Genomic DNA, 72,089 nt, shown 5'->3' on the forward strand with positions numbered 1-72,089 from the left:
GGTAGGTCAGTGTAATGGTGACCCCACAATAGGGATAAAACTTTTTTGCAGAAGGGAGTTTAACAAGACTCATGGCCACTCATTAAAATTAGAAGAAAAGAGGTTTAACCTTAAACTACGTAAAGGGTTCTTTACTGTAAGAGCGGCAAGGATGTGGAATTCCCTTCCACAGGTGGTGGTCTCAGCAGGGGGTATCGATAGTTTCAAGAAACTATTAGACAAGCACTTGAATGACCACAACATACAGGGATATACAAGGTACTACTGACATATAATCACACGCATAGGTTGGACTTGATGGATTTGTGTCTTTATTCAACCTCACCTACTATGTAACTATGTAACTATATATGTCAGGTAGGTCAGTGTAATGGTCAGTGTGGGTCAGGTATGGCAGTGTAATGGTCAGTGTGGGTCAGGTAAGTCAGTGTGTGTCAGGTAGGTCAGTGTGCGTCGTGTGGGTCAGGTAGGTGAGTGTGTGTGAGGTAAGTCAGTGTAATGGTCAGGTAGGTCAGTGTGGGTCAGGTAGGTCAGTGTAATGGTCAGGTAGGTCAGTGCAATGGTCAGGTAGGTCAGTGTAATGGTCAGGTAGGTCAGTGTGGGTCAGGTAGGTCAGTGTGGGTCAGGTAGATCAGTGTGTGTGTCAGGTAGGTCAGTGTAATGGTCAGTGTGGGTCAGGTGGGTCAGGTAGGTCAGTATGGGTTAGGTAGGTCGATATGGGTCAGGTAGGTCAGTGTGGGTCAGTGTAATGGTCAGTGTGTGTCAGGTATGTCAGAGTAATGGTCAGTGTGGGTCAGGTGGGTCAGGTAGGTCAGTATGAGTCAGGTAGGTCAGTGTGGGTCAGGTGGGTCAATGTGGGTCAGTGTAATGGTCAGTGTGTGTCAGGTAGGTCAGTGTAATGGTCAGTGTGGGTCAGGTAGGTCAGTGTGCATCAGGTAGGTCAGTATGGGTCAGGTAGGTCAGTGTGGGTCAGGTAGGTCAGTGTGTGTCAGGTAGGTCAGTGTAATGGTCAGTGTGGGTCAGGTAGGTCAGTGTGCATCAGGTAGGTCAGCGTGGGTCAGGTAGGTCAGTGTGTGTCAGGTAGGTCAGTGTAATGGCCAGTGTGGGTTAGATAGGTCAGTGTGCATCAGGTAGGTCAGTGTGGGTCAGGTAGGTCAGTGTGGGTCAGTGTTGGTCAGGTAGGTCAGTATGAGTGAGGTAGGTCAGTGTGGGTCAGGTAGGTCAATGCAATGATCAGTGTATGTCAGGTAGGTCAGTGTAATGATCAGTGTGGGTCAGTGTAATGGTCAGTGTGTATCAGGTAAGTTAGTGTAATGGTTAGCGTGTGTCAGGTAGGTCAGTGTGTGTCAGGTAGGTCAGTGTAATGGTCAGTGGGGTCGGGTAGGTCAGTGTGGGTCAGTGTGTGTCAGGTAGGTCAGTGTGGGTCAGGTAGGTCAGTGTAATGGTCAGTGTGTGTCAGGTAGGTCAGTGTGTGTCAGGTAAGTTGGGGTGGGTCATGTAGGTCAGTGTGGGTCAGGTAGGTCAGTGTGGATCAGGTGGGTCAAATAGGTCAGTATGGGTCAGGTAGGTCAGTGTGGGTCAGGTAGGTCAGTGTGGGTCAGTGTAAAGATCAGTGTGTGTGTCAGGTAGGTCAGTGTGTGTCAGGTAGGTCCGTGTGTGTCAGTTAGATCAGTGTAATGGTCAGTGTGTGTCAGCTAGGTCAGTGTGTGTCAGGTAGGTCAGGGTAGGTCAGTATGGGTCATGTAGGTCAGTGTGGGTCAGTGTAGGTCAGTATGGGTCATGTAGGTCAGTGTGGGTCAGTGTTATGATCAAGGTGTGTCAGGTAGGTCAGTGTGGGTCAGGGTAATGGTCAGTGTGTGTCAGGTAGGTCAGTTTTTACATCGGAGACCCAATCAAAGGCAAATCCAGCTTTGTTCGGGTCTCCTGGTGGGATGAGAGACCTGAAGGAACGGTGGGATGGGGGGCAGGGACATCCCCTTCCGCTCCTTGTAATAACAGCCAATGCTGTTCATTCATGGCAGCCAGTGACAATAGACAGGACAGGCAAGAGGTGTCAGTCACTCAGGTGTGAGTAGATTCCACATTTTCGGACAGATCGTGGTCAGGGAAGTGGAGAGCTGGACTGGAGCTGCTATAGGGAGACATCAGAGTGAGATGGGGAGACAGCTGACAATACAAAGTATGGCCCATACTTTGCAGTATCTGCTGTCCCCAGGGATAGATCCGATCCAGAGATCCCACTGTATGGCGATCTCTGGATCTGATCTGTCCCTGGGAACGGCAGACAATGACATCATTGGCATTAATGATTTGATTCGGAATTTAGAAGTGACCTGCTGACAAGGCCTGTTGCTTGCTGGACCGTGGATGGGATCTGATGGCTGCAGGGAAGATCGCAAGATGCTGCTTGCTGGATGGATCTGATGGCTGCAAGACGTGGGTATAGGTCAATGTCTGTCTACACCTGGGCTGCAGACACCACCCCCCCCTTATCAGATCAGCTCATCTACTATACCTGGGTGGTGAGCACAATGACACCCCCCCAATTAGGCCAGCTCAGCTACTATAGGTGGGTGGTGGACACAGCAACACCACCCCCCCATCAGATCAGCTCAGCTACTATAGGTGGGTGGGGTGGTGGACACAGCAACACCACCCACCTCCCATCATGTCAGCTACACTATATGTGGGTGGTTGTGGACATAGCAACCACCTCCCCCCTTCTCTGTTACCAGACCAGCTTAGGGTGGCACTGTCAGGACAGACAAAAACACCTCTTCCTTCCGGCCTATTCTCACACCAGCTTAGGGCTCGTGTCAGCACACATCCACTGGGCAGCTGCAGTGGATACCTTGCATGCCAACCCCCACCACACACACCCCCTTATCACCGGGAACTCAACTCAGGCAGCTCACCTCGGCTCTCAGCCTCAGCTAGGGATGTCTGGACAATTTCATGCTTCCAACTTTGTGGGAACAGTTTAGGGATGCCTGGCATCCCGGTAGTCAACATGGCTGAAACCATAGTGGCCACCAGAAGTATCAGCACTGCCTCCCCCCTTAGAAGTAGGTTGGTAAACTTCTTCATTGGGAGCCCCCATGTCCCTCAGGGGTAAAAAACTGTTCTGAGTCTGGATATTGTAATCAAAATTATAATCACCATCATAGTGTACTACTTGATGGTCATTATATGGGTTGGGCTGGCCATACCCTTGATTCCGAGGGTGAGTTTGAACAGGAATACGATTGTCAGATGAAGTAAAAAAGTAAGTGCTTTTCTGGTGCCTAGAGCATCTAGGATCCCGATCATTTATTATTTACCAAAGGTGCATAAGAGTCTTGCTTGCCCCCAGGGATGGTCCATAGTGAGTGGGATTGATTCCATCACTTCCCGGGTGGGCAAGTACATTGACTTCTTTTTTGCAACCTTTGGTACGAATGATGCCCTCATATGTGAAGGACACTCGGCATGTCATCAACCTTCTCTCCAATTATAAACCCTGGGTGGGGACATGGTTGGTGATGGCCAATGTCACTTCACTTTATACAGTGATCCCACATCAGTTGGTTTTGGATGCTGTATTATTTTACTTGAATAAAGCTTCTAACTTACCACATGAACAGATAGAGTTTATCATGGAGTTGTTGGAGTACGCGGCTACCCACAATTTTTTTTGGTTTAACAGACAATTCTATCGACAAGACAGGGGCATCGCCATGGGGGCTAAATATGTCCCCAGTTTGGCAAACCTGTTTATGGCCAAGTGGGAGGAGGATGTCGTCTATGCCCAGCCAAGGTCTGGGGTTACCTTGTGGGTTCGGTACATAGACGACATCCTCCTCCTATGGGATGGCAGTGAATCCGATCTTTCAGAGTTAGTGCACTCCCTTAACACTAATAATAGGGGCATCCATCTTGAATATGAGGCCAGTTTGGATACAATCCATTTTTTAGATCTCACGATCTCTGTCAGTGGGGATAGTTTCATTACATCCACATATTTCAAACCCACTGACAGAAATGCGTTTATTCCTAACGATAGCTGTCACCATGCCTCTTGGCTCAGATCTGTGCCCAAGAGCCAATACCTAAGATTGAAATGCAATTGTACAGATCACAGTGTTTTTCTTGCTCAGGCACAGGTCCTTACCCACAGACTGGAAGCCATAGGTTATGTCCCTAAGTTTCTTAACAACACCCTTGACTTTGTTAAGAATGTTGATAGGAATGACCTGTTGAAAGAAAGGATTGGTGGTCGTGAGCATGACGCCTTTCGCAACCCATTTATCACCAGCTTCTCTTGCCAGCACTCTAGGGTCAAGCATATAATAAATAAACACTGGCATATCCTTAAAAATGACAGGGTCCTGAAGTCCATCCTACCCGATAAACTAGGTGGTATTTAAGGGTGCCCCCTCTTCGAAGGATAAATTGGCCCCGAATATCCTGAACCCTCCTAATATAAGACCTACTTTCTTCTCGGAGCTTACTGGCTATTAGCAATGCAGAAGGTGCCAGGTCTGCTCACTTAATGGATGCAGGTCAAGAAGAACCCAGAGTTTTCTCTTCCACCTGCACTTCGCAGAGATTCACCATTGAGCCCTTTATTACTTGTTCCACTACTGGAGTAGTATATATGCTCCAATGCCCGTGCGGCCTGCAATATGTGGGCCGGACTAAGCGACCATTGCAGGTACACTTAAATGAGCATATTAATAATATACGTAAGGACTTTACAAAGCATTCAGTGTCAAAACATTATCTCACTGTCCACAATAGGGACCCATCGAACACCATTTTTAGGCATCGACAAATTTAGGCCTCATTGGAGGGGTAGCTGCCTGGTTAGGAGCATTTCCAGGTTAGAGATGTCCTGGGTGCACAGGATCAAAAGCTACACCCCTTTTGGTCTTAATATAGACACTGATGTCAATTCTTTTATAGACAACTTCTAGTGACAATATCTTATTTTTTAATTATTTTTTATTATTTCTAATTTTTTATTATTTTCTTCAAAACTAATTTTGTTTTTCTATCAGTTTTTCAGTAGCATTATCACATTTCACTAAGGATTATTCATTTGCTATATGTATACCACATGTGCACTTGATCTGAGTCCCAGGTAATAGGAAGATTTTGAATATTAGACAGAGGGAGTTTTAACTCTATTTTTTCAATATATGTTTCGCAAGCTTTCTGTTTACTTGTTAACAGAGAATCTCCTGTTTATGGAGTCTTTTCTTCACATCTAACAATTAATTGACATCTTTTTTATAAATGCACATTTCAGCCCCTTCAATTATATGTCTTATTAAAATTGTCAGGTAATCGTGTATATGTGGCACTGATTGTAGCATGTATGCACGTTTGTTACATATTACATTGTAGTGATGTATGATTGGTGTTGCCCGCGGCTCCGATTTGGTTCTGCGGCGCAGGTTATCACCATATCTAACGTCTATTGCACTCATAATTTCATTCATTATTTGTTGCACTTTTGAGTGGGAAATATGTATGGTCCTAGCTTTCTAGGAATTATAGATATTCAGCTACGGCTATTTTTGTTTAATTTTAAAATATGGAGTTTTAATTTCCGTCTGCCCTTAACACACATACATTCAATATGTATGTCGGTTTTGTTTTTCCCTAAACCAAGATGGTGCTTGTTGTCATCACCCCAGGACTCAGACCGAGGCTTGATTTTTTTCATTTGTATTTAAGGATGCCGCCCGTGCCCCGGGACGACGTCCTATTGATGACGAAATGTGCAGGGAGGAGGAGCGACGTACTGACGTCACCGCTAGATGCCTAGTCCCGGAAGCTGTTTTCGAGGCCGGCAGGCTCGATTTTGATGCTTATTTATTTCTACAACTTTGTAAGTGTTCATTTGTCTTATCATTATTTTAATAAATGTAAAGAATTTTATGCCATGTGAGCCTTTGTTGTTTTATGGGGATTTCACAATGAATCTGAATTGACCCACCTGCGGACCATTTCCATTGAGGCTGAGGAGCCCACCGTGTGCCAGAGAGATCCGGGGCTGGGGTTACAGCCATCTGCTTGGTGTGGACCACCGTGTTCCGGTAAGCGGCAGTGTTTTCTGTGCTGGAGGCATTTTCACTTGTCACTTTCTTTGGGAAATCCAGTGGTATATCACCATTGAAGAGTCACCAGTTTTTTACACGGATTTTTGTTAATTATTTTCACACGTCATGGTCTTTGATTAATTTATACAATCATCATCATCACTTATGGACTTTTTTCACTCAGTCACATGATTGGTTTATAGAGTTTGTTATCTTGAACTCCATTCTAGTTGTTATTATTTATGTATGCAAGTGACAGTACATATTTATCGATTTATACCATTATCAATTATTGATATCTCATCACTTCACCAGTTCATCACCGTTCACATTTACTCCAATAATTTTATTGCAGCATATTCTTTGTTCAATTTGTAGAATATGGAGTATCATTGTATTTAGTGCAGCTTCTTTTTTTGTTTATTTCTGTTGGTGTTGTATAACATCTTGAGCCGTAGCTTCCAATTTAGTCAAATAGCGCATTTTTTTTCTTATTATACCATAGATATTCATGTATGTCTGTTATTCATCCGCCAACGGATGGAGGAAAAACACACATACAGAACACCCGTGTGAAATGACCCTTAAGGACCTTTCATGTTCAGCTCCCTCCCCACCAACACTCAGATTGTTATGGGGCACTTATTTTAATGTAATGGATGCTCTCACTGTCCAATAAGAAGGGCTTTTGTTTGGTGTTGGGGGCCAAAGCTGACGGATTAGTTTAGCAGGGACTGGCCAAATTTCCATCCAACTTTGGCCATGCACGTTGGTGAGAAGTCAATCTAATCTTCAACTTTTCAGAAATGGGAATTTTGGAAATTTTTTGTTAGCGATAACAAATACAGTAACACAGCGGGGAGGATTTCTCCATCCACCTCAAATGTGTGGGGGAACCAGTGCAGTTTTTTTTCGATCAGCCCTCTGACTGATCGAAAAAAACTGATCCGTGTATGGCCAGCCTAACTTTATATGAAAAGATTTGCATATTCCTTCAGCAGCCTACAGTATCACAGTACACACCTCACATTTTGTAAATATTTTATTATTTCCACTGAATAAATGACACTTTGCTACACTGTAAGGTAGTGAGTGTACAGCTTGTATAACAGTGTAAATTTGCTGTCCCTTCAAAACAAATCAACATGCAGCCATTAATGTCTAAACTGCTGATAACAAAAGTGAGTACACCCCTAAGTGAAAATGTCCAAATTGGGCCCAAAGTGTCAATATTTTGTGTGGCCACCATTATATTCCAGCACTGCTTTAACCCTCTTGGGCATGGAGTTCACCAGAGCTTCACAGGTTGCCACTGGAGTCCTCTTCCACTCCATGACGACATCACGGAGCTGGTGGATGTTAGAGACCTTGCGCTCCTCCACCTTCCGTTTGAGGATGCCCCACAGATGCTCAATAGGGTTTAGGTTTGGAGACATGCTTGGCCAGTCCATCACCTTTACCCTCAGCTTCTTTAGCAAGGCAGTGGTCGCCTTGGAGGTGTGTTTGGGGTCGTTAACATGTTGGAATACTGCCCTGCGGCCCAGTCTCCAAAGGAAGAGGATCATGCTCGGCTTCTGTTCGTCACAGTACATATTGGCATTCATGGTTCCCTCAATGAACTGTAGCTCCCCAATGCCGGCAGCACTCATGCAGCCCCAGACCATGACACTCCCACCACCATGCTTGACTGTAGGCAAGACACACTTGCCTTTATACTCCTCACCTGGTTGCCGCCACACACACTTGACACCATCTGAACCAAATAAGTTTATCTTGATCTCATCAGACCACAGTACATGGTTCCAGTAATCCATGTCCTTAGTCTGCTTGTCTTCAGCAAATTGTTTGTGAGCTTTCTTGTGCATCATCTTTAGAAGAGGCTTCCTTCTGGGATGACAGCCATGCGGTCTTGATGCAGTGTGCAGCGTATGGTCTGAGCACTGACTGGCTGACCCCCCACCCCTTCAACCTCTGCAGCAATGCTGGCAGCACTCATACGTCTATTTCCCAAAGACAACCTCTGGATATGACGCTGAGCACGTGCACTCAAATACTTTAGTCGACCATAGCGAGGCCTGTTCTGAGTGGAACTTGTCCTGTTAAACTGCTGTATGGTCTTGACCACCATGCTGCAGCTCAGTTTCAGGGTCTTGGGAATCTTCTTATAGCCTAGACCATCTTTATGTAGAGCAACAATTCTTTTTTTCAGATCCTCAGAGAGTTCTTTGCCATGAGGTGCCATGTTAAACTTCCAGTGACCAGTATGAGAGCGATAACACCAAATTTAACACACCTGCTCTCCATTCACACCTGAGACCTTGTAACACTAATTAGTCACATGACACCAGGAAGGGAAAATGTCTAATTGGGCCCAATTTGGATATTTTCACTTAGGGGTGTACGCACTTTTGTTGCCAGGGGTTTAGATATTAATGGCTGTGTGTTGAGTTATTTTGAGGGGACAGCAAATTTACATTATTATACAAGCTGCACACTCACTACTTTACATTGTAGCAAAGTGTCATTTCTTCAGTGTTGTCACATGAAAAGATATAATCAAATATTTAAAAAAATGTGAGGGGTGTATTCACTTTTGTGAGATAATGTATATTTCAAGAGCTACTGATCATTTTGACATTTAGATTGCACTTGTGACTTCTTTTGGTGATTTGTTTTTGCATCACATGTTCAATTTGAATTGCCAAGGATTGTAAGAGCAGTATAGGAGTTTTGTTCAATATGTTCCCTAAAATGAGGTGTATAGCGATCATAAAGTACACAACTTTTATGATTTTATGTAAGTAACAGTATGTTATTAATCTTCCTAAATTGACCTATTTTGACTGAAAAGCTTTCGTCTCTCGACGCTCTTAGGGCTCATGCACAAAAATACATTCAGATGTACAATGCAATACAAAATTTGTGTAATAATTCAGTGTATTACCAGGAAGTCACAGGTGTTTGCGTACAGCAAGTAGCCAGTACAAATCAATGACAGGCTGCCAGATGCCATGGCTGTTTGCCTGTAACTGTACATCTGAGTGATTGCAGACACAGATGAGCAGCCCTGGACATGAACAATTTGTGTCTAGGGCTGCTCATCCATCCCTCTTCATGTGAAGCCACTCAGCTGTGCAGTTATAGGAGTCTGACAGCCTGTCATTGATATGTACAGGCTGCTGGCTGCAGTTGTATGCATTCTTTGGATGAGCCCTTATCTCGAGTTTGATAAATACATCTAGCACAATAAACTGAAAGTCTCTGAATGTTTTTTATATATATGGCCATATACAGTAATGTACATAGTTACCCACAGAGCTTGCCGCACTTTCATTACTGCACAGGCACAAGATCTGAAGGTGCATGCTGGGTAGCAAGCTGCAAAAAATCCACAAATTAAAATAGAAGTCCACCCTAAGACTAAAATCCTGCATCTACAGACATCCGCAATCTAAAAACGAACCTATCTAACCCTGTGAAGAAAAAAATCAGTACAGTATATGTACCTTTCTGCAGGCGATCTGACCCGATCCCACGCTGAGCTGTCAGCCGCAGCTTCACTGTGGAGGCAGGTGCGGGTGCAGAGGACACGTCCGACGACGGAAGCCCCAAAGTAGCTCTATGGGAGATGTCACTCCCCATTCATTTCACAGCCATTGTCGGCTGTGTCCTCTGCAGAGCTTCCACCGCTGGAGATCGGGTCAGATCGGCTTCAGAAAAGGTATGTATATTCGTTTTTTTCTTTACAGGGCTAGATAGGTTAATGTTAGAATGTGCATGTCTGTAGATGCAGGGATTTTAGTTTTAGGGTGGACTTACACTTTAAGCCAGACTGGCTTCAGCTGCCCAAATCCTGCATGGCCGCAGCCATAATCGAAGGGGACAAAAGCTGTCTGTAAGTATTTACAACGTGTACATGGGCAACATTATCCATTATGCTTATGAGGAATTACAACGATCCAGTGGCAGCTGGTGTTTTTTTTTTTTGGGAAGGGGGGGACACAACTGCCAGCTACCCCCCCCCCCCGGCGCGGTGCTGCATCCCCCCTCCACCACCCGCTGTCCTTACCATGGATGCGGACGGTGAGAGCAGCGGTCGGAGCTGCTGTGGCCATCTTCCAGCGTGGTGGGCTCCTGTGTCCTCTCCTGGAGTCCTCTCCATGGTGCGTCTCCTCTCTGCTCCTCCCGGTGCTAGGCGTCCAATAGATCGCCTGACATTTTGGGCAATCGGGAAATGGGATTCATTTCCCGATTGCCCAACATTTCAGTGTTGCAACAGCGAATATTCATTCACTGTTGCAACACACCTGGGTGGGCTCCGGACACATCCTCTGCGACCAGAGCCCACGCTATTTTGAAGCCTATTAGAACTTATGGCCCTAATCATGTGCTTCAAAAAAAAAAAAAAAAAAAACAGGCCGCTGTAATTCATGTGCCCGGTGCCCTGAAAGGGGCCGGACGCATGAATAGGGGTGACTGCGGCAGCCGTGCATAGATTCATGCTATGCATGAAACTATCCACTGCATATAGGGGGTGGAGAGGAGAGAGGGGGCGGCGCCCGGGCGCCCCTAATGGACGGGCCACAACTGCAATGATCTCTGCAATGCTATTAATGCAGTGTTGGCTAGGAGACTGGAACTCGACTTTAAATACTCTTTAATGGCAAATTGCAATATGGGACACATTGGTTACCCTAAACCCAAATTACAGCAGTTTTTTAGCCAAGTTCTAATGATTTATTAAAAATATATACACATGTATATTTTTTGCTCTAAATCTAATCTATGATATTGCATACTCTGAGACCTGTCATTGTTTGACAGCGCTCTCAGGATACAGCCAACTGAACACCTCTGCCAAGACTGAGGTTTCTGGCAAATGGCTGGAACAAACAGTCTCAAAACAGTAAGGTATTGATGCACTTTATCAAATGGACAATGGAAACAGTTGTCATGAAACTTCCTGAACCTTTTTCAAGAGGCTTTGGTATGAAAATTTTGCTACTGTGAGGATTAAAATGCAGTCCAATTCTTACAAAGAAAAACAAACAGTATTTGGTTAATATGTAATATTTTATTAAGAACCTAATGCTTGCTCAGTAATAACAAGATAAGTGATTAAGAAAGAGAAACAAAGGCAAATACAAGAAGCTAAACGTATGAAATATATGATGCAAATACATTTCTTACATTATATGAATGATATACATTATACTATACAGTATTTATGAAGTTTTTTTTTGTATATCTACTAGGCAACCCATTACACTGTACAACATGCTTTTTTTCAGAAAATGTACCTAAACTGGCATCTCACCTATGTAGATCAGCACCTGTAGCCTGCAGATATTGATCAATTCTTTATCTAGGCTATGTATATAGCATCTGTCCCCAGCTTTAAATGGTTTTTGTCAGCTTCTAAATGGTTATTGCCAGCTTCTAAAATGGGGTTAAAGGCTAAAAAGAAGATAGGATAGGTGCAATGTACACAGGTTTAGTTGCATTAGGTTTTGGTCTCAGAATCTTTTACATTTTATATTCACCCTGGCTTTATAACATTTTTAAAAAAGATGGAGAATTAGGAGAATTCGGCAATGGGAGCCTCTATATTTCTTCCATAACATGTTGCCTTTAACCACAGAAACATGAACTGTGATAGTTCTATTTTGTCATTAGTTTGTTATTAAAATATGTGGTGCTTCCAGGGCTATGAGTGAATCTGTACTAGTCACTGAAACCATCTTTGCAATTTACAGGGGTATAGAATTGTTCTATATTTTATTGGGAGCCACTTAAGTTATGTTAGAAAAGTGTGCTAAGCTCTAGTGTATCTTAAATAACCATTGGCTAACCAAAAATTCAAATGAGACGAGCGAGCCCTTTAACAGAAAAAAATAGAATACTTATACTTTGGCATACATGTAATCTTGAATGTAATCTTCATTAAGAATCCATTATTGAGAAAAATGTTGATGTTGATGCCTTTAGTTGCAAATCCTAGACCCCAAGAACAGTATTTCCAGGAATCCCCACTTCAGCACCCAAGGGATTCCTGGGAAAACTGGACCGTGAGGACCAGGTCATGGAGAACTCTATGGTCAGTAGATAAGATGCATTATCCGGAACAGCACTGGAGCCTGTATATCTTCTCTTCAGTCTATAATATAGCATGAGTTTCGCAGTTAAAGTACATTAAGATATGCACGACAGGTTGAACACAAAGGTTGAACTCGATGGACCAGTGTCTTTATTGAACCTTAATACAATTTTAAGGGAAACACTGCCCAAGGTATAGAAGAGAAGCCAATCCCATCTCTAATCCCTCCTGGCAGGTGCTGGCCCAGCTCGACCCTTCAGTAAACCAAGGAGACAGAAGGAGATACAGTAGCCACAGACCACAACAGAATACTGAGAAATGCTTCTTTATTCTACAAGGTGTCAGGCAATACAGCACAGGGTTCCAAGGATGTTAATGTCCTATTACCATCCTTGAAACCATGTGTTGTATTACCTGTCATCTTTTGGAAGAAAGAAGCATTTCTCAGTATCCTGTTGCAATGTGCAGCTATCTCCTTCTATCCCCTTATCTCCTTATTTAACCCTATCAATGATGTAACTACTTGGCTAAAATTTTGAGGACATCCCATTCCAAAACCTTGGGCATTAATATGGAGTGCGGCTTTGTGAAATTGTGCCCATTCAATCAAAAGAACATTTGTGAGGAGAATTTCATGCTTCCAACTTTGTGTGAACAGTTTGGGGAAGGTTCCTTCCTATTTCAACATGACTGCGCACTAGTGCAAGGTCCATAAAGACACGGATGAGCGAGTTTGGGGTGGAGGAACTTGACTGGCCTGCACAGAGTCCTGACCTCAAACCGATAGAACATCGTTGGGATGAATTTAGGGAGCAGAGACTGCGAGCCAGGCCTTCTCGTCCAACATCAGTGCATGACCTCACAAATGCGCTTCTGGAAGAATGGTCAAACATTCCCATAGACACACTCTTAAACCTTGTGGATGGCCTTCTCAGAAGAGTTGAAGCTGTTATAGCTGCAAAGGGTAGGCCAACTCAATATTGAACCCTACGGACTAACACTTTAATTACATTGAAGTTCATGTGTGTGTAATGGCAGGTATCCCAATACTTTTGGTAATATAGTGTAGCTTATGATTTATTATTTTGCACCTTTGATGAGGATAATAATAAGTTGGCTCTTTGTTTTTTTTATTATACTTTCATTGTATGCTGTTAACGCATATACTGTGAAACATTGGGTGATGCTGTTGATGTCACAGATGATATAATCAGATGTTCTGCCACTAGTATACTGGTTACCAAAATACAATGTACTTGGTATCAAACAATAAAACAAATCTGATACTTATAAATTTATGTAGTTTTCTTTTCTTTTGTATTCTCCTTTTGACTGATGTATAATAAGCTACAATGACTAGAAATTACAGTAGTACATACCTTATCATTGTTCATATGTTTTCTTGTTGGACAAAAGCAACTGACAAAAAAGGCATAAATCCAAGCAAAAAACAAAACTGAAATGTAAACATTATAACGCAGGTTCAATGTAGGTAGTCTGGTGTCTGGCAATATGGAGTAAATGTTTTGTCTTTCTTTGAATATATTTCCTGCTGCCTCAACAAAGTTTCCATTATATTGTGATGTTTATTTCAGTCGTCTTCTTTATGGCAACAAAGTTCCGCCTTCCCGAGCTACAGTGCTTCATCTCAGACTCACAACTGACCAGAGATGCAGCACTGCACCTTGGGCTGGAAGACAGTAGGGAGCGTGGAGAAGTCAGCATCCATCTTACCTTAATGAAGGTTGCTACAAGAGGCAAAACCACACAAATCATGACCTTTCGCCACTCTGAGGACAAATTATGAATATATTAGTATATAATTATAATTTTAAGGTATTTTAATGCTGAAATTCAAGCAGACAGCTAAATACACAGATTAGATACATATAAGGGAACTGCCTTAAAGCATTTGTTACCCCGACACTTCATATTCCTGACATGTGCCTGCTGTACCATGTACTTGTATGTGGCCTAACTATGTTGGGAACTCAGTGTACTCTCCTCCAATAATCAGACTTGTCCTGACATGTGCCCCCCCCCCCCCCTCCCCCTGCACAGCCCTTTAATGGGAAGCTCAGTGTGCTGCTGCTTCTCCTCCCCCCAGCTCTCATGAAGCTGAGAACAGAGGGAATGTGATCACTTATAAAAAAAAGGGTATTTATAATTTTTTTTATATCTATACAAAATGTTTCGCCTTTCATTTCTATTTTAAACTGGATGTTTTTTTTTTTACAAGGTGATTGTTTACAATCGTTTAAAAAATGTCAAAGGATTTACATTGCTGTCTATCCAACCTTGAAATTTACAAAGCCCTGCCAAGTAGAGCAGCCAGGTGAATGATAACAGTTATGCCCCATACACACGATCAGAAATTCCGCCAGCAAAAGTCCGATGTGAGCTTTGGTCAGAAATTATGACCATGTGTATGCTTCATCAGACTTTTGCTGGCAGAATTCCAGCCAGCAAAAGATTGAGAGCAGGTTCTCTATTTTTCGGTCGGAAAAAGTTCCTATCCGTCTGTACACAATTCGGACACGCAAAAAATCACGCATGCTTGGAAACAACTCAACGCATGCTCGGAAGCATTGAACTTTAATTTTTCTCGGCTTGTCGTAGTGTTGTACGTCTCCGCGTTCTTGGCGGTCAAAAGTTCAAAGAACTTTTATGTGACCGTGTGTATGCAAGGCAAGCTTAAACAGAATTCTGTCGGAAAAACCATCCAAGTTTTTTCGGTCGGAAATTCCGATCGTGTGTACGCAGCATTACAGTAGTTTTCTCTCTCCATTCCAAGCCTTCTGACTGGACAGAGGAAGAGCACCAGAAGACTGATGAGGCCTATATATCTGTCAATTCTCTCTCCTCCCTACTATCAGCACGTTCCTTATTGGCAACCCCATTATCCTCATTATTGAGGAGAACCCCATGTTTTACTGGCAAAGTTGGTACTGACTGTTTCACCACTGAGGCGATTGCTAAATCTCAGACCAAAATGCAATACAACAAGACCTAGCCTGCACGTATCTCATTTGGATCTTTTGTCCTGTGATCTGTACTGTTGGCACTTAAATCTGTACTATATTAAAAAATAAAAACTTTACATAAATATAGTCTTAAAAAAAACAGTGTGAGTTTTTTTTTCCACCTCAGTCTTTTAGCCCAGGTTCACACTGAGCTGCAGGAATGAAGCTGTGAGAGTTCAGCTGAACTCACATGATTTCACTCCCACATGTCATTCCCGATTTCGGCCGCGATTTCAGAGACATCTGTGCAGGTTTCTGCAAAGATGTCAATGTAAATCGCAGCCCGAAATCTCAAAAAGTAGTACAGAAACGACTTTTTGAAATTGGTGCGGCGCCGCAAATGCAGCGTTGCACCAGTTAGAACGGTGCCATTGTCAGCAATTGCCACCGATTTGACATGTCAATTCGTACCAATGTGAACCAGGGCTTAGGCAGATTTCCTTTCACTTCTTGCCCTGTGAACTCTGTGAGGGGAATCCTCTCTATGGCTGGCCATACATTATACAACTATCTTGTACAATTTTCCTTTAGATTTACCAAAATCATATAATATGAGGTCAAACCTAAACACTTTCAATGTGTATGCAATCAGGCACTAGATAGTTGAAGGTAAATCTAAAGAAAATTGAATATAATGTTATGTTAAACCTCTGTTTGCATTACCCTGGCTCATGCAGAAAAGGAATTATGAGTTTATGTTGTGTAGTTATGTTGTGTAGTTGTTCTAGATTATTGACCTATTAATGTAATATTAAGTGGGTCACCTGGGCAATTTGCTTTTACAGATTAAGGCTGGGTTCACACTATTGCCACATGCGGCTCACAGCAGGAGTCCGGTGCGTCCCCGTTCACTGTTTCAGGTCCGATTCCAGACCAAATTTTGGGCTGAATTCGGACCTGAAACGGACCAAAAGACGTACAGGACCCCTGTGCAAATTTGTGGTTCTCCATATACATTGTGAAGTGACCTATTCTCGGATGCACACTTACACATGGATGGACTGTGTGATGAATTTTCTCTTTGCACGTTATATGTGTTGCCCCAACAGGGCAAAGAATTTATATAGACAGTTTTCCTAACCATTTTCTATGGACGTTTATATTTAGTTCACATGCTGCCATCTAGTGACCTTTTGTGGTAATGCACTTGTTTTCTTATGTTCTTTTTCCCTTATGTTATGACACTTCCTTTGTATGTAATGCTCCATCCTTCTTCCTGTTATTGTACTTCCTGTGTCATGGATGCAGCGAACAGGCCAAATGTAGCAGGGCACATGTATTCTGCATAGTAAGCTACAGACAATATCATCTTTTGACCGCATAAATACTACAACCTATTCATCTGTTTGTATCTTGTCATCTGCTGTAACCTGATGTTTAGAATAAAAGCACCTTTGTGGATGGAATAGGTATTTGGTGAGTTCAAGCTATCTGATGAGGATTGTCCTCAGTGATTATATCTTATACAGGCCAGGCATAGAGGTCTCACAAGGGATAAATCGCTTCACAAAAATCGGAGTCAGAATATTATATGTAAAGGTCTATGTTTGTATGGGCCTTGCTTATACACTTTCTTCACATTTGCACTTTATATGTGTGTGTGTATATATATATATATATATATATATATATATATTTTTTTTTTTTTTTATTTAATGTTTATTTTATGAATTAATATTGATGGTTTTGTTGTATTTGTTTAATTTTAGCACTGCTTTTTTTATTTATCTATGTTATTGACTGGTATCACAGTTGTACAAGTAGCTGCTCATTGTTTGAATATTGGTGACCTAGCATGAATTTAATTTATTTATATTGCAAAGTCTTTAGTTTAAAGTATATCTAAAGCTTCTTTTATTTTTTGGCATTGAGTAGGGAATGGTTAAAACTTTTTTTTTTTCATCTGTGGGGGAGTACAGAATTTAGCATCATCAACAGTAAGGTCAGAGAGTGACCACAGCTGTTATTGGTGGCATGACCCTTTAGGAGATCACAGATGCAAGCGAGAATACAGATAAGTTGTACTACCATTTTAGGATACATTTCAGGTTATCAAATACTGTATACTACACTATAGGCAGTTAATCAGTGTAGATAGCAAAATAACAATAACATAAAAGCAGTTTGAAAGCCTAAGTTGTGCATGACCAAATCTTGGCAGTAATGTTAGTTGTGAGTTAAGCCGGCTGCTCTCTGTGACAGATACTTTTATATACAACTGTTTAAGGTATTTCCTCTGTCTCTCGCCAGCTGTTAATATGAGGTTTGGACTGAATGTTAGGAAATAATTTAAAACCATAAAAGCCAATAGTGAGCAATTCTTCTACCGCCTCCTTCTCACCTGGCTTCCTTTTTGCCATATGATTGGAATGCTACGCTGTACTCCGTGGCTGTGGGGCCAAATCCACGCCTCATCTTCCTTCATAGACTCTCTTAGGAAAATAAATGGTTGCTGATTTCTTCCACCTCCACAATAGCTGGGGACACATTTTGAAATTCATGCCTGCAAGAAAAAGGGAAAGCTTCCATAATTTAAGCACAATTAGCCTCTTGTACTAATATGACTGAAAAAGGATGTGAATTGTTCTTTGACTACGATGAGCAGTAAGGTTTATTGTGAATGATGCCATTGATCTAATCCAGTCCTCCTAAATCAAGTTCTTAAGAAACCCATAATAGGCCAGAGTCAAAGGGCACCTCTGTTTAAACTAAAATGATGTCATAATGACTGACTTGCATCTAAGTGGGTAGGCTATGGCAAACGTCTGCTCAATTAGAGTTTATTTTAAGTGCCACTAATCTATTCTTTGTTCACTTCAGCATTTAAAGTCTAATGTATATACATTAAAAGCATGTTAAATACTGTTAAACCACGTGCTTGAGTCATATTAATCCTCCTCCGGTTTTCTGCTAGATTAGGATACTAGGCATTGCAGATTGGTTAGATGTATACACACACAGAATAGGTCAAAATAAATTATTCTGTTTGGTGCACAACAGAGTCATGCTACATATTTATTGCCATTTTTTTGTGGCCTCGAAGATTTACACATGATCCTGTGTATAGGGATGCTTCCAGTGTTCAGTGATTCTACCAGGAGTCATCTGCTGCTTCCCAGCACAGAAATATGTGTGCAAACCACTTTGATCCCCTCCATCAAGCACTGAGAGGGTAGCAGTGCAGCCTCTGTCCAGCTGACCAAAATCACAGTGTGCTTTTATTGTAGGACTTTAGCTCTTATATTCCACGCTCAATATGAACATCTGATTCAGACACTGAATGTTCAGCTCACTCATTTCCAACCATAAGCGTACATACATGATACCTCTGGGATACATGTATGACATGTCTAGGTTCCTAAAATAAGAACTGTCAACGCCTGTTCACATCTACCAATTAAAGTTACATAGAATGAGAGACTAAGTCTGATTGGTTGCTGTTGGGCAATACTGGTAAGTCAGACTCTAAAATTCCTATGATTGAGTGATGGCTCTCCAATGGGTTTGAGCACGGTAAAGCTGTCCAAGGTGTCAGAATTACTCAGGAGGTTAGAATGAGACTTCAGTGTAGGACCTTACAAATGCAGATTTGGTAAAGGACTGTAATTTATTTATTTTACTTATTTCAGATACTTATATAGTGCCGTCAATTTATGCAGCGCTTTACATATACATTGTACATTCACATCAGTCCCTACCCTCAAGGAGCTTACAATCTAAGGTCCCTAACTAACATTCATACATACTAGGGACAATTTAGACAGGATCCAATTAACCTACCAGCATGTCTTTGGAGTGTGGGAGGAAACCGGAGTACCCGGAGGAAACCCACGCAGGCACAGGGAGAACATGCAAACTCCAGGCAGGTAGTGTCATGGTTGGGATTTGAACCGGCGACCCTTCTTTCTGCTAGGCGAAAGTGCTATCCACTACACCACTGTGCCGCCCTGCATACAATAATTCTATTGTAAATAAACACATGTCATTACAGAAAACCATTGCCCCCATTAGAAGGCTCCCTGATTCAGTAGTAATTGAAGAATCTAGAAGAAATAAATGGTACATTGCTCACTGCTTTTCTCCATGTCTCCCATCTCATCTGCTTTAAGATTTTGAAAAACTCGATTAGGTCTCAGTTACCAATTCTTTCAGCTTTTCAATTGCTGCAAATTCATCATTGTTGTCCTGAAATTTAAACTGGGCCAAATACTTTTGTGATATGAGAGGCATTCGAAGGAGTGACCAAATCAGGCTTTACAGCTTTTGTTGACATTAAATTAGGTTCCCTCCGAAAATTGGATGCACTCCAATTCTTGTCTCTGGGGATGATGAGTGTTTTCCTGGAAGTTTGACCCCTTGGTCACTGCTTTTATTATGGATAAAGGGGGAGGTCTGGAAGAGGCTGGATCTCATGCGTCTTTATTTTTACAAATTTTTCTTAAAAAAAAAATATTTCTGAACAGATGGACAACAGCTGGTTTATGTCTGCTGCACCTCTGGGGAAAAACATCATCATTAAGTTCAACCACAACATTAACTGGGATACTGAACTCTACTGCTGTCACATTTTTTCAGCATTTCCCAAAATGCCTTGCAGCATGCCTTAGAAGCTCTTAGATTATAGAGATCAGACATCTTATCGTCAACTCTATTTCCTATACAAACTCATTAATTACAATGTAGGCAGATAATATAGGGACATTTTTGCTATCGCCCTTGTGCATATATATGATAGTAGGCTTCTCCCCTTTTAGTACTTAGTTTATATATGGTAGAAATTGTATTCTTGTTTAGAAGTATGGTATGGTATTCTTGTTTAGAAGTCTTTTAAAAAATCTGCTTGCAGGAGTGGTGTACTTTAATTTGAAAATGGACACATTATGGCAGATAGCAATTTGAGAGGAGACCTATTAAACATCTTTTAATAGCTGTAATCGGTAACCCATTTCCTGCAGCCTAATCTGGTATCACAACTTTTTACTGCTGTTATAAATTGTCTAAAGATCAGTATCTTTAAACACTAAAGTCTGGGTGCTGTTTTGTTTGGGCACAGGGACTGTGACAATTCAGCACCACTGCTCTGAGCATATATCTGCAAGGCAAGGCTAGAAAAGCTAACTCAGGGATAGAAATGATCTCTGGAGTTAGGTGAGATTCAGGATTAGGGGGTTATCTTAATGTTTAGGAATATATTTAGGGCTAGGCTTTCCGGGGTTATTTGTTGGGGAAGATTGAAAGTTATTGGCTTACTTTTGTGATCAGGTTAAAAGTTAGGGTCACTATTAAAGAGGGACTTTCCCCTGCCATTACAAATTTAAAAGTCAACAGCTACAAGCACTGTAACTGCTAACTTAAAAAAAAAAAAAACACATACAGTACATAACAGTTTATAAAGTCCAGTGCTGACTTCCTCGCACCTGATTCTTTCCATGGTTTCTGTTCTTCCACACTGCCATCTTGAATTCAGGAGTCAGCTGTCACTTCCTGATGACTTACAGCCATCCCCAAGTTATGCCGCGTACACACGAGCGGACTTTCCGGCAGAAAAGGTCCGACGGAACGAATCCGTCGGACATTGCAATCGTGCGTGGGCTTCATCGGACCTTTTCTGTCAAAAAATCTGATGGACCTTGGAAATAGAACATTTTTCAAATCTTTCCAACGGACTTGATTCCTATCGAAAAAAAATGTTCGTCTGTATGCTAGTCCGACGGATCGAAAACGATGCAAGGACAGCTATTGGCTTCTAGCTATTGAACTTCCTTTTCTAGTCCAGTTGTACGTCATCACGTTTGAAACGATCCAAATTTGGTGGGATCATGTGTAGTCAAGTCCGTTTCGTCGGGACTCCGTCGGAACTCTGTTGAAAAGTCCTTCAGAGTTCAGTCCGACGAGAAGTCCGCTCGTGTGTACACGGCATTACACATGCACAAGAACGCTAACTGCAGGGAGACTGTCTTGGAGCCTCCTGTGATGTGTGATGTGGTATGTCAGGAGACTGCAGGCAGGGTGGGCAGGACAATGGCTATGTTGTCCTCACCTAAAAAGTGGAAGTGGGAGCAAGTTCCACAAGAAAAGGTATTTGCTCCACTAATAAAGAAAAAAAATACAGTATGTGTGATTATTAAATAGGGAGGGTGAAGGAAGTAAATTCATCTTGGAAGTAAATGTCCACTTTCTTGACAAATGTACTCCTTCTTTACCTTCCACACATTCACATGGTGTTTTTACACTTTTTTATTTATTTTTTCTACCTTTTTCTACCATCACGTCTTGCTGGCATTTCTTCTGGGAGCGAAGTTGTTCCAGCATTGCAGTCTGTGCCCACTCATCATGATATCATCCTGCTGATACAATCTTCTTGAGCCTGAGAGGACGCCTTCCATTGGACAGCCAATGGAGAGCATCCACATCTTCCTGGCAACAACATGAACACCAGAAGAAGGACTTTCCCCATCTGCAGTGAGAAAGATAAGTAATCTAGGGACCCCATGCATTATGTGACCATGGATCTTTAAAAATAAAAGATGTTTTAAGGTAGTTATTTGTAACGCAGTAATTATTTGGGGGGGGGGGGGGGAATTTGAGGCAGGCTGTCATTTAAAAAGGGGGGCACCTGCCTTTCTGCTATCCGCTGCCATCATGATGTCCAAATGCTATATGCAGATAGGCTGTGTTGCCTATGACTCTTTTGGTCCCCATGCTGGTAAGCTTGTGGCAATTGTTGATGTCATTGACCAAAATAGAGCTCTTATCGATGGTCCCTGCACTGGTGTAAGAAGGCAAGCCATGCCATTCAAGTGCATGAAGCTTACTGACTTTGTTCTGAAGTTCCCCCACAGTGCTCAGCAGAAATACAGTATGTCCGTAAAGTCTGGGAGAAGGAGAAGATCAATGAGAAATGGACTGTTACTAACTGGACAAAGAGGATTGATGCTAGAGAGAGGAAAGCAAAAATGACAGATTTTGACCTTTACAAAGTCAGGGAAGCAAAGAAAATGAGGAACAAAATAATCAGACATGAGATGAACAAACTCCAGAAAGAGGCTACCAAGCCAGCAGCATAAATTTCTCTTAAAATAAATAAAATCTGGTTTATACTTTAAAAAAAGGTGTGCACCTGGATAGCTGGCTATAAAATGGATATATTATAACATTCAATGTAAATTGCTGAAAATTAGCTAAACACAAAGTAGGAAAGCATATCATGTGCAGTATAAATTATTTCCTCATATAAAATTTAGCAAACATATTTGAATCCAATGACCTAATACACGCAAACACTTAAACTGCTACATGCTGCTTTTTAAACAAAGTAAACTCTAGCATATGTTTCATCTCCAAATATGGAAAGATTTCTTCACAGTAAGAGCTGGGAAAATGTGGAATAGCCTCCCTCCGGAGGTGGTTCTGGCCAGCTCAGTAGATTGCTTTAAAAAAGGCCTGGATTGTTTCCTAAATGTACATAATATAACTGGGTACTAACATTTACTGGTAAAGTTGATCCAGGTAAAATCCGATCGCCTCCCCTGCTGTAACAAATTGGATTATGCTTTGCTGGGGTTTTTCGCCTTCCTCTGGATCAACTGTGCGTAAAGGATTGTGTATATAGGATTGTATGGTTACATAGTTACATAGTACATAGTAGGTGAGGTTGCAAAAAGACACAAGTCCATCAAGTCCAACCTATGTGTGTGATTATGTGTCAGTAAATTATTATTTTGTTATTTTTTTTTATTGATTGAACTAGATGGACTTGTGTCTTTTTTCAACCTAACTATGTAACTATGTATATACTGATGATGACGCTGTAGGCCCCTTCAATTATTTGCAACCTGCTTACAGCCAAGGTGACTGGTCCAGTTCAGCCAAAGATAGCAAAGACCTATCAAAAATGTTGAGGTCCAACTATTATATTTTTCTCTGACAACTGTTACTGCTAATTCTGTCATGCATGCTCCCCTACCTTGTATTGTGCATTTTTTAAATCCAAACTATTATTTATGCATCTCTCATGCCATTAATGCAAACTTCTAAAAAAAAGCATTCACCGCAACCAATTTTAAATTACCTCGATATAAAAGTATTCTTCACTGGTTGGTCTAAGTTACTAAAAATGCTCTTTGGCATGTTAATGGCAATTAACGTTGTGACTGTTATGTTAATATTACTTCCAAGTCCATACTCTAAATAACTACTGTTGTAAAAGTCGCGCAGTGGAATCTGATCACTGAATATGTACAATGTACTTGTTAGATCAGAGTGTATTGGTGTATATGTGTAGCAGATAGACATTATTTGTATTATTTGCTTTTTCTTTGTAAAGTAAACCTGTGATGATAAATATAATTTTCTTTTTCTTTACAAAGCTCCGTGATGTGGGCTTTGTCGAACCCCTGTGAACAAAAAAAGTGAACCGTGAAATCACAGCACACAAAAAAGTGCAAAACAGTTGCTCTAACTGCTGTATTTTGAAACACATAATGAACACCATACAATACAATATTTTTGTAACCTCCCTATATATATGTTTTAATGACATTACTTACTAATGTTAATGATGTTTTATATGTGGACTGCATTTTCCACCTTGTTCCTTTCAATAAAATAAGATTGAACTAAAAGTGCACAACAGATACAGAAATGGCCAAACCTCTGAAGAGGAAGGGCCCCTAAACCTTAACCTCCCTGGACCCAAGGCTCCTAAAAGGGACAAGGCACACCATGGCCTACCTAGGTCAAAGCCAGGTGGACCCCACTCCTTAGCCGAAACCTGCCCGCTAAGTGAGGGGCTTTCCTGAAGAGAAACCCCTCCAGTTGGGGAGAGGTAAAAGACTCAAAGGCCACAGAACCTACCCTCAACATCAGGGATGTCCTCTGATAACCTGTACCCTCCATCTCTGTACAAAAACAAAACACGTGCAGTGTAAGTGCATGTGAATAAATAGTGAAAAAAAAAAAAAAAAAGTTAGCTTAAAGCAGCCCATTCATTTATAGAGCACCACAACATATGTTATATGTATATATGCCGCGTACGTACACACAAAATCCATGTTTTTTTTCCAAGGGATGTTGGCTCAAACTTGTCTTGCATACACACGGTCACACAAATCTTGTCGGAAATTCCGAACGTCAAGAACGCGGTGACGTACAACACGAGCCGAGAAAAATGAAGTTCAATAGCCAGTGCAGCTCTTTTGCTTGATTCCGAGCATGCATGGAATTTTGTGCATCGGAATTGTGTACACAATATCAGAATTTCCGACAAATTTTGTTATCGGATAATTTAAGATCCAGATCTCAAATTTTTTTTTCGCGGAAATTCCGATGAAAAATGTCCGATGGAGCCTACACACGGTCGGAATTTCCGCAACATTACAGTGTGTTGTAATGGGCAGCAATGCACATATAAATCAAAGTATTATTTAAAACTTTTTGACATGACAAATCATATGCTATGAGAGGTTTGACAAGGTAAGATTTAAATATATTGATTTTTTTTGTTCCTGGTTTATATACTTGCTATATTATTAATATTAGGAATAATAAGTAAATACATCATGATAGGCAAGAGATCCTAAGTCTGAGATCTTGCAGGCTCTTTCTGTGATACATTTCTAAAATGAGAATACATCTTTAATGTATACAACAGTGTTAATGTGTCACGCACTGGCTATAGATCATTATCACGCTTTACAGTTCTGATGCAGCCAGGCATCCAACTATAAATAGCTTTTTTCTTTTTCCATGATCCAGATTAAGGGAAAAATGTCTCTTCCTTTTATGGTCTGAAGCAGTTTCTTGGTGCTTCAAACACTTCAAATCCCCCTTAGGCACTAAGCCAGGTTGCTGGGGGTATGCTCTTTCCACCTATTTTTCTTGTGTGGAATTTCATGTGAATTAGGAATAAATAGAAGGGTATTGAGAACCTATGATGAGTAAAGTCATTAGCAAGATTTGATGCTTGCACCTTGCATTGTTTGACAGAGATTCATTTAAACCTGTCCATCTATGTTAGTGTTTAAAACAATGTTTCTTTTTAGATTATCTTTAGTTCATTCATTTATCTCTAGTTTATATTTTTCTTTATAACATTTCTGTTTTTGGACTGCTGGTATACATGTGTAAACAAATGATTCCCTATGGTGGTTTTGGGAGCCAGGGGTGGCCCTCTGGTTAGTACCTGCTGTACGGTCATATTATGGTAATGGAAGATCCTCATTAGCTTAGCATTAGTTTCTTTTAATGTCACTTGCATTAAACAGTGCTAATGAGCCTGTTGGAGGCTAATAGTACCAACAGATTTTATATGATTGTTGCCAGATCTTGACAGTTTTTGGTGAAGAATGAATACAATCAACTTAATGTTGGTCCACAATTTAGGCATCAGACATAGCCTTGGTGCTTATTTGGCTTATTTGGCTTGTATTTGTCTTATCAGATGGCCATTTTTCAAGTAAGGATTGCACTTCAGGTACAACATAGGTGCATTACAATCTTCAACATAAATCACATCTGTATAAAAACAGAAATAACATTTTTTCATCTTTTGAGACCTGTATTTATTTGACTGTGAGGGGGTCCATGGTTATACGCTTCAGTTCCTAGATGATGTACTGATTAAAGCAGGGGTAGGCAACCTCGGCACTCCAGCTGTGGTGAAACTACAAATCCCATCATGCCTCTGCCTCTAGGAGTCATGCCTGTGATTGTCAAGGTCTTGCAATGTCTCATGGAACTTGTAGTTTCACCACAGCTGGAGGGCCGAGGATGCCAACCCCTGGATTAAAGGCTAGGTTCTCCTTTTTATTAGGACCATTAGACTGTCTAGGGGACTCAGTGTGTTAAAAACAGTGTGCAGTTTTCAAATAGTGTCCTTAGTTTTAATGCCATACCAGTAGGCCATGATTGACAACCCCAAAGCCTGCCAAAAAAAATTCCACTGAAGTGATTAGTTATGTCCTGCCCAAGTCCAGGGATACTTTTAACATTAGACGCTCCCTGCTATGACCACAGAAGAAAGGGCATTTCAATGTTCCAAGCACATGCATACACAGTGCAATCTCCCTACCCTATTGCAGCTGCTGTGGGTGAGGAGTAAAATGTGCTTGCACAAGTTTGGAATGCGGAACTTTGCTCGCTCCTGTGATTCTGGAGGAAAAATCACTTGGGCAGGATGCTGCTGAACACAACAGTGGGAGTTTTTGTGGCAGCCTTTGGACATCTTGGTCATGGCCTACTGGTAGCCATTAAAACTAAGAACACTGACGGCTGGGATATCTTTTCCCAAATGCTACAGAGAGATGTTGTAGTTTTGTCTAGGTTTTCCGTTTTTTCTTTCCCTGGTTCATCAGGGGACTGGTCTTCTGCTTTGGACATGGGATCACCCATTCTGTCTTGCTATACTCATGCACCTTCAGAGACCGGTATCCTGTGATGTAATGTATGCACACATACAAGCCTTGCCTTCTTAAGTACACTTTGAACAGGATTCCTAATGTATGGTTTACTCACTGTTAAATGAAGGTGACCTTAGCAAATTTGACAACTGTCTATCGCTGAATTTGTGTGATTGCCTTTTTAAGGTTCATATTGCTGTAAAGTCTGTTTAGAGTGCTGTCAGATTGGGTGCCCGTCCTTCGCTGATGGAACCTATTATTTTATAATTTTCATATTTTGTGTTTTTTCTTTTTTTTATACTTTGTACTGTTTTCTGAACACTCAATAAATACTTTAATTATGCAGAAAAAAACTATGAGCACTATTTGAAAATTGCAGAGTGTTTTTTTTAACACACTAGGGTCTCTAGACAGCATAGTGTATTTAAATGAAAAGGAGAACTTAGCCTTTAATCAGTACATTGCCAAAGAACTGAAGCATACAACCAAAGACCCCCCTCAAAATCATCTAAATAAAGGTTTCAAAAGTTGAAAAACCTTTTTCTGTTTTTTTTTTTTATAGGTTTTACATATTTCACCTGTCCTTGGTGCTTTCTCCTTGAGGAGAAGCCAACATGGTGATTTATGAATGCTTTTACATGTTTCAAGCTGTCCACTACGTTTTCTCTCAGAGGACATTGTGATTTATAAAGAAGATTTTTCTGCATTTACCTGGACTAAGATCAAACTTTGAAACATTAGCGTTTTTTGGTGGTTAAGGGCATCAACAGTTATCTTCAGCCCAGAGACATTATTGTCCAACAGGTCAAAGCCATCAAAGCCATACACAGCAAATATATATGTGCTGATATAGACATAGTTGTGGTCATGTTGTAGCAAATGCAGCACAAGGTATCTTACAGAAAAGTATAAAATGGACAAATCCTATAGCAAAGTGCCATGTTAAATTTTATGAGCCTGTTCTCTTTCTTTCCCTTTTAAATGCTTTTAATTACAGATAAATCTAAGCTACCATTATATTGATTTACAGTATATATTTAGGAATAAAGTGATCTTTTTAGCATCTGTATGGTTACTTGACAACCTTTTCAATAATATCAAACTGGTATTTTGAAAAAACATGAAAACTTTAGTTTTGGTGAGATGCACCACAGTTTTATTAATCCCATGTCCCATTAAAAAAAAATGGACTTGGTTATAACATTTCTGCAATTCTCTACAACTGTTACACATTTTTTAGTTATTGTAACTGCGTGTTTATGTCTCAGCGTAGGATATTCAGAACAGACACAAATTTCCATTTATTCTCCAAATCTGTAATGTTATTAAGGTTCCATCTGATCTTCTTGTGTGGTTTTGGCATCTATCACTGAATGGCTGCTGGAGTTTTTGATGAGGTTATGTATACACAGTTGCGTCTGCATTGTAGTAGAGTACACTAAGCAACATAAACATATTTACTACTGGATTGGTTTGCATTGTATTGTAATTCAGCTTCAAAGCCACATAAGATCAGTTTAGAAATTAGCTTTTGCTGTGTATATGTATATTATTTTCCACATTGAGCTTTGAGAACAGAGCTTATTCTTGTTTTTTCGTATTAGTTGAAATGTAGAGTAAAATAGAATCTTAAATAAATGAAGAACAACATACATTTTCTTTATCAAAATAAATTCTCATGCCCAATAAATTGCTCTGGCAATGTTTTCTAGGAAAGGGTTAATTCAATTTAAAAAGGAAATGGGGAGCGTGTGACACAGACACTTAGTTGCTCTGTTTACCAGTAACATTCTTGATGGGATAAAAACAACTGAACAGTACTGGGAGGTCAGGGAGCATGCGAGAGAAGACTCTTCACATGTTGTGGAATGGAAGGGTCACTGATGGGAACAACAGGAAGTGATGGTCTATTCTAAACCACAGACCCCATCGATGAATTTTGTGGGAACGTGGCATGCTGAATTCTGTCTATTAAATTGTGCCAAAATGCATACCAGGACATGTGGTTTAATGCACTTTTCAAAGTCAAAGACTGCTGATTATAATTATTCCAGCCATAGAGAATGGATTTTGGTATTGTTAGAACCAAACGTTGCGGCAGGTTGGTCTTTGAAATGTAGGCTAAAACCTTTTTATGCCAGTATGCTTTACTGTTGGGTGTCCAGATGATTCCCTAATCAGAATAATCTTAGAAGCCTGCATCTGAGAATCTTAGAAGTCTGCATCTTAGCATTTCACCTGCTGCAAGTCAGTCTGCCAAGTTTCTGACAGTTTGTGGTCAATTTTATTTTACATTTTATTAATTTTCGGAAACTGAAGTTTTATATTGTCATATTTTATTTATAGAAAATTACACTTCTTAAAATGAGGCCCCTGTTTTATCTGCGCCATGGCATCTACTTTTGCTGCCTTGTTCTACGCTCACCTCAGTTCTTCAGCACTACCTTTCCTGTCCTAATTACAAATTATTTTGAAGCTGTAATAGTAACAGTACTACACATTACATATTACAAAATGTTAATACTGCCATGTTTGAAATGTCTTTTACCATCTGTTGATTCACAAGAACTAGAGACAATTCACAGTGGTAGTTATTTTAGACATACCACTGAGCTCAAAAGCACTAGGATCAATTGTTTTTAAATAAAATATCAAATATATTTTTACTAAACAAAATTAGTAATAATATAGAGTACATTATAATGTTACCGAGGATGTATGTGGGGAACCCAACGTTAAACTGGTTACCTACCCCTGCCCTATAATCTGACATATGGGCAGGCAATGGAAAGGGAAGAAAGGGACATGCAGTGACCCAGAGCCTGAAGCGCTGAAGAAGCCTAGGCCTGGGTTGGTCACTGCTTAATTTGATGGTGAGAGTTTGTGTAAGGGTAGGATGGAGTCTCTTAAGAAATAGTTTTCAGAATCTGGCAATGTGTAGGACAAAACCCTTCTGCTGTATTTTTTTTATTACAAGTATGTATATAGTGCCTCAAGAAACTTACAATCTAAGGTCCCTAACTCATAGAACTCACTTAACCTACAAGCATGTCTTTGGAGTGTAGGAGGAAACCGGAGTACTCACTGGGAGCAAGCACAGGGATTCGACCCAACAACACAGTATATACTCCCCACAGCATGTGCAGGTACATGTGCATGGTTGTGGGTTCATGATTTTGTACTTTAAGCTGGCAACAAACAAAACAGAACACCTACTGCATGTGTAGGACTGCAAAACCAATTAGGATATATATCTACCCTGCATAAATATTAGGGAGTCAAGGTGCTGTATCAGGTCTAGACCCTTGGTGGTTAAGATACCTACTTTATAACTGTACATATGTGGCCATGTCTGGAAAATGAAAGTAAATTTACAGTTACAGATTGCCCTCCATGTTGATAGTGTGTCATCTAAAGTTACATTTCTACAATCTTACTTCCTGCATAGGTTGAAAATATTGGTGGCAGATCTTCCACCATTATGAGCAGTGCCAAAAACAATGAAAAAAACCCCACACCTTTCTAGGAGATTTCACAACGTGTTGCGTATCTCCTATTACAAAAAAAATAAAAGAAGCATACAATGATAACACTGGGGTACACAATCTCTTCAATGCACTCTGGAACAGGGAACCATTACAGGAACAAAATGAATGTAGGCTAACGTCTTCTATGTTCCTATCATAAAGAAATTGGCATGACTGTGATCTTATGATCTGATACAAGAAAAGAAAGAAGAAAACTTTTACTGTTCTAGAACACATATAGTAAAATTTTGGGGTGGCATTAACAAAGGAAGTGTTAAATACACACACATTTTGTATGACTAGAGTGAGCATGTGTGGACAGTCAGTATGTTTGTTAGTGGGACATTAGAAGCGTGAGCTGTTTATGTTATGCATTGAGCACACATGCATTAGTCATCTCCAAAGACCTTTCCAGCCCGGACTGATCTATCCATGAAAGATGGTCCATGATTCATCATTACTACAGCCATCCAATATGAATCCAGCTGGCATCTGTATATGTTAGAAACTTAACCTGCCTGTGACTTTAAGAAACCTTCCTGATGTATACCTGGGTTTCTGCGATACTTTCTTAACGGGTGAAAGTTACTTCAACAAGTATTAGCTCCCATAATTGACAGAGCCATTGAAAAAATGTCACTAAAATCTTTGTCTGACTGATTTATGTTGGGGCACGAACCAAATACTCAATCCAACTCCCAGGATAGTAACAAGGTCACTTGTCATAAGTGAATAAAAAACATTACATACCGTAAACATGCATTTTTAATGCAAGGCATTATTTATATTTGATAATGGTTATTACTTTCGTTACATATTGAACTCTATCACTACCTGCCCTTGAAGTAGATTGTGCTAGTCACACAAAAGCACAGACAAGAATACATTCACTTACCCTGTGTCAGAGGACTTTATTTCACTTCAAGGGGGTTTTACATCCCCATATAGGTCTATGGGAGCGAAAATCTGCTTGAAGTAGGTCTAACTCAGGTCAAATGCACTTGTAAGCGAATTCATAGAAGCATCATGATCTCAGAAGTGTGTCTCATTAATGTCACACTGATATCATCAACCCTCCATGACTTCACATAGCAAAAAGTTAGTTACCAACATCTACAACTTACTACAAACAGCTGGTTCTCGACCCTATGACAAACCATTTTAAAAGTGGACTTCTTACATGCCTACACTATCCCCAGATATGTAGGATGGATTTACCAGTTGCTGGCTCAAAGATGTCATCAGTACAGCCAATAGACTGATTCAATATAAATTGGTCCACTGCTTATACTATGCACTTGATCATTTCTATAAAATGGGTCTACTCTATTACTTGTCAACGTACATATTTGCCAGCACATCATGGATCATCAAATAACATCTAAAAGTTGTTGTTGAAAATGATCACATCACAGTGGAAGAGTGTTTCGGAATCACACAGGACCCCTTAGTCGAGCATATAACATACCTAACAAACTCTGTATGGCCCCAAAACGTTGCACTCTTCTGCTGTGATAACATCACTTTGAATAAAAACTTTTGGACGTTATTTGAAGATGTACTGGCAAATATGTGATGGTACCAATTTCCAACTGGCTGTTGCTGCAGCGCCCATTTATTTCTCAGCCCACTCTAGTAAAGTGTGCAATGGCAGTATTTATGATTACTCCATCACTCCATGCCCGAGATATCTTCAAAGCTGAGCCATTACTGCTTTGAGATACACACCAAAATGTTGGCAAGCCTTGGCCTGCTACCACCAGCCTCCACGGAAGTATGTCTTCTAGAACAGTGTTTCTCAAGGCCAGTCCTCAGGGTGCCCCAACAGGCCATGTTTTCAGGATTTCCTTCAGATGAAACAGCTGTGGTAATTACTAAGGCAGTGAAACTGATCAAATCACCTGTGTAAAATAATGGAGAGCCTTAAAACATGACCTGTTGGGGCGCCTTGAGGACTGGAGTTGAGAAACACTGTTCTAGAATACAGTATATCATTGATTTGATCCCTACTAGTGCTGCAAGAACAATGTTTCGTACTGTATGCTATCAAACTCCAAATGCCACTCTGCTACAGTGTAAAGACTCCAACCCTACCTCCAGAAATGCTTGCTTTAAGCTGGCCATACATTATACAATTTTCTTTTTGAATTTCCTTTAGATTTACCTTCAACTATGTGGTGGAAGGGCCTGCATGATTGCATACAAATTGAAAGTGTTTTGGCTTTTGCATGAATGTGTGAACATTCGCCACCCTTTTTAACTGTTATTGTATAACAGATTGTCTGTTGTTTGGTATACGAAAGGCAAAATGACAATCTAACACCTTTCAAAAAATGGCATCAACAAAGCCTTCCTGGACAGGTTGGTGCAGATTTGGTTCACCTGAATGCTCGGTGTTTATGTTGTAGAAATGGGAGTAGTGGGTAGGACACATTTCCGGTGCCAAATTATTTCAGTGTTGAAAGTAACAAGGTTTTCAAAGAGTCTGATTGGTCCTTAACGCATGAAAGTGGTTAGCTGGGTGCTGCCTGCTACCATTACCTTGAAATTGTAGGTAGGTAGAATAAGCATAACAGCCCTTGAACTTACACATTCAAACATCTCTGTAACTTCAATATTGCTATCATAACAAGTTACTATTAAGGCCACATTAAGAATCAATAACCCACAATACTGCCCAAATTAATAATCAAACAGTTCTAACCAGCATGTCCCAATGAACTGAATCTACTGTAACCAATTTAGTGCATATCAAGAAATATGGATTTGTTTTGTGCTATTTTTATATCATATTAATAGGCATAATACAAAAAAGCTCCAGAATAAAACAAGGCTTTAAAATTTTCAACCTTAAAAAATATAATACATTCAACAGGTAATGTAAAGACACGTAACCTATTTAAATACATCATAGGACATCAGTGCACAGTCTGATCACTAAAAAAAAAGATCAGGAAACCCAAAAATTCCCCTGCGGTTTGTAATGTACTGAAATCAGTTTGATATATCTATTTGATAAGGGCAAAACAAATTTTGAACTAGCAGAAATATTGTCAGTCAAATACATGCTGTGTGCTCTACCTGTGCTGTTACATTGTTCCCAGCTATCTGGGAAAAGGAGATGCATAGGTGTGCATAGTCTGTCTTAAAATGACAATCCTGCTTCTCTATATGACCAGTATAGTGAGTGAGCCTTGACGCCCTAAGACAAGAAATGTGTCACTGTTATGCCACGTACACACGACCGGACTTTCCGGCAAAAAAGGTCTGACGGACATTCCGATCATGTGTGGGCTTCATCTGACTTTTTCTTTCGAAAATTCTGACGGACCTAGAAATAGAACATGTTGCAAATCTTTCCGACGGAACCAGTTCCTATCGGGAAAAAACGTTCGTCTGTGTGCTGTTCCGACGGACCAAAAACGACGCAAGGGCAGCTATTGGCTACTGGCTATTGAACTTCCTTTTTCTAGTCCCGTCGTACGTCATCGCGTTCTAAACGATCGGACTTTGGTGAGATTGTGTGTAGGCAAGTCCGTTTCAGCGGAACTCTGTCAGAACTCTGTCGAAAAAACCGTCAGAGTTTATTCTGATGGAAAAAACGGTCGTGTGTATGCGGCATTAGGATCACCATGTGAAAATAAAGGGAAAAAAACCTGGAAAAAGATAATGAATGCAGACTCCACAGCTAAGTACTGGTAAGCTGCAATATATTCCGTTTTTGTTCTTGAGTTTAGTTATTCTTAAAGGGTAACCACACTTTCATGGGAAAAAAAATAGCAAAAAAAATTGCATATACAATTGCGACACAAGTCATATTGTCATTGAACGTTATTAAAAATGACCTTTCCTTTTCAATCATCAGCTCTGTATTTTCCTGTAAAGTGCAATGCAAGATGGCTACCTGGAGGTGTTCTGTACACAGAATATGTACAGAACGCCCCCCCCCCCCCTAAACATAATTTCCTGCTTGCGTGATTGGCTCACTGATTTTCCCAGAAGTCTGCAACAAGATACAAGGCAGATTTTTGGCATTCCCTGCACTAAAAATGTAATTTTTGGTAAGATACTCCCAATAGGAAATAATGTCTAAAGGGATGCAGAACCTGCCACTTTCCTCATTAGAGCCCTGTTTCTGCAGCAGGTGGTTGATAATTATGAAACCACTCCCATTCCACTCACTGAGCACAGGGGCACAGTGGAACAAACCATGATTTCTTCAGAATAACAAAATGTAGGAATCTGCATCAAAGTTTGTTAAAACCCCTGCAATGTACATAGATCACCCAGAGGGGAGAGATCTAAGAGCATTAGATTGATAATGTAAGGGGGTTAACTCATAGAGCCACTCCCTTGCTGGCCCAAAATGCTGCAAGTCTCAGTCACTAGCAGAATCTTACTCACAAGCAAGTGAGCAATTCCATATGCAAAAAAGATTCTGGAATGGGACTTTAAATAATAGACCCCAATAATACATCACAGAAAAAGCTTCTCTTAAAAAATTACAAATATTTACTAAAGTTGTTCTAAAGGTATAACTTTCTTTACCTTAATGTATTCCCTGCATTATGGTAAAAAACATTTTGCCACTTGCTGTGCCTACATTGATCCAGGGCTGTGCCCATCTGCCGGCTTTCCACTACACTACACTGAGAGCAGTGGGAGCCATTGGCTGCTGTCAGTCAAATCCTGTGAGCCGAGATCGGGGGGGAGCAGAGCTAAGCTGTGCTGTGTGTATCTATGGATGTACACAGCTCAGCTCAGGAGCGGACCCCCATGTATGCCCCCATAGCAAACAGCTTGCAGCTGGCTATGGAGTCATTCAGAGAAATGGAGGAGCCAAGAGTGCCAGCAGGGGACCACAGAAGAGCAGGTTTGAGTCCGCTCTGTGCAATAGCACAGAGCAGGTAAATATAACATTATTTTATTTATGTTTTTTAATAAAAAATTACCTTTAGAAACACTTTAATGACTTAAAAAATGTACCAAAACACACACATACAAATTAAAAAACACTCTCAGTTACAAATAGTGTGTATAAAACAATCTTTTTACCACTTAAACTTTGTGCGCATTTAATTTAGATATCGAACCATTGAACAGACAAAGGCCAATGCAATTCACAGAATAGATGTCTCTTCAGGACCAACATTTAGGCTTGGTTCTCATTTGAATGGGCTGCTGTGCCGCATGAACAGCAGAAAAAAAAGGTGCATGCACCTTTTTAAAAATGTGGCCACAGGGAAACCGCATGGTCTTTTTGACCATGCGGTTTCCCGCGCTTGCGCTGTGAGCTGAAATACATTGGGTGTGCGTCAGAATGAATGGCAGCCCCACGTGTCTCACAATAGTAGTGCAATTCCGCTGCTGGTGGCTGCGGGGAGTTCGATGCGATTCCAGCAACTGGAACGCACAGTGCGGGCTAGTGTGAATCTGCCTAAGGCTAGCCTAAGCCTAAAACTACAGGAGGGGGTGGGCACAAAAACCAGTCACCATGCACAGCAGTGACAGGTCTTACTACAGGAAGCTCCTGCACAAAGTGTCACACTGGATTATTGCAGAGCTCTGGAAGAAATACACAAAGCGTTCCAAGGTTCCAGGAAGAATACACATGACTTTTGCATGTAAAAATTTGTATGTAAGCCCAACATTTGATAATCCGGATATATGCTTGCTGTACCATGTACTTGTATGAGAAAGTATCCTGTTCTCCTTGTATTGCGGCCTTTGTGTGAAATCCCTGGTGTTCCTGCCAGTGCCTCAGCTTTCCTATAAAAAAAAACTGACCAGACTAAGCAGGAAAACACCCTGGTCAGTTCTCTAGCTGTGCTGAGAATTCAGCCTACTCTCCTCCAATGATCAGACTTGTCCTGGCATCCCCCCCCTCCCACCACACAGCCATCCACTGGGAAGATCAGTGTGCTGTTGCTTCTCTTCCCCCAGCTCTTATGCAACTTAGAACAGGCTGTATATGATCACTTATAAAAAGGGGAAAAAAAAGGTATGTATAATGTTTTTTTATATCTATACACAAATGTTTTGCCGTTCAGTTCTATTTTAAACCGAATGCATTGTTTTATGAGTTGAAAAAACAATCACTTTAAGATCTGTATTCAGTATTCCAAGTTCGGAGCTGAAGGGTGCTTTAAGGACTTCAAGAAAACTGCCTGAAGCTTACCAAATACTCTGTAAATGCTTACTGAATCTGAAGCCCTTTAAACTAGCATTTGGAAACTAGGATTAAATAATTCCCGTGTGTTGACGGCCTTAGGGTGGCAATGAAGTAAGTGCAGTTGGAATCTCCCTTTGCATGTATTAAGATTAATAGTTCTGTTTAGAGCTGCTGATTCTTAACACATGCTGATTCAGCAAGGGGCCACAGTAAATCAATATTTGGGGCTTTTAAGTTTCTAAAGCTCTGAAACAAAACAGATGAATAGTCCAACTATGTAAATGATTACTACAAAATGTAAAAAGGTGTCCAATACTGTAGACTGGTTGCCACCCAGTTCTGTGGCTTCATTGAGTTCATTGATCTTGGGTAGAATATCAGTTGTCACTGGGACCATAATTAAAAGGTCTGTCTACTCAAATATGATATTTTATTTATTCTTATTGAAGATGCTAGACTCTAGAGAGTTAAACCACAGGATAATTTCTGTCTTTCCAGTAGTTTATTAGTAGCTATCTTCGCTTGAGTTATTGGGTCTGCATAATTGTGGTGGCCATTATAAGGGGGTCCTTCTCTCTCTGTTGGATTTATTTATTCTAGTATATAGAAAACAGAAACAGAGTTGTGAGATCTTCCAAAACTTTCAGATAGAAGACTCAGTCTAACAGACCCTACCTACAAGTAAAATACCGCTTTTGGGATGAATGACCCTTTAATGCTGAGCAGTTCAATGATGTTTAGGGATCCAAGGTCATAAGGTAAATTCACAGCATAAATGAGGACATATTGCAAATAATTCTGTCCTTATATGCTGTGAATGTGTGGAGTCTGTACTATGCTGTGCAATGTGATACAAATGTAGGAATATATATATATATATATATATATATATATATATATATATATATATATATATATATAATGTATTTATTTATTTTTAGTAAACATTGATTTTCCCAGACAGACTTTTTTAACTGCATTTTTCGACTGTCTGCAAATGTCTTGACAGTTGGCAACCCTAGATGGCCATATTCTTACAAATGGTGCTGTTTTCATACAATCTTTTATACAGCAGTAAAAAGGCATGTCTGCAAGGATGACTTTCATTGCTTTGTAAATAATGTACTGGGAACTGTGAGTCTTTAAGTAATTTTTCTTCTAAGAGAAATATTGGGGCTGACCTCATTCTGAATATGCTAGTTGCGTGGCTGTTATGCTGCAGTTTCAATACTGCCCCACAATAATTATGCATGTCAGGAAAGTCAGAGGGAAGTCGGAAACCCTCATTTGCATACCTGTTCTAAGTTTGTGACTCAAAGTAAAAACAAGAGGGACAGTTTCCAACCCAAGCAACTTACAAAATTAGAAGTCAGCCTCCATTTTTCTTTTAGGAATTTATATGGCAATGACAATTTAGGGTGCATTCACACCTGTGGAAGCACCCATGCTCTGAATTAGATGCAAGAACCCCAGGAGGGGTTCCTGCGATAAGCTACAGGAGGCAGTCCCATTGAAAGCAATGGGAGGCTGCCAGTTCCCGCAGCTAATCACTGCCACTAGCATGTAATCTCTCATACATTGATCCCATGCAAGAGATCAGCCCTGGACTCGGGCTGCCTATGCCAAGGGCAAGTCACTTACACTTGTGATCGCTGCATTAAAGACTACATGCGAGTGGCCACAATTAGCTGCGGGAGCGAGCATCCTCCCATTGCTTTCATTGGGGCTGCCTCCCACAACTTATTGCAGGAACCCCCGCTGGGGTTCTCGCTCGCATCTAATTGTAATTCGGATGCATTTGCAAGTGTGAATGCACTATTACGTAGCTCTGGGTATATTCACATCAGTCCCTGCCCTCAGGGTGGTTACAAACTAAAGCATAGCTCCCAACTGTCCCTGATTTGGAGGGACTGTCCCTGATTTGGAGCAATGTCCCTCTGTCCCTCATTCCACCTCATTTGTCCCTCATTTTGGTCAGATCTATATAGCTGTATATAAAATGCACTTTTTATCTTTCAAAAGTGTTTCCCAGTGCTAAACCTTTCATCCAATTTCTAAATTGCTGCATTTTTACATTTTAAAAGCCAATATAAATTAATAGTAATGGTAAAAAAAAAGTCCTTGTGGGGGTATGCTAAGGTCCCTATCTCATTAACAAACATACACATACCAGGACCAAGTTATACAGGAGCCAATTAATCCACCAGCATGTTTTGAGAATGTAGGAGGAAAACCATGCAAGCACAAGGAGAACATTCAAACTCCGTGCAGGTAGTGTCCTGGATGGGAATGTGAATGGGGCACTCCACTGCTGCAAGGCTGCCCTATGCTTTAAAGCAAATATTCATATTTCTAGCACTGTATTACTACCATGGTTCCCAATCAGCCTCTTCGAACTCTGACACCTGCATCTTTCTACAACTTTAGAGAGAGAAAGGGGTTGCTTTACTAAAACTGGAGAGTGTAAAATCTGGTGCAGCTCTACATAGAAAGCAATCAGCTTCCAGGTTTTATCATCAAAGCTTAACTGAACAAGCTGAAGTTAGAAGCTGATTGGCTGCCATGAGCAGCTGCACCAGATTTTGCCCTCTCCAGTTTTAGTAAATCAACCTCAATGTCTGACGTACACCAGAAAACATCCACACAGTTCTGACAGATGTTCAGCTGTGACAGGCACACAAATGCTTGTAAATATTCTGCAGCAATAAATCTGTGAATAAAGAAAGGGATCTTATAAGCCAAGTCTGGTTTACTTTAAGTGACACTAAACAATATCCTTATTCTTCAAGAATATTCCATGTACATCCACTACTTAGTAGGGCTGTAATCTATTTTTCATGAAATAGTGAGTTTTTTGCCTCCTTGTAATTTCCTCCACTCCCAAACTTCTCACTTATCTCCTCACTTTTGTCTGTTTGGAATGAGCAGTGCATGTTAGTTGCAGTTACGTGCAATGCTCTATTCACACTACAAATCCTATAGTCCACAGCCCCTAGTCCATTTTAAGAGTGAGCAAGAGAGAGCGGCTATTTTCTTACATATAGCGGGACCATGAAAAATGAACATAGCCACCTTCTAATAGGAAGCTGGATTACAACAGAGATAAAAAAAAGAATTTAGAGATTTGGAGGAAAGTGAAAGCAATAGAAGGTACTTTTTTGAGTTAAGAATACATACTTGAATTGATTTTTTTTTAATCCAGGAGTTTAGGGTCACTTTAGTAAGAGTAGGAAAGATGCTAGAAAGATGATTGGTTTTCGTGGGATACTGTAATTTACAAATTGATCTTTGCTTTAATAAATAAATTGGACTAAGTTTTAAATGAAGGCACACACACTTGCTAAGGTGTTTAACACAAGGTTATACCGTGTAAAAATACTTTTATATCTGGGCATACAATATAGTGGAAATGTTAAATGATTTGGATGTCCAAGCCTGGCCATACATTATACAATTTTCTTGTAAAATTATCCTTCAGATTTACTAAAACTATATAATATGAGGTCAAACCTAAACACATTCAATTCGTATGCAATCAGGCAGGCCCTTGTACTACATACTTAAAGGTAAATCTAAGGCTCCGTTCACTTTTGTATGACTCCAAAGTTGCGCCGACTTTGGAGTGCAACTTTTGTGCAACTTTGATACAACTTTGGATGGGTGCGACTTAGATACGACTTTGGCTTTGTCCAGGGATAATGGATAACTGTTGCACAACTGCTGCATTGTATAACATTCAGGTAAGACTTTCATGCAACTTTTGAGGGTTAACATTGAAGTCTATGGCCCTCAAGTTGCATGAAAGTCAGACCAAAGTGTTGCATCAACAATTTTGAAGTTGCTGCAACTTTAAGTCGCACATATAGGAATGGTTATCATTGGAAAACATGGGGAACGAATTGTCATGCAAATCTGATGTCCAAAGTTGCACGACAAGTCGCACAAATGTGAATGGAGCCTCAAAGAAACTAAATAAGAAAATTGTGTATTGTATGACCAGCTTTGGTCATTCATTACTGAGTTTAAACGACTTTGTATAAGAAACAGGACAAAAAGGGCTGCTTCCTGTAGTGCGGATCTAGTAAGACCTTATTTGGGGCACACACACATACACTCAGATATACGGAGCTTTAAGAGTATAATGTGTGGGGGAAGTCTTTAAGCCTTCGCCAGTCAAAGCATGACGGTGAGAGCCTCGGGGTTTTTCCAGCGGTTAAAGTGGTCACATCTGGAGGAGCTGCATCTCCATTGCCAAATCCGTGTCCTACTCCTAACAGGAAGTAGCTGTGAGGTTTGGCAGGTCTATAAGGCCACACTCGCCTAGAGAAAATACACTCTTTCTAAGGAAATCTATTATTCTTATCATCAAGGCTGTCATAAATTTCATTATGCAATGCTCAATAAATTACAACAGAGGAAATCTGCTTGGCAGCTAGGAGAGATTACTATGCAGTGCATTGTAAGAAACCTGCCATCAGCTGAAAATCTTATTTTTCAGGTGTACATCATTTTAAATATTTTAGTGCTTAGAAATAATTATAAAGAACGGGATGTGCCAGGTCAACAGCCATTACTTATAAAGACGTCTGCAGTATCCCCTAGCAACCAATCAAATATTTAGTGATCTACCTATACCTAACTGATGAGATCTGGTTGGTATGGGCCAACAGACGTAGGGAGCCCTGGTGCTTTCTTGAGAAATAAACATCAGTGCTCACTTAAACACCCATTACCAACACATGCACTTATTCTGTTTTTTATAAAACACCTTATAGAACATCAACAAATGTTACCTTGATTGTGTAATAGGTGATGCAAGCAAGTCCCCCCCTTGAGCTAATGACGAGTTTACACCTTTTGGGCTACCGACAGACATGACATGATTATCTGGTCCATTACAAAGAGACTGGGGGTTGATTTACTAAAAGCAAATAATGTTCACTTTGCAAGGGAAGTTGCAATTTTCAAGGGAATTTGCTCCAGAGCTTAATGAATGAGGTAAAGCTCTGCTGACTTCCATCATCCAATCAGGTCAAACAAAGATGGTGTTTTTATTCACCTTGCACTGGATTAGGCATTCTTTGCAAAGTGAAATTTCACCACATACACTAAGCTCTGCAGATAATTCCCCTTGCACCTTCTCCTAAAAGTGAACAGCCTATTTGCTTTTATGAATCAACCCCTGAGAGTCATTTGTATGCCTTTGCACATACCTCCTTAGCGACTGATCTAGGGGTTAAACAATTAACTGTTTTAAATTTGATTTCCTGGATGGTAGCTTTTTTCTCTCTCAGAAAATTCTGATCTCAGTAATGTTTTCTCATTATATAAACATGCACATTTATATAAAATGACCATGCCTTTTTATGAAAAAATGTTTTGTATGAAGGCTGTCATGCCAGTCAGTGTCCTGAGCATGTCTACTACAAGCCTTAACCAATCCATTACTGCTTACAAGATATACACTGATGGTGTGTAAGATATAAAAACCCATAGGAACCAACCAGAAACAAATTATTTTATTGATCTGAATACGGTAAACTGAAATCAGATTCTTTGTTGTTGGCTACTGCACTATGCACATCTTAACTTCTCTATGCCTTCCTGTCTTAAATAAGCCAGATATAGGGGTTGATTTACTAAAGGCAAATGGGTTGTTCACTTTTCAAGGGAAGTTGCACTCTGGGGAACTTCCCCAGAGCGTATTGAATGTGGTAAAATGTAACCATGGCAAAAATACCCAATTAGGTGCAAGGAATTAAAAAAAAAAAAAAAAAAAGGGAATTAAAAAAATAATGCATTTTTGCTTACACATAATTAGAGGATGGAGGGCAGCAGAGCTTCACCTCATTTGCTACAATTTGGAGACAATGCCCCTGCAAAGTGAACAGCTTATGTGCTTTTAGTAAATCAACCCCATACAGTCATACACTCCTGTGAAGTCATCCAATGTTTGTCTAGAAGCAGGTATCTGTCCCATCAATACAATTATATCTAAATGCAAAGTTCCCTTTGCAGAAATTGGTTGTGTTCTTTATAGTTTAAACTATAACCTGGGTTACATTATAACCTCATATAGAAAGACGTGGAGTTCTCAACATCCTATAAAGCAGCAAATATAAACACATGCTCTTGATGCCTTCCAGACAGCTCCAGACGAGGGGCTGTACCTTTCCTGGAGTTTGGAAGAGAGTGTCTACAGACACATGCAAAGGAACAGACAGAATGATTCCACACTTAAGCTGGCCATACACCCATAGATTTCTTTCCTTGATTGAACGAAAGAAATCAAACATGCCTACATCCAATAGATGAACCTCCCACTGCAGCTATAGTATCTGATTGGATGCAGGCACTGTTCGACTGACAATTTTCTGCTTGTCTGCTCCGAATTTTCTCCAGTTCATTAGGAACCAGATGAAAGTGTATGGCCAGCTTTAGAGAATGGAGAAAACAGCATGACATTTTGTACTGTACACTATAAACAAATAGGTATTGCCTAATGGTTACTGGTAAAGGCTAGCCATCCAGTATAGGAATTTCACAAGTATTGCTTTGTACCTACTGCATAGTGTAATGCCGCGTACACACGACTGGACTTTACAGCAGACTTTGTCCAGCGGACTTTTCGACGGACTTTACGACGGACTTTCCAAATGAACGGACTTGCCTACACACAATCAACCAAAGTCCGACGGATTTGTACGTGATGACGTACGACCGGACTAAAACAAGGAAGTTCATAGCCAGTAGCCAATAGCTGCCTTAGCGTCGGTTTTTGTCCGTTGGACTAGCATGCAGACGAACTGACTTTTCGACCGGACTCGAGTCCGTCGGACAGATTTGAAACATGTTTCAAATCTAAGTCCGTCAAACTTTTGAGAAAAAAAAAGTCCGCTGGAGCCCACACACGATCGAATTGTCAGACGGAGTCCGGTGCGCCGGACCAAGTATGCCGGAAAGTCCGCTCATGTGTACGCGGCATAAGAGATGTGATGGGGAAATTTACTAAAGCTGTGCACAGTAACCAATCGGCTTCTAACTTCATCTTGTTCAATTAAGCTTTGACAATAAAGCCTGGAAACTGATTGGTTTCTATAAAGAGTTTCATCAGATTTTGCACACTCCAGTTTTAGTAAATAGCCCCCATATGGCTGTTTATCCTGAATGTGGCAGTTGCTTGAATATATTTCCCACAATGCAGGAAGGTCTTTTGACGTATTTTTAATAGTCTTCTTTTCCATGGGAAAAGGAAACAGTAATCTCATTGGATATATGCCATAAATACAAATTGCACTTTTTAGGTATTGCCAGATATGTGAATTTTTGTCTATGGCAGGGCAATGAATGATGAAAAGTTCGGGCCATAAAATACAGCCATTTTATATACACCGTGCAAGGTTACCAGTTATGTTTTTATGATGCAGCATTTTATTTTATAAGGCTGAGCAAAATGTAGTAACCCAGAAGGCATCATCTTTCCGAGAAGAATAATCTGCATTGTCTGCTTGGGGTTAAAGGAAAAAAACTCTGTATAATGGATAAGGGTTGTGGTTGAGTGCTAGGTAAAGAAGATAAGAAGGAAAATATGGCTTCTTTTCATTTAACTTTTTAAATACTTTTTGGAGCAGACATATAATACATCAGCTTACCTGAAAGCCCTTAGCAGTTATTCAGTTCATTTTGTGTTTTGTGCTATCAAAAAAAACAGACGTCTCATAATAAAGAGCAGTTGTGAATGTTTATATGCAATAAAATAACTGCACAGCTGTCAGCATGTGCCTTCTATATTTTTAAATATGTCATTTTATTGGCTTTACTAGATTGCTAAGTAAAAAATAAAACCCACGTGACAAAACATTGACGCATTTGGAACTTTACGTGACATACAGTGACATGTATGACATGTATGTCTGTACAAGTATATCGGGTTTAAAGTGAATTGTTTGCAGTGCGTAGAAATGTGGTTATTAGGTTTGTCTTGCAAATGGGTGCACCAGGAAATAAACACGATTAGTGGCACCGTTAATAGAAAAAAAACAAAAAAAACAATAACTTACTGTCTGCAAGGTTGGCTTGATCTTGTCACCTTGTTCCCCCCTGGGGCTGCAAACGTAGAGCTTGAGCTTCTGTAAGTGTGCTGGTCTTGGGTTTGGGGATTTTCCGGCACTAGATTCTAACCAGCTGGGAGAAAAGACCTTTTTTCTTTTACCTTATATGAGCTGGAGGGAAGAGAGGCCAGGCAGTTATAAGGCACATCTGTCAGGTCAGCATGGGATGCCATTGGTTGGGGGTGTAGTCATGTGACACCCCTCCTTTTCTTGTCTTGACCTGTGACAGTTTAGGAGGTTTTCAGCTTTACCCACTAAGGACTGTCTGTTTGACAATTTTCATATTTCTTCTAAATTTGGAGTTTTCAGACAATGCTAGGGGGCTTGGCTGAGATACCAAGAACCATGTGGGAATCATTAGGGTTGAAAGAGAAGGGGGGTGGGGGAATGAAACAGAGCAGGAGGAGGGATAAAAACAGAGAAACAGAGGAAAAGAGAGAGAGTGAGACCAACTTTGTGCCAGCAACTTGTCTGGGAACACTAATGAACCAAGCTGAAAGGGTCCTGCATTTATTAACCAATTACTTCCCCAATGCATTGCTTGGGCCATACAAGGAGTTAACAATTTTTTTTTCTGTTCACTTCTCCTAAAGAGTGTGGGAATTGTCTTGGAGTGTGTATGAGAAAGAAGGATGGGGGGACTGCACCAAAACAACTCCCTTATCCCTCCTCTGCCCTACAAAGTCTCATAAATGTCAATAGCACTGCCAGTCCCAAACTGGCCTGTATTGCACTATACCCAGCAGGCAAGATCCTAGTCTCTAAACGTGGATATCCATAGCTCAATATTCTCTAGCAATATGATTGATTTCAGCATCTCTAATGAGAAACAGTCACTGCTAGTGACTTTTCTTCAAGAAGAAGGAACAATCTTTTTGTTGTGTACGTGTCCTATACATGGTTGCATCTATGAGCTCTATCTGGCTATGACCAGCCCGATTTTTATACTTATCTATACAGTCCATGGCAAACATATTGCATACGTAAAACATTACTGTCCATTGAAATTACTTTTTTTCATTTCAGATTTGATTTTTAAAAAAAGTATCTGAAAAGGATATAATGTTATTAGTCTGGCCACTGAGTATACTAAAAAGTAGAAATGTAAAAAGGTATTCGTGGTGTTGCGTCTTTAAAGGAATTCTGCAGTTGTATGTTTGTATCATTTGGGAGTTCTGCAGGAAGAGCTATTATAAGTAGCAGCTGGAAGATCTTACTTGGATGACCATGGGAACTTGATTTGATTTCCCACTCTAAAAAATAGATATTTCTACTTTAAGAAAAAAGAGCAAAACACTTTTTTTTTTCTCATACATCATGTTTTTAGACTACAAAGGTTGTTGATGCCTAGAGAATGTGCAATGAGTGGTACTTAAAGCTGAACTCTTGACCAAAAACGAAATAAGTAGCTAAAATACATACAATCCATCTGTTTTTTCTTGCCCGAGAATTCATAATCATGTTCACCCTTGTGATTAAGACACTCCTGCCAGACAGTGCAGCCAGGTCATGAACCTCCCTCTGGAATACAGTGCAGCTAAGCAATGCAGCCTGTATTTTGGAAATGAAGGAGCAGCAGCACACTTATAAGTTCACCTAATTGCCCTTCCCCAACTACATTGAGAATCCCTTAGACAAGACATCGCCAAGTCTTTTTGTGACATGTTTTTATTAAAGCGGTTTCAATCGTGTCATGTACAAAAAAGGGTCAGTATCATTTGTATAGCAATGAATGGTTTATTGTTCTTTGTGATACACTAGCTAATATTAATTAATTTTATTGTAGAATAATTACACTGTAAATGTCTGTATCCCTGAAGAAGAATCCAAAAGAATTGTCATTTGAAACGCGTTGGGTATTTCTGACTCCTATGGTACACAGACCCGTGTGGACAGAACCACAGCCATTCCATCTATGTAACCTTGGTGTATATATATATATATATATATATATATATATATATATATATATATATATATATATATATATATATATATATATATATATATATATATAGAGAGAGAGAGAGAGAGAGAGAGAGATATATATATATATATATATATATATATATATATATATATATATATATATATATATATATATATATATATATATATATATATATATATATATCTCTATATAGATATATATATATATATCTATATAGAGATATATATATAGATATATATATAGATATATATCTATATCTATCTATCTATATATAGATATAGATATAGATATATATCTATATATATATCTATATATCTATATATATATCTATATATATATAGATATATATATAGATATATATATATATATATATAGATATATATATATATATATATATAGATATATATATATATATATATCTATATATATATATATATCTATATATATATATATAGATATATATATAGATATGCATCAACTGCACCAATGCTTTTAGCTTCCTTTGTACTTTGTCTAATTTTGTATAAATAAAGTTTTGTTACTTTTATAAACACGGTTTTCATCCAATTGTCTGCCCAGTACAGTTCCACTTAGGCTGTTTACACACTAGGGCGGCAAGTCTATTAGCAGTAAAGCGCCGCTAGTTTCAGCTGCGCTTTACTGCTGTTTAAAGGGGTTGTAAACCTTTGTGTTTTTTCACCTCAATGCATTTTATGCATTGAGGTGAAAATGCATAAAATGCATTGCAGCAGCCCCCCAGTGCCCCCGTTTTACTTACCTGAACCCTCTTTTTCTCCCCCTGGAGATGGGCACACCAGCTGTAGTCGGTGTCTCGTGTCCTGATTGGTTAGATTGATAGCAGCACAGCCATTGGCTCCCATTGCTGTCAATCAAATCCAATGACGCAGGCGCTGGGGGGTGGGGCCGAGTCCAGCATCTGGCTTTCACACTGGGGAGGCATGAGAGGCACTTTTCAGGCACTTTACAGGTGCTATTTCAAGCACTAAAATGCCTGAAAACTGCCTCAGTGTGAAAGTAGCCTTAAGAGGGTTCCTTTGTTGTTCTATTTCATGGCAGCACTGTGCTCAGCAAAATGCCCCCAACTGCCCCAGAGTGCTGTCCCTCACTGTCCCAGTCTGTCTCAAAACTTGGCAGTGCAGGGGGTTACAAAATGTTGATATTATGGCAGATTAAATGAAATATATTTAACACATGTAATTATTTTAATAAAAACATGCCTGCTTGGAATTAATAAAAATATCAAAAGAGTGTCTCCGCCTCCACGCCAGTATATACACCAGAGCAGGGCTTTTTTTTTCAGTTGGAACTTGGTTGAACTCAGTTCCACCACCTCTGGCTCAGGCCCTCCGCTCCCTGCTCACCACTTGTAAACATAGAAGTTCAGCTTCTGTGTTTACAAGTGACCGCTTGTCTCCCAATGGCTCCCACAGATCTGATCTCCTGAGCGGCTTCCACCGGGTGCAGGATGGGGACAAGGGAGATGCAGGTGCCTGGGGTACAGTGCAGGTGCCAACACCCCAGCTGAATACAGCAACAAAAGTAAGACATGTGGAAGATGGTGGAGCTTTTAAGGAGGGGGGGGGGAGATGGGGCGGGGGCAGTGGGGAGGACTGCATGCCAAGGTCAGAGCTGAAGAGGAGTGAAAGTGAGATGTGGATGAGGATGCAGAGGTAAGCAGTTGTGGAAGAAAACTGAACTCTGCACTTTGTGTGTAGGGCTCCCCTGAATTTTGCACACCCCTGAACTCTGCACTATGTACATAGCTCACCCCTGAACTCGGCACTCTCTGTGTAACCCCCCAGACCTCTGCACAAGGTGTGAGTGGGGGGGGAGGTTTTTTGGGGGGTCATGGTTGAGTTCCTGCACTTATTTTCAGGGAAAAAAAGCCCTGCACCAGAGATGTCAGACTCAACAGCTTAGGTTCCTGAACACCCCGTAAGCACAAATTTGAGGAGAAAGCTGGAGTCCGATAGCAGTCCTATACAATACTTTATTTGGTAAAAGGTAATCGATCTAGGACATCCAAACAAGCACAGCAGAAAGCTCTAGCACATTTCAGCCAAAGCCTTAGTCATAGACTAGTGATTGAGGCTTTGGCAGAAACGCGTTAGTGTTCTGCTGGGTTTGCTTGGATGTCCCAGATTGTTTATCTTTTACCAAATAAAGTATTATGCAGAACTGTTATCGGACTCAAACTCTCTCTTCAAGAATTGGCACTTATGTGACCACTGTGATTGGCTGTCACAGTCAGGGCTGCTGTTAGAAATCATGGGACCACGTACATCCCACCTGGCAGGGCCCCACCGCATGCTAATGCAGGGGTTAAAGCAGGAGATGGGGAGTCAATATGCCTCCTCACCTCCTGTCAAATGTGGTCAGCATTTAGCTCGCTCTTCAGACAGCAAGCACATGTGAATGAACCCTTCATTTTCTTTTCTTTTATTTACATTTTCTTTTTTACATTTTTTAACTGCCCTGTTGGGGGGCTTTGGTAAAATATCAGTGGTCCCCTGATGTGTTACTTTTTAAAGAGAGGAAGGGAAAAAGGACATAGATTTCTCAATCCCCTTCTCTAAAGCCTCAGCTGAACAGATGAATGAATAGAAAGCTCTCAGAGGTTTTCTGCTCATTCACAAACTGAACCATAATAAACGCAGTTGTCTATGCTTCACTGATGAAAAAACACTGGAGCGATCGGTACCGATTGCTCACTGTGTTCTTCCAGTAAAGGTAGATGCTGGTAAATATGACATATTTACCACCCCCCTGATCTCCATCCAGAAATTACCCCCCTGTGTGTCCTCAGAATGAGCACACAGGGGAGCCCGGACATCAGGGGGGTGAGGGTGATCAGAGCAGTGGAAGAGAGGTAGGGGTGCAGATACTAGAACCGATCCCCCTGCAGTGCAGCCACAGGAAGAGAGAAGAGGAGTGTTGCAGAGGGAGCCCCAAGAGGATGGGTGTCAGCAATATGGGAGCTGGCTGTACTCCCTTATCAGCTGCCCTGGTCACAGTGGTCATATGTTCAGAAGCCAGTTCCGCTGGCTACCAATGTTTTCTCTAGACCAAAAGCCGTGTCTGGCAGGTCGGTCTTTGTGCTGGGAGCTGGGAACATTGCCCACCCAGAGACACATATGTGCAGCATGTGGGCATTAAAGCCCAGCTTTTTGCCGCCGCACGTATGTGTTGCTGGGGCATAAAGGTGTTCAGTTTACTCGGAATACTTGAACAGGTCTTTTTCTTCTCCTTGGCAATAATCTGCAGCTGGTTTTACCACAGAATAATAGCATACCTAACTGTAGGCATGGCCATGTAAAAGAATAGATCTATATGTCCCATATTTGCTCTCTCTGAGCATATAGCAGCCTCACCCACCCACACTGGATCATAAGAGGGAGGTTGTCCAGTATGACAAGGGACTGCAGGTGCACAGAAAACATAACTTTTTTATATTCACTGTGAACCAGTGAATATAGTTGCTTTGAATTATGACTAACTAAAGTATGTTTTTTTTTTTTTTTTCTTGTTTGAAGCTTGATATTATATAGGCTCAGTTCACACAGAATAAGAAACTGTATTTTCAGTAATTTGACAAACTATTCAAATATCATCAGACTTAAGGCTCGTACAGACTATACGAAAATTGGGTCAACATTTTCATCTGAAAAAGAATCGTACGATTTTCTGATAGTAAGTACACAACTTTCAACAGCCGATTTCGACCTTCCAAACAGAAATCTCCTAAGGGTCAAACTCCAAAATGTTTCTCTTACGGGAAACAGAACGAACGATTTTCTTTCAATGTGTATCATTTTCATACGATTTTTGTACGAGAAAAATCAGAAACGAAAGACTGCGCATGATCAGAAACAATAAACAACAACAAAAGCCTTTGTCGTATTTTCGTCCATTATTTCCTTCCTCAGTTCCAACTTGCACAACGATACAACAAGGAAAATTGGGCAATCGCTCACCCGATTTTCTTATAGTGTGTACCACACTTAAAAGTAACCATCACTTTTTTGAAAATAAGGACACTTATTCTGATGTGTTAGCTTTGTGAATTGAGCCTTTGGGTTTCTATGTGGGTTCATGAAATTGTATCAAGTAAAAAAGATCAGAAATAAAGTAAAAAAGATCCGAAATGACTGTTACAGTATATATAAATGTTCAATTTCAGTGTATAACTACTATCACACATTCTTTTTATGATAATGTAATAGCCAATTCTGCATGATTGGACATTTCTCCAGTCCCTTTCAAGGTTTCCTATCATGGGCCCTCAGTGATGTAATCGCTGTAATGTAATACTTAGTGATGTAATCATGTAATTTCAGTGATATTTTTTACATTACAAAAAGATGAGCACTCGAGTTGGCAGTGAACGGCTCAGACAGAAAAGGCTACATTCACAAAGCATTAACATAAGGCTAAGGATGTTCATTATAGCATTGTGACTGTAATTTTCAAATCTCATTGGACTTAGCTGAAACGTACTGTTACTTTTTTTGAAATAAGGCCTCTTATCCTGGTGTTTTAGTTTTGTGAACTGCACCTAAAGTTAGTTCTCAAGCCATAACTTGGGGCAACGTGGATAAAGGGTTTAGATACAAAAAGAGCACTTGTCCAGGTTAACAGTTAAAAAGACCAGGACATGACAGGTCAGGAAAAACACAGCAATAAGGCTAAAACCCCAAAGTAGGAATGCACAAGGCCTCATGCCGTGTACATACGAGCGGAATGTCCGAAAGAAAAAGTCAGACGGGAGCTTTTCATTGTATTTTTCCAATCGTGTGTGTGCCCCATCAGACTTTTTACGTAGAAAATTCTGACCTAGAAACAGAACATGTTCTAAATTTTTCCTACGGAACCAATTCCTAGCGGAAAAACCGCTCGTCTGTATGCTGTTCCGACGTACCAAAAACGACGCATGCTCTGAAGCAAGTACGAGACAGAAGCTATTGGCTACTGGCTATTGAACTTCCGTTTTCTAGTCCCATCGTACGTGTTGTACGTCACCGCGTTCTGGACGGTTGGAATTTGGTGTGACTGTGTGTATGCAAGACAGCTTGAGCGGAATTCCGTCGGAACCCCGTCAGGAAAAACCTTCAAAGTTTATTCCGACGGGAAAACCGGTGGTGTGTACAGGACATTAGAGTTCAAGGCAGCACAGTCTGTATAAGGACATACTAATTCTGATAATGTGCTGAACTAGCCATTATTTTGCCCACTTATCAAATGTCTATGAGGTACCCACAGACACTGTTGGCTGAGGTTTCCCAAAACAGGTTATAAACATTGTCACATCAGCACTGATTTTCCCCTATTAAACTAGTAATGGAGGTATCTACCATGTACCTCGCACACCTCTACCCATAGATTAAAAAGCAATAGTCTCCCTAGGCTACTTTGTCATTTGTCACTGGGCCAAACCAGCATTCCTGTGCCAGTTCTGCTTCCATAAAATATTTTCTATAACTGACACTTCTTATTGTTTACCTGAGCCTGACAATGATACACAGGAGACTGTAGTACAAGCAGATAATCATTTATGATCTAACGTTAGGCAAAGTGTAGGCGTGTACACCTGTGTGGCCTGGTGTGCTTTATATACCAAGGTTGCCATGTACTACCAGTTCTGCCTTGAACATGGTATAGCTACATACTCAAGTGGAAAAACTGGACATTGGTCTTGGCATTCTAAAAAACCTTGTTCTCATGAGGTGTATTGCCATACATATTGCTGTGTTTGCCAATGCAAGCACCATAGTTGTGCTCAGCCCATTGCATTAGGGTGTGCAACCCAACGCTCAAACACACATTCCTTTCTCTGCAGCCTCAGCTGCACTGGACAGTGGATGAATGGGAAGTGCTCTGTGCTGAGCGGCTTCCTGTTAATTTACAAACTGAAGCACAGTTTACTATGCTCTAGTTATGATTGAACACAGTGAGCGAGTGTTTTCACTGTGTTCATTTAGAAAAGGAAGGGGTTAGTAAATTACATATTGATTAGCCCCTTCCCCCCGCTCTCTATCCTTAAAATATCCCCCATAGCAGCCGAGGGGTGATGAGAGGAAAGGATGGAAGCCAGCAGCACTACGGTGGGGGCAGCAACACAAGGGAAAGCATGGGCAGTAGGGCACACCTGGCACACCCCCTGCGCATGCCTATAGCAAGCACTGTTCTGTACTCTATGGTATTTTAGGAACTTTGGTCAAAGTTAAAGCATTAAATGAAATAGGACCATCTTAAAAATGCAACACAAGGCACGGAAATGCATGTCAAAGTGTAGTTCATGTGCATAAGGCTAGAGCCCCAATATATATGTGTAGCACATGCCTATAACAGGCCCTGCAGATTTGTCCCAGGTTCTATTTCTAAGTTATTGCACGCCAGCCAGGCACAGAGTAGCTCCCTCAGTCTAACACACGATAACCAGGCAGTGGCTGTCTTTTTTGGCTTTATTACTGGTTAAACTTGGATGTGGTGTGGGAAAGCTTTGGGATACTCCAGAATTGAATGCAGAAAATGTTTAGAGAAATCTTCCTATTCAGCCTACTCTCTTCAGGGGCATTCCACTTCTTTCTAGAGACTGGAGGCACAAGTATTTCTGGGACCCCCAGCAGGGCAAATCCCACTTTCGTAGTACTAACAAAGTCACACAAGGGGTTAAACAGCAGAGAGTCACTAGGATTCCACTTCCAGGCTTCTACTCACTGTGTCCAATGGCGACCCTAGGGGGGGGCCAGAGGGGCCCTGACCCCCCCCCCCCAACATTATGCTGTGCCCCACCATGTGCCCTCCCAAAAAAAAAAAAATTTTTTTTTTTTTTTTTTTACAAAAAATCAATGTCTAAGAGGGAGAGAGTCCCCAGTCAGCTCCTGCAGGTGATTCCTCCCCCCTCCCCTGCTCGCTGACACTGCATAATGCGAGCGTTCACACAACCACGGCCGCCTGATCTGCTCCTTCACCTGCATCCTCATTGGCAGAGAGAAGAGCGAGTTGCAGGAAGGACTCCACCAGGACTTTCAGTTACTGAAAAAACAGACTGATTTCTCAGCCTGTAAATTCCAAGAGATGCCAGACCAGAGCTGTCAATAGCAGGGGCAGGACAGCAAGAGGAGGCTGGGGAACCCCACAGTGGCAGAACACCAGGGCCCAGAGGCAAGACAACCTTTGCAACCCTGATAGTTCTCCCACTGCTTTGGATCCTTATATTTTCTTGATATGCTGGTGACATATATCTCTTGTTTTCTGCCACCCTGGGGGACCCCAATACAGTAGGAAGGGAGCTCACTACTGGGGCCCCAGGATATAGATATATATATATATACACACATTTTATAGTTGCCCCCCTACTTTTGTCCCTGTCCCCCCATGTGCCCCCCCTAAATTTGAAAGCTGGAGACGCCACTGACTGTGTCTCCAGACACTTGGATTGATCCTGTCCAATATTGGCTAGACACTGTACCGTGAATCTCCAGGACGGATCCTTTATGCACCCACTTGACTTGACTGAACTGCTTCCAGGAAGAAAGGCCCCCCTGCTCCTCCTGAGCTGGATCCTCAATTAACCCTCCATGGGCTTCAGCAGACTTGCCCAGAAAGGCAGTAGCCCTTCCAGGCTGGGATCTCCTCCTTCAGGACAAGAACCCTGCTGCTCTAGGCCTCAGACTATTTATGGGCCCTCTCCTGCCTTCTGGGCACATTTCCCCAAGGATTTACTAGAATTCCATCAATATTCTAGCTCAGGGTCTGCCTCTTTCAACCTACTACATTCTAGAACCTACTAGAAGGCAGGGAGAAGTAAATGAGCCTGCAGCCTGTGAGACCCAGAACAGGCAAAAATAATCACACTCCGCTCCACTGACTACAGAGGAGCTAAAAAGACTAAATTCACTTTATCCTCACTAATAACCTAACCTAGGAGGGTGTTACATATACAGTATCTCACAAAAGTGAGTCCAACCCTCACATTTTTGTAAATATTTTATTATATATTTTCATGTGACAACACTGAGGAAATTACACTTTGCTACAATGTAAAGTAGTGAGTGTATAGCTTGTATAACAGTGTTTGTAGATGGGATGACAAACAAGGCAAAGGGAACCTACAAATGTAGTAGGCCTGTGCCGAATGATGTCGGGACACGATTGACAACGACTCAGAGGCAGCTAGCTACGGAAGTGATGCAGGATAGGAAGCATAACGAATTGCCACATTGTGTATGATATGAGTGAGAACCGCAGACGAGGACCACCAACGGAGAAGCCTCAACACACTGGTTATTAAATGCACAGACTCATGATCCACAAAGTGAGCTGGGAAGAGCCAGCCTAGTGACATGACATATCGTGCACCGGAACCGACAAGTAGTACAGGTGAGTGGGCTTCTTAAATACCCCCAGGCTCCTCCCATAAATTTAGGCAACCATACTGGCCTTTGTATATATATATATATATATATATATATATATATATATATATACATACACACAGTATCTCACAAAAGTGAATACACCCCTCACATTTTTGTAAATATATTATTATATCTTTTCATGTGATAACACTGAAGAAATAACACTTTGCTACAATGTAAAGCAGTGAGTGTACAGCTTGTATAACAGTGTAAATTTGTTGTCCCCTCAAAATAACTCAACACACAGCCATTAATGTCTAAACAGCTGGCAACAAAAGTGAGTACACCCCTAAGTGAAAATTTCCAAATTGGGCCCAAAGTGTCAATATATTGTGTGGCCACTATTGTTTTGCAGCACTGCCTTAACCCTCTTGGGCATGGAGTTCACCAGAGCTTCACAGGTTGCCACTGGAGTCCTCTTCCACTCCTCCATAACAACATCACGGAGCTGGTGGATGTTAGAGACCTTGCACTCCTCCACCTTTAGTTTGAGGATGCCCCACAGATGCTCAATAGTGTTTAGGTCTGGAGACATGCTTGGCCAGTCCATCACCTTTACCCTCATCTTCTTTAGTAAGGCAGTGGTTGTCTTGGAGATGTGTTTGGGGTCGTTATCATGTTGGAATACTGCCCTGTGACCCAGTCTCTGCTTCAGTATGTCACAGTACATGTTGGCATTCATAGTTCCCTCAATGAACCCTAGCTCCCCAGTGCCGGCAGCACTCATGCAGCCCCAGACCATGACACTCCCACCACCACGCTTGACTGTAGGCAAGACACACTTTTCTTTGTACTCCTCACCTGGTTGCCGCCACAAATGCTTGACACCATCTGAACCTAATAAGTTTATCTTGGTCTCATCAGATCACAGGACATGATTCCAGTAATCCATGTCCTTAGTTTTCTGAAGACAAGAAACTATTTGCAGGCTTTCTTGTGCATCATCTTTAGAAGAGACTTCCTTCTGGGAGGACAGCCATGCAGACCAATTTGATGCAGTTTGCGGCGTATGGTCTGAGCACTGACAGGCTGACCCCCCACCCATTCAACCTCTGCAGCAATGCTGGCAGCACTCATTAGTCTATTTTCCAAAGACAACCTCTGGATATGAGGCTGAGCGCATGCACTCAACTTCTTTGGTCGACCATGGCGAGGCCTGTTCTGAGTGGAACCTGTCCTGTTAAACCGCTGTATGGTCTTGGCCACCATGCTGCAGCTCAGTTTCAGGGTCTTGGCAATCTTTTTATACTTTAGCTGAAGGGGTGGAAGAGAATAGTGTGCGTCTGTCTCTTCTAGGGGACAAGGTCATATTGAAATCTCCCCCAACAATCATAAAAGGCTGAGCATATTTGCCGAGTTTCCCAAATATTTCAGTGAGAAATTGGATTTGACCTGAGTTGGGGACATAAACATTGATCAAAGTGAAAGAGCGTGAGAGATAATCGCAGTTCAGAAAAATATATCCACCACGAGGGTCCGTGAATGAGGATTTTACTCTTAAGGGGCAAGATTTTCTAATCAATATGGCAACCCCCGCTTTGCCAGAGGGGTCAGAAGCTATAAATGAAACAGGAAAATGTTTTGCAGCGAATTTAAAGGATCCACCCGAGCGGAAATGTGTCTCCTGGACCAAGATTATGTCCGCATTTGAAGACTTGAACTCCTTCAAGGCTAACCAGCGCTTATGAATAGAGTTCAAACCCTTCACATTATAAGTAAGGACTTGTAAAGCCATCACTGTGAAACATGGTTAAGCTATGGTGACCATAAAAGAAAAGCAACATCCATGAAAACATAGACATACAAAATGAGCAAAAAAGTCTATGGTGTATCTTATGGAGGGAAGACATGAAATAGAACTTAACATTAGTGAGGAATGACGATGAAAAAAGATGTAAGCAAAACAAGCAAAAAGTGAAAAATAGGTCAAAAACCACCCAGGAGTCCACAGCCGTGGCCGTGGATCAAAAGGAGGCACATGAGGGGCTCCAACTTCTCTGGAGTGATCCCCACCATCTTCTGACAAAATATAAGAAACTTGGTAGAAAAATTGAACTACAGTCCACAGAAAAGACATCCCATGTACATGGGTGTAAACTCCCCAAACTAGGGGAAACTCAGTGAGGCAAGGGCCGAAGCCAAATTGAACAAACTGCAGGAAAGACATCTTTCAAGGTGGGAGTCTAGAGACAGGATGACGCTGGGGTGTAGAGTAGGTCTTCTGTGGTTTCTGGCAAGCAGGGGTCCAAATCTGGCCTGGGATGGATGCGGGTTTAGGTGTTGTCGGGAGTGGTATGGGTTCTTCATCTGGCAGCGGTGGAAGACCAAGATTGCGTATGAACGCCTTGCGTATGTAAACTCCCCAAACTAGGGGAAACTCAGTGAGGCAAGGGCTGAAGCCAAATTGAACAAACTGCAGGAAAGACATCTTTCAAGGTGGGAGTCTAGAGAAAGGATGACGCTGGGGTGTAGAGTAGGTCTTCTGTGGTTTCTGGAGAGCAGGGGTCTAAATCCGGCCTGGGATGGATGCGGGTTTAGGTGTTGTCGGGAGTGGTATGGGGTCTTCATCTGGCAGCGGTGGAAGACCAAGATTGCGTATGAACGCCTTACTCTGAAGATCCCTCATGGAATATTGAACACCATCCTTCGAGGCAGACAAGCGGAAGGGAAATCCCCATCGGTATGGAAGATGATGATTTTGCAAGTGCGTGGTCACTGGGCGAAGGCTGCAGCGTTTAGCAAGGGTTATAGGAGACAAGTCGCTAAAAATTTGTATTTTAGCCCCCTTGAATTCCAGCCGAGATCTATTGCGAGTGGCCATGGTCAAAGCTTCCTTGCTATCGTAATAATGGAAGCGTACTACTGGGGGTTTAGGAGCTAGTGACCTATGGTGTACTCACTTTTTGTTGCCAGCAAGACATTAATGGCTGTGTGTTGAGTTATTTTGAGAGGACAGCAAATTTACACTGTTATACAAGCTGTACACTCACATCTTTACATTGTAGTAAAGTGTAATTTATTCAGTGTTGTCACATGAAAAGATATAATAAAATATTTACAAAAATGTGTGGGGTGTACTCACTTTTGTGAGATACTGTATGTTACAGATTAATTCTGCACTACAGGTGCACTGATTTCCTCAAATAAGGTCTACTGGGTGAAGTCTTTGAGAGTACAATTTCTACCTTTGCAATTATGGAAACTTTTTTTATACCCTTTTTTATATTATATATTATATTATATACACTATATTGTCAAAAGTATTGGGATGCCTGGCTTTACACACACATGAACTTCTTAATCCTTAGGGTTCAATATTGAGTTGGCCCACCCTTTGCAGCTTTAACAGCTTCAACTGTTCTGGGGATGCTGTCCACAAGGTTTAGGAGTGTGTCTATGGGAATGTTTGACCATTCTTCCAGAAGCGCATTTGTGAGTTCAGGCACTGATGCTGGATGAGAAGGCCTGGCTTGCATGTCTTTGCTCTAATTCATCCCAAAGGTGTTCTGTTGGGTTGAGGTCAGGACCCTGTGCAGGCCAGTCAAGTTTCTCCACCGCTCACCCATGTCTTTATGGACCTTGCTTTGTGCACTGGTCCAAATCATTTAGTGGAGGGGGAATTATGGTGTGGGGTTTTGTTTCAGGGGTTGGGCTTGGCCCCTTAGTTCCAGTAAAAGGGAAATCTTAAGGCGTCAGCATACCAAAACATTTTGGACAATTTCATGATCCCAACTTGTGGGAACAGTTTGGGGATGGCCTCTTCCTGTTCCAACATGACCGTGCACTAGTGCACAAAGAAAGGTCCATAAAGACATGGATGAGCGATTTTGGGGTGGAGGAATTTGACTGGCCTGCACAGAGTCCTGACCTCAACCCGATAGAACACCTCTGGGATGAATTAGAGTACTGTGAAATTCCGTCCAATCAACTTTGCTGCAGTTGGCTGAATCTGGGCTGACCGTATATCTCTAAACACTGCAGAATTCATCCAGTTGCTTCTGTTTTCTGTCACATCATCAATAAACACCAATGACCCAGTGCCACTGGAAGCCATGCACTTGTCTGGATGTTGTGAATGGGTTTTTCTTTACCATAGAGAAGATCCTGAGAACATCCACCTCTGTTGTCTTCCGTGGACATCCAGGCTTTTTTATGTTGCTGAGCTCACCAGTGCCTTCTTCTTTCCTCAGAATGTGCCAAACTTTTGTTTTGGCCACTCCTAATGTTGCTGCTATCTCTCTGATGGATTTGTTTTGTTTTTGAAGCCTTATGCCCCGTACACACGGTCGGATTTTCCGACAGAAAATGTGTGATAGGACCTTGTTGTCGGAAATTCCGACCGTGTGTAGGCTCCATCACACATTTTCCATCGGATTTTCTGACACACAAAGTTTGAGAGCAGGATATAAAATTTTCCGACAACAAAATCCATTGTCGGAAATTCCGATCGTGTGTACACAAATCCGACGGACAAAGTGCCACGCATGCTCAGAATAAATAAAGAGATGAAAGCTATTGGCCACTGCCCCGTTTATAGTCCCGACGTACGTGATTTTCGTCACCGTGTTCAGAATGATCGGATTTTCCGACAACTTTGTGTGACCGTGTGCATGCAAGACAAGTTTGAGCCAATATCCGTCGGAAAAAATCCTAGGATTTTGTTGTCGGAATGTCCGAACAAAGTCCGACCGTGTGTACGGGGCATAACAGTGACCTGTTTCACTTGCATGGACAGCTCCTTTGAACTCATGATGTTGGTTCACAGCAATAGGTTCCAAATGCAAATACCACACTTAGAATCAACTCCAGACCTTTTTCCTGATTAATTGATGAAAAAAATAAAGGAGCAGCCCACACCTGGTCATGAAACAGCTTTTTATTCAATTGCCCAAATACTTTTGGTACTTTGAAAAAGGGGGGTGGCCATTCTTAAGAGCTGTAATTCCTAAACCCTTCCACCGATTTGGATGTATATACCCTCAAATTCAACCTGTGTGCACTTTCAGCCCATATCCATTATATAACTATAGCTTGAAAATGTGTTGGTAAATACCTGAAAACTCTAAAATTGTGCCTGTGTCCAAATATATATGGACCGAACTGTGTATATATATATATATATATATATATATATATATATATATATATACATATATATATATATATATACATACATACACACACACACACACACATACATTATATTTGGAACCCTCCAACCGAGATAGACATGGAACCACACAAAGATGCCACAAGACTCACAACATAACGCAGGCCTGAGGTGTGCCCTGGTCAGCATGCCAAAAAAGGGGGCATACCCAAGATAAGTAATGGATGATTGTAGAGGAGGGATGTGCAAGGAAGTTCCCTGAAAAGGGGAATGGGCGGGAGGGTATTGTGCACTGGAACCAACAAGGAATACAGGTGATTGAGCTGCTTAAATACCCCCCAGGCTCCTCCCAAAAAATTCAGGCTACCATACTGGCCTTCTTATTTATGGTCAGAGCCCTCCAACCGAGACAGACATGGAACCACATAAAGACGCCATAAGACTCACAACATAACACAAACCTGAGGTGTGCCCTGGTCAGCTGCTCGGTATGCCAAAAAAAAAGGAGAAAAAATACCAGGATAGGGAAATAATGTTTTATTGGACATGTGACATTTATTGAGCAAGCTTGGTAAAGGCTTGCAACATTTCAACCTGAGGGTTCGGAATGTACCGGGAAAAGCAGGAGGACTTCCACCTGCCCAACCTTCTGATGATATGGTCCGGTACTCCATGCCGAGACGCGGCTGAGATCGATTTGATACGAAAGGAGTGCCCGGAAAACTGGCTGGGGCAGGGGCATACCTAGAGCATTTGGCACCTGGGGCGGATCTTATATGTGGCACCCCCAACTTTAAAATGTAAAAATACCCCACTGTGGCCCCTGCATACCTCTGCATCCCCCAATATCTCTTTGTCACTACTTTGTACCCCCTCTCCACAACTGAACCCCTTTACATTACACAGCCTCCCCCCGCAACTCTGGACCCCTTTACATTACACAGCCCCCCCTGCAGCTCTGGACCCCATTAAATTACACAGTACCCTACCCTGCACCTCTGGACCCCTTTACATTACACAGCACCCTGCACCTCTGGACCCCTTTACATTACACGGCACCCTGCACCTCTGGACCCCTTTACATTACACAGCACCCTGCAGCTCTGGACTTCTTTACATTACACCACCCTCTCTACCTCTGGTCCCCTTACATAACAGCACCCTGCACTTCTGGACCCGTTTACATTACACAGCACCCTGCATTTCTGGACTTCTTTACATCACATAGCACCCTGCACCTCTAGACTCCTTTACATTACACAACCCCCTTCACCTCTGGACCCCTTTACATTACACAGCACCCTGCATCTCTGGACTTCTTTATATTACACAGCACCCTGCTCCTCGGAACCCCTTTACATAACACAGCACCCTGGACCTATGGACTCCTTTACTTTACACAACCCCCTGCACCTCTGGACCCCTTTACATTACACAGCAGCCTGCACCTCTAAACCCCTTTATATTACACAGCTTCCTGCACCTCTGTACCCCTTTACATTACACAGTACCCTGCACCTCTGGACCCCTGCACATTACACAGCCCACCCCCACCTCTGGACCCCTGCACATTACACAGACCCTACTGCAGCTCTGGGCCCACTGCATGTTACACAACCCCCCAACAGCTCTGGACCCCCTGCATGTTACACAACCCCCTCAAAGCTATGGACCCCTGCAAGTTATACACCCCCCCACACACAGAGTTTTGGACCCCCTGCATGTTACACAGCCCCCCCCAAAGCTTTGGACCCCTGCATGTTACACAACCCCCCCACAGCTCTGGAATCCCTGCATGTTACATAGCCCCCCTCTCCCCCACAGTTCTGGACCCCCTGCATGCTACACAGCTCCCCCTGCTCTGGACCCCCTACATGTTGCACAGCTCTGCCCCTTCCTACCTTACTCATGCACAGGGGGAGACACAGCAGCGCTAAACAGAGGGCGGGAACTGCTGGAGTTAAATTTTCATATTAACAAGCTAATGATTGGTTGCTAGGACCACCTAGCAACCAATTACCTGCTAATTAACTTAGAAAGTTGACTCCAGCATTTCCTGTCCTCTATTCAGCACTGCCCACTGTCTCTCTCCCCCTACCCTGCTGTACGAGAGAGAGAGAGAGAGAGAGAGAAAGAGAGAGAGTGTTTTCTTTCTCCTGCTCCACTGTGGCAATCCAGTGGCTGGTCCTGCGTGTTACCCGGGTAGTGGTACAGTCCGCACCCTGTCACAGCTCGGCTCTCCGGGATCTCCCTGCCCTGTCACCTCCCCAGTGGGGTTGAGGCCTAGGTTAGCCAGGACAATGCAAACATGTTTAATGAACTGGCTAGCACTTTGGGGCTAGTAGGAAAAGGCAACAATGGGCTGGAGCTAGACTGGTTAGGCAGGTGTGACAACAACTGGTCAAGGACCTCTACTGGACACCAATTGTTGTGGGTCTGGAAGAACTTGATGTCAACCCCAGTTCCGGACTGTTGGGTCTTGGACACTGCTAAGTGTAGAACGAAATAGTCTTGGAGGTGGGCCAGGTGGCACCTGCACAGAACCTGGCAACCGGGGCCACTGTAGGTAAACTTGCCTAGCTGCAGGAAACCATAGAAGGCCAGGTAGATAGCCGCTTGAATGACCAGGCTGGGCAGTAAGCCGAAGGGGGACCACAACAGGATAGCCAACATGTCCTGTGCCGAGTGATGTCGGACAACGACAGACATCGGCTCGGAGGCTTGGATCTACGAACCAATCATATGTTTGTAGATGGGATGACAAACAAGGCAAAGGGAACCTACAAATGTAGTAGGCCTGTGCCGAATGATGTCAGGACACGATCGACAACGACTCAGAGGCAGCTAGCTACGGAAGTGATGCGGGATAGGAAGCATAACGAATTGCCACATTGTGTATGATATGAGCGAGAACCGCAGACGAGGACCACCAACGGAGAAGTCTCAACACACTGGTAATTAAATGCACAGACTCATGATCCACAAAGTGAGCTAGCTGGGAAGAGCCAGCCTAGTGACATGACATATCGTGCACCGGAACCGACAAGTAATACAGGTGAGTGGGCTTCTTAAATACCCCCAGGCTCCTCCCATAAATTCAGGAAACCATACTGGCCATATATATATATATATATATATATATATATATCTATATCTATATATATACACACACAGTATCTCACAAAAGTGAATACACCCCTCACATTTTTGTAAATATATTGTTATATCTTTTCATGTGATAACACTGAAGAAATTACACTTTGCTACAATGTAAAGTAGTGAGTGTACAGCTTGTATAATAGTGTAAATTTGCTGTCCCCTCAAAATAACTCAACACACAGCCATTAATGCAGGGGTCTCAAACTGGTGGCCCTCCAGCTGTTGCAAAACTACAAGTCCCATGAGGCATTGCAAGGCCGACAGTTACAAGCATGACTCTCATAGGCAGAGGCATGATGGGACTTGTAGTTTTGCAACAGCTGGAGGGCCACCAGTTTGAGACCCCTGCATTAATGTATAAACTGCTGGCAACAAAAGTGAAAATTTCCAAATTGGGCCTAAAGTGTTTATTTTCGAGCACTGCCTTAACGCTCTTGGGCATGGAGTTCACCAAAGCCTCACAGGTTGCCACTGGAGTCCTCTTCCAGGGCTCTATGACAACATCACGGAGCTGGGGGATGTTAGAGACCTTGCGCTCCTCCACCTTCCGTTTGAGGATGCCCCACAGATGCTCAATATGGATTAGGTCTGGAGACATACTTGACCAGGCCATCACCTTTACCCTCAGCTTCTTTAGGAAGGCAGTGGTCGTCTTGGAGGTGTGTTTGGGTTCGTTATCATGTTGGAATACTGCCCTGCGGCCCAGTCTCCGAAGGGAGGGGATCATGCTCTGCTTCAGTATGTCACAGTACATGTTGGCATTAATGGTTCCCTCAATGGACCATAGCTCCCCAGTGCCAGCAGCACTCATGCAGCCCCAGACCATGACACTCCCACCACCATGCTTGACTGTAGGCAAGACACACTTGTCTTTGTACTCCTCACCTGGTTGCCACCACACACACTTGATACTATCTGAACCAAATAAGTTTATCTTGGTTTCATCAGACCACAGGGCATGATTCCAGTAATCCATGTCCTTAGTCTGCTTGTCTTCAGCAAACTGTTTGCAGGCTTTCTTGTGCATCATCCTTAGAAGAGGATTCCTCCTGGATGACAGCCATGCAGACCAATTTGATACAATGTGCGGTGTATGGTCTGAGCACTGACAGGCTGACCCCCCGACCCCTTCAACCTCTGTAGCAATGTTGGCAGCACTCATTTGTCTATTTCCCAAAAACAGTCTCTGGATATGACGCTGAGCACCTGCATTCAACTTCGTTGGCCGACCATGGAACCTGTCCTGTTAAACCGCTGTATGATCTTGGCCACCGTGCTGCAGCTCAGTTTTAGGTTCTTGGCAATTTTTTTATAGCCTAGGCCATCTTTATGTAGAGCAACAATTCTTTTTTTCAGATCCTCGGCGAGTTCTTTGCCATGAGGTGCCATGTTGAACTTCCAGTGACCAGTATGAGAGAGTGAGAGCACTAACACCAAATTTAACACACCTGATCCCCATTCACACCAGAGACCTTGTAACACTAATGAGTCACATGACACTGGGGAGGGAAAAAGGCTAATTGGGCCCAATTTGGACATTTTCTCACTTTTGTTGCCAGCGGTTTAGACATTGATGGCTGTGTGTTGAGTTATTTTGAGGGGACAGCAAATTTACACTATTATACAAGCTGTACACTCACTACTTTACATTGTAGCAAAGTGTAATTTCTTCAGTGTTGTCACATGAAAACATATAATAAAACATTTACAAAAATGCGAGGGGTTACTCACTTTTGTGAGATACTGTATATATATATATATATATATATATATATATATATATATATATATATATATATATATATATATATGATATTGTTTTCATATTTTACATTACCTATACTGATTTTTGGTAAATTTGTTCACAAAAACATGGATTGTTCACTTTTGGCTAATTTTCGTTTGTATATGTGTATTATGAACGATTGTTTCATCTATGCTTGAGTTGATTATTGCATTTTTAGCACTGTACTAGATGAATGATTAGAAAAATGTATGTTGATATATTACAGATTGCTACTGACCTATAGCTGCATATTCAAAAAGTCAAAGAAAAGCATCTCAGGATACATAAATGATGTATAAAATGTAAGAAGAGCTTTGAATGCATTCACTATTTTTCCAATTTATAATAAATAAATTAATCATTGTAGGTAGCTTTAAATATTGTGTACAGTGTACAAGTAAGGTTGGAAAGGTGAGAACCTCTGTCATGTTTTTATTGCTGATTTCTTCCATTCAGGAAGTCAGTAAGATATGTAATGAAACAAGAAGTGGTGGTCACCACTGTCCCAACTATGATCAGGCCTCAAGCCAGCTAACACGTTACCTTCCAGCCCCTATCACTGCAGACCACATTGCCGCTGTGCTCTCCCACTGTATGTATCAAATTCTGCCAAACCAATTCCTCATTAAAGGTGCAGATGTTTTCAATGATAGAGAGTTAAAATAAAAAAGGAGCTACAGTCTGCCTTATTATATATATTGTAGATTAAATCTGAGATTATAGATCACAAACTAGGGTCCTACTCAGGAAACACCCTTCAATTATTCCTATAAATAAACCAATTAGAGATATGCACATTGCAATCAAAAAGATTCACATTTCATCCATGTAGAGATTAGAGAATTCAAACTAATGAAAGCTGGTTAATATTGGCAGAATGTGTTGTCTCCACAAACCCCTTTGTAGCCCATAACTACAAATTATTGTGCTTGCAGCGTTCTGCACTTAGGCCCCTTTCACACGGGCGTTCCATTTGTCGGTTTTTCATTCATCCATTGACGGATGAAAAACGGACACCAATGTATTTCTATGGACAAGCATCTGCTTTGGTGTCCGTTTTTCATCCGTCAGCGGATGATCATCCGCTGACATACGCCTCCATTAACATCCAATTTTTGAAATAGAAGAAAGTCCTATTATTTTTCCATTTAAAAAAGGAACTGACGAAAAACGGATGTAAACAAACGGTCCAGTTTTGCATTGGTAGTGGATGTAAAAAAAAAAATGTAAAAACTGATGAATACTGATGTAAAACTGATGAAAAACTGATGTAAATAGAATCCATTATTCTTTAAAAAACGGGATTAAACTGATGAAACAAATGGAACACTTGTGTGAAAGGGGCCTAAAGTGTAATCTGTGTTTTTGGGAATGTTCTCTTTGATCTATATAGTCTCTGATTATTTCAATAAAGCCCCTTTCACACTGGAGTGGTGGGTGCGTCGGCGGTAAAGCGGCGCTATTTTTAGCGCCACTGTACCGCCAATTTCGCAGCGCTATTTGGCAGCTAGCGGGGAGCGTTTACCCCCTCTGCTAGCGGCTGAAAAAGGGTTAAAACCACCGCCAAGCTATGCCGGTGGTATAGCCGCGCTGCCCTATTGATTTCAATGGGCAGGAGTGGTTTAGGAGCAGTGTATACACCGCTCCTTCACCACTCCAAAGATGCCATTTGCAGGAGTTTTTTTTAACATCCTGCAAGAGCACCGCCCCAGTGTGAAAGCACTCGGGCTTTCACATTGGAGAGACAGGAGCGGCTCTTTATAGACGCAATGCAGGAGCTATTTTTAGCGCTGTAGCGCCTGTAAAGTGCCTCAGTGTGAAAGGGGGCTAAAGGAAAAAGCAGTACGTTGCAGTATGTTGTTATACCCAGTGAAACCTTGGGGTTGATTTACTAAAACTGGAGAGTGCAAAATCTGGAGCAGCTCTGCATAGAAACCAATCAGCTTCCATTCTTTTTGTTTTTAGTGTTTATCAAAGCTTAATTGAACAAGAAGTTAGAAGCGGATTGGCTACCATGCACAGCTGCACCAGATTTTGCACTGTCCAGTTTTAGTAAATCAACCCGTGTGTCTTATTAGGATCAGGTGATGGCTTACTACACTGTTTGTCAAGATGTATATAAGTAGGTGTAGACCCTCTGCAAGTTTTAATGCAGTCTTGTGTCCCAGCTAGGGAGATCCACACCTCTCTTTGTTCTGGTGACCATTGTCAATGGGACTAAAAATAACTGTAAAATGTTAGAGTTGATATGAACAAAAGAGAGGTGAGATGAACATTCCAATGGGGACAAATATTTTGGTAACAACTGTCTAAGATGAGAATTCCCTAGATTTTCCTTACTTCCTGTTGTATCTCCAGGACAGGAAGGACAATGAAATCTCTCCTAGCGGAACACAGAATGCAAAAAAATACGTTTATAAAGGGATTTATCTCGTCTCTACTCAAAAAAGTTTTGGATGCACAAACACCTTAAATAGCTCAACAGATTATCTACTACCAAAGCATGGTCTTTGGAACCTCTATTGGAAGATACAGTATACCAATTGGCTACTTTGAAATCTTTCAGTTCAAACTGTTTGTCCCTTCAAGGTTAGAGTACCCCTGCAAGCATCTGTAGCATACATAAAGATGCACCCTTGTACAATATGTGTATACAGTATATGTTAGGGAATAAAAACATTTTAGGCGCTGGATGCCATACCACCATTTAATATCTATGGCTAGCCTTAAAATTCATTCTCAAATATCACTTCCCAAATAGGAAATGGCAACACTTAAACACCGTATGAAATGTTTTACATATAGAAATTTATGTGTGCTTTTCATCTTTTCATCCACAAGTGTGCCAGTTCTATGCATGCGGCAGTATATGTAGCCCAGCCTTAAACAGAAGGGCATCTGTTTACATTTGTTTTATATTTCCCTTTTTGGCGAGGTGGAAAGTCTGAAGGCATTGGGCAGCTCAGAAATACAACACTCACAAGTGTCAGAAACTATCTACAATGAGCCTCAGTACAACTGCACACCATAGGCAGCAAGCACAGCAACAGATGTACTCTATATACAAATTCCTGCTCTCAGTACACTACTCCCTCTGACTTGCACAGGAAATCAAATCAATGCAATCTTAAGAAATGTCTTTGAAATCTGGAGTACCACATGTAATCAAGAGGAGGCAAAGCTAAAACTTCCTGAAGCCTAAGCAGGGCTTTCACATTCCTTACATAAAATGGAAGCAGAAAACCACAAATACGTTACTGTGTAACTCTGTCTAAAAAAACACAGGTAGTAGTATGAATGGGATGTTTAGCTGTGTATAGCTGCCAAATGATTTCAAGGGATGATTTCAGGTTTTATCAATTTGTCCTTAGAATTTTTCATTTCTAGAAGTGGCCCTGGCTTACAGCTCTGACCAGGCAAAAAGGAAAATTTCCTTATTACCTGCTTTTTTTATTGTCTTTTTGTAAAAGTGCGTGTATAGCCAAAACTTTTCTTTTTAGTGTTGGATAGAGTAAGTAAAGCTGCGTAAGCTTTGCTCCTTGTGTCCCATTTCCCTTTACTTCCTGTCACAGAGAAACTACAGGAAGTGAGAAGAAATCTCTCTAAAGTAAGGGGAAATCTCTCCCACTTAGATAGGTGTTGCTAGAAATGGCATCCTCATTGTAGGATTATCCTTCACTTGCTGTTCCGATGAAAACTGTAAAATTCTGGATTTTCCATTGCTTTCTCGCTTGGTTACAATGGTCACCAGGATGAACAGGGAGTGTGAATCTCAGTTATGGTGGCACAAATATTGATAAAAAGTTGATAAGGGTAACTCTTCTCTTTCCTTTCCAAAACTCTTACGCATAATAAGAGAATTTAAGAATGCTGTTGTAAAGGAAGCAGCAGGGGGTTATTTATTTTGGGTTATTAACATGTATAAAAGTGTGGATTTGTCTAAGGCCCCTTTGACACGAATGTGCCGATCAGAACTTTCATTCTCCCCTACATGTGTCCATTTACACCCGACTACAGTCAATCTTGTTTGATAAAAACAGATGGAAGAGGAATGGACCCAGCAGATCAGATGGCAGTTGAGTGTAATTGGACAGGCGGACCTCCCATAGAGGAAAGCGGGCTGTATCTGTTCTGCAGAAGCTGACGGGACACAGACCTATCATCCATGCTGCAGACAGGTCCCCTGCTGAGCAAGCGAATAGCAGCCACTCCATGTTAAAGGGGTCCTACTCCCTTTAGATCTAAAATACAGGGTAGGATTCAGGGTGGCCAACATGATCAATTTGCCTGTAACAGATTGACTGTGTAAAAGATATAGTGAAATACACCTTTGGTATTTTCAGGCTTTTATTTACTATGTAGAAAAGCCTGGATAAACATGATCTTGAAGCCTGTACTTTCAAAAAAACCTCTGATGGTTTTTCATTGTTGTGCTCCTTTTGTCATAAATCAGACAAGAAGCTAGAAGAACCTCTCCAACAAGAACACAAATAGGAAGCCTTAATTTTTTTCTCTTCCTGGTGTCTATACACCTTGAGCCTTTGGGTTCTATACACAGCTACCTACAATAAACATTCCTAGCCCAGCCAGGTGTGTCAGAGTGTGTGGCGCAGTTTACATAGTCATAAGCACAGTAACAGGGTACCTAGCACATCAAGTGGCTCCTTTGGGGGTGAGCGCTACACCTATGTGTGGGTGCAGCATGGCAATAACACACAGTCTAGATGTAAATAGTGGAATTTGTATTGAAGTTAAGGCATAACAGCTAACAACAAGCTCAGAGGGAGGAGGCTGGACCGGGAACACTCACAGATGCCAACAGTGTCTAGCAGAGCAGGTATCAGGCGAACTGACATTGTCTGTCTGGAGGGCAGAATGTGGTCTGGCCATTCCTAGTCCAAACAGGAAGATGTCCAAGGGGATTGCAGAGCCCTAAGCTTTCCCTACTCATCTGGAACCTTTCCCTGCCTCTAATACTGTCCCTGACAGATGGGTGACCTTTCCCTACATTACCCACACACGAAACCATGCCAAATCCAGGGGCCAGGGTCTTGAATAGATTCTGCCATACCTAATATGGCTGACAGAGTCACATGGGCAGCCTACATCAAATGGGATCGCTGAGCTAGTGACTCAGGAAACCATAGAGGAACCATGTTCCTCTTGACTTTCTCTCCCTTTGCACTGTCTATGCAGTTGAGCACCACCTGCAGTGGAGGCAACAGGCTGCACCTGCCTACACACCTGTTTTGTGATCCACACAACCCTGTCAGACAACACAGACAGACTTTAAATCTGCATCAATGTCTATTAAAAACGCCAATAAGTTTGGTGAAGAATGTCACGCTTCTGTACACATTGATCCGGCATTGGGTTTTGTCTCCTGTCCGAGTTGCTCAGGTTCTTGCCTATCCAGAAATCCACTCAGTGGGGACACCACCATCTGTCTCAGCATAGAGGGAGGATCACCCAGGACTCACAGACAACAAGGCCCAATAACTCAGCAATGGAAACCCAGGGGAATAAAAAACACATCCTCCATAGTGTGAATCCGCTTGAATAGTTTATTGAAAACAGTAAAAGTAGCGCACTTACCAAAAAGAACAAATAAAACAGCATGTAATATAAATCAGCCGGCCGGCCTGCATGCACCCGTTCGCAATGGGATGGAAACGATGACGTCAGCGCGTCTGCCTTCCTGCATGCACCCGTTCGCAATGGGATGGAAACTATGACGTCAGCGCGTCTGCCTTCCTGACGTCATCGTTTCCATCCCATTGCGAACGGGTGCATGCAGGCCGGCCGGCTGATTTATATTACATGCTGTTTTATTTGTTCTTTTTGGTAAGTGCGCTACTTTTACTGTTTTCAATAAACTATTCAAGCGGATTCACACTATGGAGGATGTGTTTTTTATTCCCCTGGGTTTCCATTGCTGAGTTATTGGCCTTGTTGTCGGTGAGTCCTGGGTGATCCTCCCTCTATGCTGAGACAGATGGTGGTGTCCCCACTGAGTGGATTTCTGGCATAAGCTTCATTACAGCTTACCTCTGGTAAACATATATCTACATAGGTGGTGGATTCTTCTCACAAGATGTTTTTATTCACTAAAGTTTTCAATCACTATTGGTGGAACATATTGCAATAAGGACTGTTGGTATCAGAAGTCACTTTTACTGTCACGAACTTTTTTTGTCACTTTTTACATTATCTACATCTAGTTTTATAGCACATTTCTCTGATTATTTTTCACATATATATTGTGTTGATATCTAATTTATTTTATATTGATCACTTTACAGCATTTGAAATAATTGAGGATTCATTGATTGCTTATATTTAGCGCGGTTCTTTTATGTATTGTACTTATTTGATTCTTTTACCTGGGAATTAGAACTGCAGCTTGGGGGTGTGGGGAAGCGCAGTAATTTTTTATTTTTTCTTGCCTATCCACCCTGAACCTAGGTATTCGTAAATCTTTGCACCTGCATGTTAGTGTTCGAGCAACGTGTCTTCACGTGGAAGCTGGACCCCTCTGTTCCTGTGGTGTTCGCCGCCATCTGAATATTCCCATATTCTGTGTGTTGTTTGATCCTGTCTTTGTTCTCAGTATTTTCCCTCTGGATGTGCAGTTATATTCCCTTTGGTTTCTGTCCATGGATCCCTTCATTTTCTGTTGCTGTGTGTGTCTTTTTCAGCATTGCTTCTTGTTGTTGATTGCCTGCAGCCCCTTCCAGTTTGCTGAGTCTATCTCTCTGCACCGTTGCTCTGCATCCCACCTGCACTTTACACTTGCTCCCTGCATCCTCTCCCCTGGCGTCCCTTCCTAGCTAGCTGCAGCAGGTTTCCTTGGTTCCCAGTCTCCTAAGGCTCACCAACGTTTGTTCTAAAATGGGAAAAGTGCTTACTCTAACATTAGGCTTAACAGTGGAAATGTAACTTTTTTGCACATTCTAGGGTTGTTTCTTCATTTTGAATGGGCTGAAATCGCACCACACCAAAAGTAGTGCATACACTACTGTTTGAAACGCACTGCAACTGGATCGCATACTACTTTTGTACCATGCGATCCGCTGCGGGCCGGTGCAGGCACACGCACTGCGTTTGCGAGCTGCGTTTGGGGTGTTGGTAACTTAGCACTGACACCCACTGCAGACCGCAAGGGCAATATGGTTGGAATTTTGGTTTCCCGCACTGCATTCTAGTGTAAATGGCCCTGAATGATTC

The 72,089-nt window shown here is 41.6% G+C and overlaps 1 long non-coding RNA gene across 1 annotated transcript; it reads right to left on the reverse strand.

The window, feature by feature from the left end:
- Positions 1-17,080: 17,080 nt before the first annotated feature.
- LOC141132304 (uncharacterized) lies at positions 17,081-44,528 on the reverse strand. Its single transcript, XR_012242880.1, has 2 exons — positions 44,365-44,528; positions 17,081-17,709 (listed from the first exon to the last, which is right to left on the reverse strand). It is a non-coding gene; the product is annotated as an uncharacterized lncRNA (long non-coding RNA).
- Between the last annotated feature and the right edge of the window lie 27,561 nt (positions 44,529-72,089).

The sequence above is a fragment of the Aquarana catesbeiana genome, linkage group LG03 (assembly GCF_042186555.1).
Source record: "Aquarana catesbeiana isolate 2022-GZ linkage group LG03, ASM4218655v1, whole genome shotgun sequence".
Taxonomy (NCBI): Eukaryota; Metazoa; Chordata; class Amphibia; order Anura; family Ranidae; genus Aquarana; species Aquarana catesbeiana.